Below are 60,948 nucleotides of genomic sequence, written 5' to 3' on the forward strand. Positions count from 1 at the left end.
GGCCACCGCGGCCCCCTATCTATGAATGTGATAGTTATGTATCAATGTAAACTATTCAAATAACTCTCGACAAATTTTCGTTATATATGTTCCACCAATGTTCTTTAACTGAAATTTCATTCCTTGAATATGCATCTTATGTTTTATGCATTATCATTTATATAACTACCTATTTGAATTGTAAAAAGATTAAGCAGTGTTGTGACTTGACCACTATGCTACATAAAATTTTGCTGACCTTTTGAGGGAGATGGATTGATATAAGCTTTAAGCTTGTTTCCAGATTCTTTTGCAAATTATGAACTGATATTTTGTATATTAGTATGCAATGCCTATGAATTAAATAAAATACTGTTTAAACTAAGTCCCCTTTCTCAGGCCCCAAGAAGCCCAAAACCCTTCAGTTATTAAATATTAGACCTCCTTTGCTCAATCATGCTTCAGACAAAATTTCATGAAAATCTGTTCAATTGCTCAGGACAGGTAGTGATTTAAAGGATCTACCTTAATTTTCCCTATTGTGCTCCATCCCTCTAGCTCCTAGAGAACCACATCCTCAAATTATACAACATTATATTTCAGGTGCCCAATGATACTCCAGACCATATTTCATCAAAATCCGTTTGGTCTTTCAGGAATAGTAGGGAATTAAAGGATTTACATACCTCAATTTATTAGTAGGGATTCAAATGATTCACTTCAGTTTCCCTTATATGGACCCACCTCTCCTGTCCCAAGGGAGCCTCACCCTCCGTTTATACAATATTTAGATAGGCTTTACCCAATAATGCTTCAGACCATTTCATCTAAATTCATTCAGTTGTTAAGGACTAGTAGCGATTGTCACACCTGACGAAGAGGCTGCTGGTCGCCCGATTTATTAGTGACTGTTGTGCCGATTGCGACGGCGCCTATCACCATGCAGCTCCCAACCCAGGAGTATTCATATCAAACAGACTCGGTTACTGAAAGGAGTAAGTCGGATTCCACAGTATATTTTAGCTGCACATAATTGTACCAGTCCGAATAAGCCTGACATCCACCGACATACCCGTGGCCAGTTCTAACCTACAAATCTATTATATACATAAACTGTTTAGACGAATCTATCGCTTGCATTATCTGAAACACTACTCTATTCACTCAGGGAATCACCAGAAGAAGCTGTCTAAATTTGCCTAAAGTAAATATAACCTTATCATGATGTATATATCTTTACTACCGTGGGAAATATACTTAAATTTTATTGATGAGTTGTTGTTTACTTCCACTGAACCCCATTTATAGACGTGGGTGTTGGTGGCCATAGGTTGACTCAACTCTGCTACAAAATGGTACTTTATATATTTTCCTTTTTCACGAATTTGTCCCCACTTGCATTATGTTCAAGTAATAAATGATTGATATTCAAAATATTAACTTAGAGTATAAAATTTGCTCGATGGTCGTTCCCGAAATATAGTTTGAATTTTATATCGGCACGCCTTAATCCAGCCTCCTTTCCACGTGTAGTTTGCATGTTAAAACATCGCCCTGTCGGTCTCCTTGTCGGTCCAAAGTACAATAGTCTACCCATATAACATTACGCGTCACGATAATGTTTAATGATTAATTTACAAGCGTATCAAGTCTTTACTATTATAAATAAACTAATAACTGACATCTGTCTATTTATAAACAAACCAGATGGACTACAGGCCCGTTGCGCTGTTACATTGTACATTGAATTACGGTCTATAAATACGATAGAGCATATGTTCTTATACCTCTGTTGTGACATCATCACTACATGATGTCACGGACTTGTCTCGGTAGTGATTTTTTAAAATCTGTTTTCTTTTTGTTTTAATGTATTATCATTATTTATTACTATTTTTTAAATTCATGTATTGTATATTATTTATTAATGTACTAATTATCATTATATTGTCATATACAATTGGTATTATTAAATTGCATTTTGTATTTATTTATTTATCATATTACATCTATATCATTTTCATTAAATTTTTCTGATGTATTATTGATTTCTTTCATGTGATTATTGTTTTCTATTTATCAGATATATTTTATATTACATTTTGTACTATATACTATTATATTAATTATTCTTTTTATATATTATACTATTTGTTATTTTTATTTATTTTGATAGAGATTAGCATTAATAAGCACGTTTGTATAGATGTTTATTAACTGTCTTTAACACAAATATGTACATTTGTTTACCAAAGGAAATAAATAGACGTCTACGGAAACTCACACACAGCTTTCAATCGGAATTCTTGTTCAAGATAAACAGCTTTACAAAGATATTTTTACCAAACTGACGGGTCGCATTACAAACATATCTAGATAAACATGCTGATGAGTTCTAGAATAATGTTAAAAAAACCCGACACGATTGTTACTGAATCTCATTTCACCCTGTTTATCAGATAGCCATTCATCCCATCTGATTCCTGAATAGCTATTGATATTCATTTATTCACCTTATACTGATTCAAGCCGTCTGGTTACCATATATCGGTCCATCTTACCTTTATAGAGGAGAGTAATGCATCCAACCTCTTCAGCGAATATTAGCACACTCCATTAGTTTACCAAATAGCAATTCACACACTGAGTAGCGAATAGCAATTCACACTATGAGTAGCGAATAGCAATTCACACCCTAAGTAGCGAATAACAATTCACACTCTAAGTAGCAAGTAGCAATTCACACTCTACATTGTAAGTAGCGAGTAGCAATTCACACTCTAAGTAGCGAATACAATTCACACTATATTAGCGAATAACAATTCACACTCTAAGTAGCGAATAACAATTCACACTCTAAGTAGCGAATATCAATTCACACTATGAGTAGCGAATAGCAATTCACACTCTAAGTAGCGAATAGCAATTCGCACTCTAAGTAGCGAATAACAAATAGCAATTCGCACTCTAAGTAGCGAATAGCTATTCACACTCTAAGTAGCGAATAGCAATTCGCACTCTAAGTAGCGAATAGCAATTCACACTCTAAGTAGCGAATACAATTCACACTATATTAGCGAATAACAATTCACATTGTATTTAGCGAATAGCAATGTATACTATTTGTTCGGCGAAAGTGAATTGACACAATATTAGCGATAAACAATTCACACTAAATGTATACAAGCGGAAAAAAGGAACCGGAAGTTTATTTTCGATAGTTATTATTTTATATGATTCTTCGATGATGTGTTCGTGGTGTAGTTTCTCGATTATTTCCTCATTACTGAATACATTTTGATGATTTGTGTTGTCCTATCACAGTGTTTGAGTGAATACCGTTAAAACAAGGGTTTCTTATGCCTTTTCCGGACCCAAATCAGTAGCGTGTGTGCCCCCCCCCCCCCCCCCCCGGCATCAGCCGCTGCTTTTACTCTCCTTTACATTGCGTCCTATCAAGGTGATTATTGTTGTTTTAGGGATATTATTCCACTCCTGAATAAGGACCTGCGTGAGTTTATCATTATATGTGACGTTGACGCGGTTCCTAACCCTCATGTTTAGCTCGTCCCACAAATGCTCGATTGGGGACACATCTGGGCTGTATGGTGGCCAATCAAGTGTTGTAACGTTGTAAGTGCTGCTTTGAGCCAGAAAGTCACGACACCCCAGCAACTTTGGACCACGCGTTGTCCTGCTGCAACGTAAGGTAATGTTGATGGATAAGAGGAAGAACGTGTGGTTTCAGGACCTGATCCCGATATCTTACTGCTGTGAGATAACTATGTAAGCGTCAGAATATCGCTCACCAAGACGTCGAAAGACACGTTGTCATCTATCTAACCTGTAAAGCGCGACTCGTCAGTGAACAACACGCGTCTCCAATGGACCAAACGAAACTGATCATGTGCATGTGCAAGCAGCCACTTTGGTCGACGTTGACGTCGCCTCTGCGTAAGTAAAGCTGGACATGACGTTGCGAATGCCCCTGAATTATCAGAGCAATGACCCTACCCCTGTCGATTTTACTCAAACGCGGCATTTCGCTGTGCAATTGCTTCGAAAAGAAATGTTGTGTAACTGATCTGTACTGTTCCAATATTCGATTTATAATGACTTACCAGCATATCTGGTGCAAGAGTAACCCAGATGCATGCTTTCTTGAAAAATCTGCTGAAAGCATGCGGCGTCGAGTGGGGTCACGGTCGACTGGTTTTTAACTGAAGAACATTTTTACACTGCACGGAGCTAGCTGAGTGTGAAATTCAATTGAATTTAAACCACGTGTCTAAAAGTTATATTAGAAAAACCAAAATTGCGTTTCTTTTTTCCCGCTACTATAGATTAGTTAATAGAAATTCACACTTTATTAATCGAATAGTATTGTACACTGTTTGTCTACAGGAGCGAATGGATACTCATATATTGTACAACAAGCATAGCGAGTAGCAATACAGTCAATTCATTCATATCTCCACTATATTATGTTTTGTATATAGCTATTCACACCATATTAGGCGAATGGTAATGCATATTGCATTAGAGAATAGCAAATCACACCGTATTTAAGGAATAGTAATGATAACCAGAAGCAACATTAAGTTAAGAGTAGTTAGCACTCTTTAACCACAATAGTAAAGGGTAGTAAACACTGTTTGTTTAGTGAAGAGTGGTTAGTAGTTAACACTATTTATTTAGTGAAGAGTAGTTAACACTATTTATTTAGTGAAGGGTAGTTAACACTATTTATTTAGTTTAGAGTAGTTAACACTATTTATTTAGTGAAGGGTAGTTAACACTATTTATTTAGTGTAGAGTAGTTAACACTTTTTATTTAGTGAAGGGTAGTTAACACTATTTAGTGAAGGGTAGTTAAGCTATTTATTAAGTGATGGGTAGTTAACACTATTTATTTAATGTAGAGTAGTTAACACTATTTATTTAGTGAAGGGTAGTTAACACTATTTATTTAGTGAAGGGTAGTTAACACTATTTATTTAGTGAAGAGTAGTTAGCACTATTTAGTGAAGGGTAGTTAACACTATTTATTTAGTGAAGAGTAGTTAGCACTATTTAGTGAAGGGTAGTTAACACTATTTATTTAGTGAAGGGTAGTTAACACTATTTATTTAGTGAAGGGTAGTTAACACTATTTATTTAGTGAAGGGTAGTTAACACTATTTAGTGAAGGGTAGTTAACACTATTTATTTAGTGAAGGGTAGTTAACACTATTTATTTAGTGAAGAGTAGTTAGCACTATTTAGTGAAGAGTAGTTAACACTATTTATTTAGTGAAGAGTAGTTAGCACTATTTAGTGAAGGGTAGTTAACACTATTTATTTAGTGAAGGGTAGTTAACACTATTTAGTGAAGGGTAGTTAACACTATTTATTTAGTGAAGAGTAGTTAACACTATTTATTTAGTGAAGAGTAGTTAGCACTATTTAGTGAAGGGTAGTTAACACTATTTATTTAGTGAAGGGTAGTTAACACTATTTAGTGAAGAGTAGTTAACACTATTTATCTAGTGAAGAGTAGTTAACACTATTTATTTAGTGAAGGGTAGTTAACACTATTTATTTAGTGAAGAGTAGTTAACACTATTTATTTAGTGAAGGGTAGTTAACACTATTTATTTAGTGAAGAGTAGTTAACACTATTTATTTAGTGAAGAGTAGTTAACACTATTTATTTAGTGAAGAGTAGTTAACACTATTTATTTAGTGAAGAGTTGTTAACACTATTTATTTAGTGAAGGGTAGTTAACACTATTTATTTAGTGAAGAGTAGTTAACACTATTTAGTGAAGAGTAGTTAACACTATTTATTTCTTGAAGGGTAGTTAACACTATTTATTTAGTGAAGAGTAGTTAACACTATTTATTTAGTGAAGGGTAGTTAACACTATTTATTTAGTGAAGAGTAGTTAACACTATTTATTTAGTGAAGGGTAGTTAACACTATTTATTTAGTAAAGAGTTGTTAATACTATTTATTTAGTGAAGGGTAGTTAACACTATTTATTTAGTGAAGAGTAGTTAACACTATTTAGTGAAGAGTAGTTAACACTATTTATTGATTGAAGGGTAGTTAACACTATTTATTTAGTGAAGAGTTGTTAACACTATTTATTTAGTGAAGAGTAGTCAACACTATTTATTTAGTGAAGGGTAGTTAACACTATTTATTTAGTGAAGAGTAGTTAACACTATTTAGTGAAGAGTAGTTAACACTGTTTATCTAGTGAAGAGTAGTTAACACTATTTATTTAGTGAAGAGTAGTTAACACTATTTATTTAGTGAAGGGTAGTTAACACTATTTATTTAGTGAAGGGTAGTTAACACTATTTATTTAGTGAAGAGTAGTTAACACTATTTATTTAGTGAAGGGTAGTTAACACTATTTATTTAGTGAAGAGTAGTTAACACTATTTATTTTGTGAAGGGTAGTTACTACTATTTATCTATTGAAGAGTAGTTAACACTATTTATTTAGTGAAGAGTTGTTAACACTATTTATTTAGTGAAGAGTAGTTAACACTATTTATTTAGTGAAGAGTAGTTAACACTATTTATTTAGTGAAGAGTAGTTAACACTATTTATTTAGTGAAGAGTAGTTAACATTATTTATTTAGTGAAGAGTAGTTAACACTATTTATTTAGTGAAGAGTAGTTAACACTATTTATTTAGTGAAGAGTAGTTAACACTATTTATTTAGTGAAGAGTAGTTAACACTATTTATTTAGTGAAGAGTAGTTAACACTATTTATTTAGTGAAGGGTAGTTAACACTATTTATTTAGTGAAGGGTAGTTAACACTGTTTATTTAGTGAAGAGTAGTTAACACTATTTATTTAGTGAAGAGTAGTTAACACTATTTATTTAATGAAGGGTAGTTAACACTATTTATTTAGTGAAGAGTAGTTAACACTATTTATTTAGTGAAGGGTAGTTAACACTGTTTATTTAGTGTAGAGTAGTTAACACTATTTATTTAGTGAAGGGTAGTTAACACTGTTTATCTAGTGAAGAGTAGTTAACACTATTTATTTAGTGAAGGGTAGTTAACACTGTTTATTTAGTGAAGGGTAGTTAACACTATTTATTTAGTGAAGGGTAGTTAACACTATTTATTTAGTGAAGAGTAGTTAACACTATTTATTTAGTGAAGAGTAGTTAACACTATTTATTTAGTGAAGGGTAGTTAACACTGTTTATCTAGTGAAGAGTAGTTAACACTGTTTATCTAGTGAAGGGTAGTTAACACTATTTATTTAGTGAAGGGTAGTTAACACTATTTATCTATTGAAGAGTAGTTAACACTATTTATTTAGTGAAGAGTAGTTAACACTGTTTATTTAGTGTAGAGTAGTTAACACTATTTATTTAGTGAAGGGTAGTTAACACTATTTAGTGAAGAGTAGTTAACACTATTTATTTAGTGAAGAGTAGTTAACACTGTTTATTTAGTGAAGAGTAGTTAACACTATTTATCTATTGAAGAGTAGTTAACACTATTTATTTAGTGTAGAGTAGTTAACACTGTTTATTTATAGTGAAGGGTAGTTAACACTATTTATTTAGTGAAGAGTAGTTAACACTATTTAGTGAAGGGTAGTTAACACTATTTATTTAGTGAAGAGTAGTTAACATTATTTATTTAGTGAAGAGTAGTTAACACTATTTATTTAGTGAAGAGTAGTTAACACTATTTATTTAGTGAAGAGTAGTTAACACTATTTATTTAGTGAAGAGTAGTTAACACTGTTTATTTAGTGTAGAGTAGTTAACACTATTTATCTATTGAAGAGTAGTTAACACTAGTTATTTAATGAAGAGTAGTTAACACTAGTTATTTAGTGAAGAGTAGTTAACACTATTTATTTAGTGAAGAGTAGTTAACACTATTTATTTAGTGAAGGGTAGTTAACACTATTTATTTAATGAAGAGTAGTTTTAACACTTTGCAATGTTCTATTAAGCATTAATTACCCATTCAGATTACACTGTTATAGTCTGACCGTCTGTGTATTAGTTTACCGGAACAATTACATTACTTACGCTATGCTGATATAAATTAAAACATAGGTGTTATTGTTACTAGGGCCGGTTTTAAGAGCTATGTCTTCCTGTTCATTTATCTCGAGTGTCACATTTTCTTTATCATCCCTACCGACAAACAACACCGGTTAACTTGTGTATATTCTTAGCATGTTCTTTGAATCAAAGTGAATGGAAAATTCGTTTATGATTTGAAACTGACTTTAAAAACTTTTGAAAAGTTATCAATTTCAATCAAAAATGTTTTTTCTATTGGATACCAAATACATTTTTTCAAAGGTTGTTCAATAGCGGTTTATTTTGCTCTTGCTTCCCTTCAGTGTTCGTAAGTGTAGAATGGATTACATTCAAAGATAATATAATAAATGTCCACTTTAGACACACGGGTATATGTAAAGATTTAAAAACAAACGGTTCTTCTATTTCGTTTCACCCGAAACCTGACATATGATTGGCCTATCAAAATGATATCAATGCGCCGTCAGCGACATTTTAAAATGCAATGCGAAGCCCGGATGATGGCTGTTAATTAGTCACGTCAATGACACAGTCTAACGCCGGTACTTGAAAATGCTTACTGTCAATGATAATGGTATTAGCACAAACTAACTAGGTCAATTTGGTTCCGTTTCAGTGTTATGCACGGCACAACTTCATTTCAGAGCTACTAGTAAAAAAAAAAAAAAAAAAAAAACCGGAAATAATAGTCCTCGGTTGGTCAAGCTTACATAAATTGTAATTCTATACTGCCAATTTATTTGCGGCGGTACTTAATCATTATTGTGTTGTCAAAACTCGTTTTGCCGGCTCTGCTCCGCAATGCCAACAATGTAATGTCCCTCTTAATATGTTTATATTCTTTGAAATGGCAAGAAAACCGCAACACAAAGGCGATCTGCGCTCATCTTTCGACATATACTTAAAAGAGATCAAAATAGGATGAACTTTTCTTATGATTATCTTACCACGCTTGCATCCCCATATATTTATGGATGTGTACCCGTGTGTGCCTGAAAGTATATAATCATTGTGTTCGTTAAGAGTGCGAATTTCGAAGGGCTCAATAGAGTAACCTACCACTTGAACACTAAAGCATAGGAGGAATTGTTTACTCTTACGGAAAGCCACATATATCCTCATCTGCGGGATCCGAATATAAGACCTTGTGGTCAGGGGACTACCGCCATAGATAGGAAGTCTTATCAGTAAATAGCGACACTGACCCAAAAAATCTGAAACTCGAACTTGATCTGTAGCTGCTCATACTAAAGTACATACCAATTTTCACCAAACCATTGCTACTGTTTGTATAATCGACTCTCATAATGGTCATATTTAACCTTATAAGGAATAAATGACAGTTGAGGAGACACCTGTTCCTATTACTATTCACATGGACTTGATGGTGTATTGCCAATGTTTTACATATCATTTATGGCGTGGCTATTGATTTCCTGTTTACAAAACTGCGATCAAACCAAGAAGAAACAGTGTTACAAGCCTGATATACCTACTGCCTGGTTTTGCCTAAAAACGAGTTGCGCTATTATCGGTGTTAAGGAATTTATCCTAGCCTACTAGCCGACTATAAACAATACCACCGAAATGTATTTAGAAAATTAATGTCATTATGCCGTTGATCGAATTCCTGTACATTATTCATGCACTATAAATATGATGCCTTACAGTCATACCTTACATCCTTGAACTTGATATTAGGACATTGAAATAGTTTTCACGTACTCTTTTTTGAGCAACCCAACAATGATGATAGCTTACAAACTCTTTGAATTATAAACATGATTTTTCGATTTTCCAATCGTGAATATCTGCTAATAATTCAGTCTTGCTTGTAACAAGCATTTCCATTGGCTTAAATAAATATGCTAACAGTTAAAACATTACTGTTTGTAACGTCACGTTGGATTGGCAGATAAAGTGGTGTAATCATTTCCAAGAGAAAATAGTCCATCAATAAAAGCAGATAAAATTATGAGCATTAACTTGATTTTTTATGTGTGTTTGTGGTGTTAAGGCTCCATAACATGGGATATACATATAAATGAAATACATAATACACAATAACAAATCCCTAAATGAGTTAATGAGTATCAACTTTTGACGGACATAAATTGCTGAAGGTTATGATCGTCATCATGGTCTCAAGGCAGTTTTATCTTTATCACGCGCATTGATTTGACGTCTAGTAACGTTTTTATCATTTCTCACTTCGAGGATGTGGTATTTATTCATAAAGTAGGAATTTTCGATGAAGCCGATGATGCTTACCTTACCTTTCCAGAATACACTTGTTATTCTCTTAGATGCTTCCAATTATCTTAATGTAAATCTCTTATATTTTGCTGTACTTTCATCAACCTTTCTGCCTTCGGATATATTTACACTGAAACGAGACATATACTTCTTCTTCAAAAGGAAAAATGAAGAAAAAAAAAAGTATAAATATTTATCCTGCAAAATGTATATCTATATCTATATATATTTTGCTTAGATATATTGTCAGTCATGACGCTGAACAAATAAGTAAAATTTCCATGATCAGATGCACGTACCGTATGAAAGGCATGGACATAATATCGGCAGTATCATAGTTCTGTGAGATCAATCGGGAGAGTGTCGACTGACATTGGTAGGGTCAACCAGTGTAATGTTTGTGAAGTGTCGGATAAATATTTTAGCAGCATGAAAAAATAATAAAAGTAGATTATAATACTTGATTTGTTTATAACGTTTAGCTTTTGAAAGAGGACAATCCTTCTGATATTTAATGTCATGACATTTGATCGTCATTTTGAAATGCTATCTACCGTTTTGTGTCCAGTAGATTTGAATCTATTTCGATATATATTTAATGTTTGTTTGCATCAAATTTATGATGGAATATAGATTCATGTCGAGCCACCGTCACTGTTACGTTTATGCTAACAGAGGACTCCAAAATGGCAAAATGGTATGGTAACATTATATTCAATAATTTCGAAAATCAGTCAATGGGCAGAATAAATGTACGATGGAGGTAACTGGACAGAAAAAACAGTATAACTAGTACGTTTATGTCAACGAAACATTTTGTGTCAAAAATATTTACAGTAGGTTGATTTGTAGTTCATTGATTTGTAACTACGGGGATTTTTCTAGCAGTAACACGTTTTTGACAGAAAAAAAAGCAAAAATGTGTGCAGATTTATGTCTTACTTGCAAATACCAATTAACATGCCTTCTTTCTTGATTGGTCACCGGCACAGTCGGATGTCGGTCCGTGATTGGTCACCGTCGTAGTCGGATGTCGGTCCGTGATTGGTCACCGGCACATTCGGATGTCGGTCTGTGATTGGTCACAAGCAAGGTCGGATGTCGGTCCGTGATTGGTCAAAAGCAAGGTCGGATTTCGGTCCATGATCGGTCACCGGCACGGTCGGATGTTGACTTTGCCTGGTCACGTTCACAAATCCGTGAATTTGTTACAAAAAAAAAATACGTTTGTCACAATTGCATTAAGAAAAACGTATTACTAGTAGAAGGTTTATAACTCATGATTTGTATATACACTTTTTGTTAACAAATAAATGAACAATATTTCGTTGACGAAAACGAACTACAATATATGTACTAGTTACGATGTTGTGCCTGTCCGCTTTCGGCCATCGTATAGATCGCTTTTCAATGTGACATTTTGATAGTAATGAACTTTATAATCGATTAACGTCACAGTTAAATTTTGAATAAAATATCTTCACAAAGTGGTTCAAACATGTGACGGCACTGATGCAATCATGTACTCATCAACTAAATGGTTCCAAGGCATTGACATATACTATTATAGAATCAATTGTTATCTGGTGAGCTATGGATCGTGTCGGATTTGTACTGAAATACGAAAAATGACATGCTAAAATAATTCATTAACGCGTGAAGAGTGCAATTCACTGATTTGTGGAGTAGGTCAGTCACCGATTTGAGAAGCATTTAATTTACTGATGTAGGAAGTATGTAATTCACTGATGTGTGAATTATGTAAATCACTGGTGTATGAAGTATGTAAATCACAGATGTATGATGTATGTAAATCACAGTTGTGTGAAGTATGTAAATCACAGATGTGTGAAGTATGTAAATCACAGATGTGTAAAGTATGTAAATCACAGATGTGTGAAGTATGTAAATCACAGATGTGTGAAGTATGGAAATCACTGGTGTATGAAGTATGTAATTCACAGATGTGTGAAGTATGTATATCACAGATGTGTGAAGTATGTAAATCACAGATGTGTGAAGTATGTAAATCACAGATGTGTGAAGTATGTAAATCACAGATGTGTGAAGTATGGAAATCACAGATGTGTGATGTATGTAAATCACAGATGTGTGAAGTATGTAACTAACTGGTGTATGAAGTATGTAAATCACTGATGTGTGATGTATGTAAATCACAGTTGTAAGAAGTATGTAAATCACAGATGTGTGAAGTATGTAAATCACAGATGTGTAAAGTATGTAAATCACAGATGTGTGAAGTATGTAAATCACAGATGTGTGAAGTATGTATATCACATATGTGTGAAGTATGTAAATCACAGATGTGTGAAGTATGTATATCACAGATGTGTGAAGTATGTAAATCACAGTTGTGTGAAGTATGTAAATCACAGTTGTGTGAAGTATGTAAATCACAGATGTGTGAAGTATATAAATCACATATGTGTGAAGTATGTATATCACAGATGTGTGAAGTATGTAAATCACAGATGTGTGAAGTATGGAAATCACTGATGTGTAAGTATGTAAATCACTGATGTGTGAAGTATGTGAATCACAGATGTGTGAAATACGTAATACGTCAATGTGCAAAGGAGTACGCGTGAGTGTGTGATTTGACTTGAGATTCAAAAGTTTAAAGTTTGAAATATTTCACGTTATCTTTGCGTTGGACCCCTAATGTAAAAATGTTTACAATTCTTATGACTGCGCCAACTCTAACCATTAACCTACTACGCTATTTATGATTTGCATTGTATTATTGCTACATATACGTTAACACTTGTTGTTGATATGTTATTACTACACTTATCTAGACATTAGGGACCTATGTAAAACATTTTTATTAATACGTTAACACTTGTTGTTGATATGGTATTACTACACTTATCTAGACATAAGGGACATATGTCGAACCCCTATTATAAATAGGCTAACATTTGTTGTTTATATGGTATTGCTACGCCTATCTAGAACTAGTAATTTATGTAAAACATTTCCATACATACGTTAGCACTTGTTGTTTATATGGTATTAACACGGCTATCTAAACTTTAGTGAGCTTTGTCGAACCCCTATTATAAATAGGCTTACACTCGTTGTTTATATGGTATTAACACGGCTATCTAAACTTTAGTGAGCTATGTCGAACCCCTATTATAAATAGGCTTACACTCGTTGTTTATATGGTATTAACAAGGCTATCTAAACTTTAGTGAGCTTTGTCGAACCCCTATTATAAATAGGCTTACACTCGTTGTTTATATGGTATTAACACGGCTATCTAAACTTTAGTGAGCTTTGTCGAACCCCTATTATAAATAGGCTTACACTCGTTGTTTATATGGTATTAACAAGGCTATCTAAACTTTAGTGAGCTTTGTCGAACCCCTATTATAAATAGGCTTACACTCGTTGTTTATGTGGTATTACTACGACTATCCAGATTTTTGTGATCTATGTAAAACATTTTTATTAATACGTTAACACTTATTATTTATATGGTATTGCTACGCCTATCTAGAACTAGTAATCTATCTAAAACATTTCCATAAATACAGATTTTTGTGATCTATGTAAAACATTTTTATTAATACACTAACACTTGCTGTTTATGTGGTATTACCAAGGCTATCTAGACTTGAGTGAGCTATGTTAAACCACTAATATAAATACCTGTTGTTTACATGGTATAACAACGCTAATACAGACTTTAGGTACATATGTTTAATTAAGTCTGAACAGAAATTGCCGAAATACTGCAGTGCTACTTAACACAATGGTTCAGACCTTGATATTTATGTATTGTGATTAAAAATCGTGATTAAAAATCGTGAAATTACGTTCGATGGTCTGGAGCTCTGATAATATACGTTAACATGTAAAAAGAAACACGAGTCGAACAAAGAACAAAGTCCGTGTATAAAGTTTGTGTACCGTATATCATAATACTAAAGTGAGAAGCCATCACTTACACACGAGCTGATTATTTGACATGTATGAGTTTGTTATCGATTCCTGAAGTGTGTGGACCAGTTATGTACCAACGGATCCTGACGCAAGAGTGAATAACGACCTCAGTAACTTCCAACGTTTAACACTGCTGCGCGCTTTTAATTGGTATACATCACTTATGAAACTGATAGTTTAGTGGGCGCACTTGTTCGGTATTCTTTGTACGTTTTGAATACTTAACTGGGTGTCATTATAAGATACTTCTGTGCTGCTCTCAGGGGGATCAGTGAAGAGAGAGAAAAGGGGATTTGGAAACATTTTCGTTTTTAAATGAGGCAGAAATATTTTCCGAACAAAATGTTTTCACAACAGGTTTTTATCTTGTGTGCCCTAATACTCACCTTCTCATCTGCATCTGACCTAGAATGTGGACCGAAAGTACAGGTGAGTGTGACATTTTCATTTCATAATTTCTATTACTATTATCTTATATCATCATATCAAAAATGACGACGGCGACTACGACAATGACGATTTTTATTATTAAGTTGACAGGTTGTTGGGGACAATGAAATAACAATTACACTTGAGATTTTATCGGCAAAACTCTGATTCTGGTCTAGAATTGACAGGAGCTAAACCATATACTATTGATGACCACGTTTTTTGGTGGTTAGTTCTGTCGTACATTTGTCCTTCTCCAACGCCTCTTGTTGCTGTTGTCATAACTGTTGTTCCTTCTGTTGTGATGTTCCCTCTGTTCCTGTTGTTATCGTTTCTTCTGTTGTGATGTTCCTCCTTGTTCATATGTTTGTCGTTCTCTCTGTTGTGATGTTCCCTCTACTCCTGATGTTGTTTCTCCTTTTGTTGAAATGTTCCCTTTGCTCCCTTTGTTGTTGTTCCCACTGTTGTAATGTTCCCTTTGCTCCCTTTGTTGTTGTTCCCACTGTTGTGATGTTCCCTTTGCTCCCTTTGTTGTCATTCCCACTATTGTAATGTTTCCCTTGCTCCTGATGTTGTCATTCCCTCTGTTGTGATGTTGCCTTTGCTCCCTTTGTTGTCATTGCTACTATTGGGATGTTCCCGTTGCTCCCTTTGTTGTCATTCCCACTGTTGTCATGTTCCCTTTGCTCCCTTTGTTATTTCCACTGTCGTAATGTTCCCTTTGCTCCTGATGTTGTCATTCCCACTGTTGTGATGTTCCCTTTGCTCCCTTTGTTGTCATTCCCACTGTTGTGATGTGCCCTTTGCTCCCTGTGTTGTCATTCCCACTGTTGTAATGGTCCTTTTGCTCTCATTGTTGTTGTTCCCACTGTTGTAATGTTCCCTTATCTCCCTTTGTTGTCTTTCCCACTGTTGTGATGTGCCCTTTGCTCCTTTTTTGTCATTCCCTCTGTAGTGATGTGCCATTTGCTCCCTTTGTTGTCATTCCCACTATTGTGATGTTCCCTTTGCTCCGTTTGTTGTCATTCCCACTGTGGTTATATTCCATTTGCTCCTGAAGTGTCATTCTCGCTGTTATGATATTCCCTTTGCTCCCTTTGTTGTCGTTCCCACTGTTGTAATGTTCCCTTTGCTCCCTTTGTTGTCATTCCCTCTGTAGGGATGTGCCCTTTGCTCCCTTTGTTGTCATTCCCACTATTGTGATGTTCCCTTTGCTCCCTTTGTTGTAATTCCCACTGTTGTAATGTTCCCTTTGCTCCCTTTGTTGTCATCCCCACTGTTGTGATGTTCCCTTTACTCCCTTTGTTGTCATTCCCACTGTTGTGATGTTCCCTTTGCTCCCTTTGTTGTCATTCCCACTGTTGTAATGTTCCCTTTGATCGCTTTGTTGTCATTCCCACTGTTGTGATGTTCCCTTTGCTCCCTTTGTTGTCATTCCCACTGTTGTGATGTGCCCTTTGCTCTCTTTGTTGTCATTCCTACTGTTGTGATGTTCCCTTTGCTCCCTTTGTTGTCATTCCCACTGTTGTAATGTTCCCTTTGCTCCCTTTGTTGTCATCCCCACTGTTGTTATGTTCCCTTTACTCTCTTTGTTGTCATTCCCACTGTTGTGATGTGCCCTTTGCTCCCTTTGTTATCATTCCCACTGTTGTGATGTTCCCTTTGCTCCCTTTGTTGTCATTCCCACTGTTGTAATGTTCCCTTTGCTCCCTTTGTTGTCATCCCCACTGTTGTGATGTGCCCTTTGTTGTCATTCCCACTGTTGTGATGTTCCCTTTGCTCCTGATATTGTTGCTCCCTTTTTGTCACTGCGTCCGTTGTAATGTTACTTCTTTTCCGTTGTTGTTGCTCCTTTTGTTGAAATGTTCCCTTTGCTCCCTTTGTTGTCATTCCCTCTGTTGTGATGATCCGCTTGCTTATGTTGTTGTCGTTCCTTCTGTTTGGATGTTCCCTCTGCTCCTAATGTTGTCGTTACTTTTGGTGTAATGTTCTCTTAGCTCCGGTTTTTTGTTGTTCCTTCTATTGTGATGTTCTGTAAGCTGCTTTGTTGTTTTTCCTTTTTGTTGTGATAACCCCTCTGCTCCTACTGCTGTCGTTAATTTTGGTGTAATGTTCCCTTAGCTCCGGTTTTCGTTGTTCCTTCTATTGTGATTGTTCCCTAAGCTCCTTTTGTTGTCTCTTTCTGTGGTGATTTTGTCTTTTCTCCTAGAGTTGACATTACTTCTGTTGTAGTATTGATTCTGTTGTTGTCACTCCTTCTGTTATCATGACTCTCTGTTTCTTCTGTTATCGTTCCTTCTGTTGTGATGTTCCTTCTGCTCCTGTTGGTTTCGTTCTGTCTGTGATAATATTTTTTCAGCGCCTGCTCTTCTTGTTACGTGTGTTGTAATGTTCTCTCGACATCTGGTCTTGACGTTACTTCTGTTGTGATGTTCCCTCTTCCAATGTTGCTTATCCTTTTTTTTCTTGTGATGTTACTTCAATTCAAGCTGCTATCGTTCCATTGTTGTAATGTTTGTTTTTGTACCTGTGGTTGTGTTGACGTTTCTTTTGTGATGTTCTCTAAGCTCCAGATTTTGTCGTCCCTTCTGCTGTAATGTTCTCTCCACTCCTGGTGTTGTCGTTCCTTCTGTTGTGGTGTTCCCTCTGTTTCTGCTGTTTTCATTCTATGTACAGTTCCCTCTTATGCTCTTGTTGCCGTTCCTTCTTTCGTGATGTTTACTCTGCTGCTGTTTTTTTTTTTTTTTTTTTCATATTTATTACAAATGTTTTTTCCTGGGCAAATTGGTTGTGATTTGATCCAGACTGTTATTAAGATATTACAATGTCTCTTGTCAACAAAATAAATGCGAACACATAATAAGAGGGCGTGAGTGCTATAGGTCCAAAGTGTTACAAAGAGCGGCATTAATTTGATACATTTTTAATCATGCTGCAACTACCCTTAGGTCATGCGCAAGTGGCGTATTGATTTCTACTATCACATGGTTATTGTCATGTGTAAATTAATCTTCATTGTATCAATCACATATATGAGTGAATTGTATGCTTTATTACCAAATTGATTTCTTTTATATATGATATAAATGCATAAGATATGATTGTCTTGATGATATATGTATATATCATTTTAGGACGTCTTATCAAGAACAATAGTTCACTTTGAGTGAATACCTTATATACATGGCGATAAACAGATGTTAGACGGATACAACGCACCCTTGGTTTATGTGCGTGACAAAGTCAAAGAGGAAAAGTCAACCCCTTGCTTTGAAAATAGATCAGCCCTACAGTGGTAGAAAACAAACTGTGATGCATTTTGATGTAATCTAAACACTGATCTTGAAGGAATTTGATAACACGCAAAGGGATTGCATATAAAAAAACCTATATGAACCTTAAAATATATTCTTGTTTTTGTTGTAGGTTCTGTGTAGCATCAATAAAGCAGGTAAGCTGGTCATGACATTTTAAGATAGGATGCACGTTCTGGTTGTAAATCCGGATATAATAGACTTTTGTTGTAAGCTAATGGCACAGATGCTTTATCGTATCTATCTCATTCAGAAAATCGGCACCAGGTTTTCCAGATTCATGAGAGCTCATTTATTTTAGTGCAAGATATCAAAAAAAAAAAAAAAATGGCAACATCACTTGATAAACATAAACTAATATTTTATTGTGAGAAATACTCTTAATATACACTATTGAAAACTTCAACAGGGGGCAAACCACCGTATACTCTGTTATCGCATAATGACCTAGTTATGCTCAAATTGTTGAAAGTCTGTAACTGGCCGATATCGTTTTACAAATCTTTCCATCTAGTAGAATATTCTAGCAGACTGACTCCCCGGAAGGCTGCGGGCGGGGCCAAAAGGGGTTAATTTGGCTGAATGGATATAAACGCTTTCATCTCTGAAACTCAGCAGTGGATATCGCTCATATTTACCGGGTAGCACCCCCTTGGGGTGGGGATTCAAAATTGTATAAATGACGATATTGACTGGGGGGGGGGGGGGGGGGGGGGGGGGGGGGATGGGGGGGGGGGGGGGGGGGGGGGGCATGGGGGAGGGGGGGGGAGGGGGTCTGAGGGGCCGGGTCAAAAGGGTCCAATTTGGCTGAATTGTTATGAACAGTTTTATCTCTGAAACTAAGCAATGGATATCGCTCATATTTGCCTGGTAGTATCCCTATGGGATGGGAATTCAAATTTTAACAAATGATGGGGCTGACCCCAGGGGTCCCGAGGGACAGGGCCACAAGTGGTCAATTTGTTTAAACAACTTCTTCTCTGAAACTAAGAAATGTATATTACTCACATTTGAATGGTAATGCGGTTATGGAGTGGGGATTTAAAATTGTAAAAAAATTGGGGTTGACCCCCCCGGGGGCTGAGGGCCAAAAGCGGTCTTTTGGTTTAAACAACTTCTTTTCTCAAACTAAGCAATGTTATTACTCAGATTTATGTGGTAGCATCCCTATGGGGTTGCACCAAATGTCAATTTCATTGCATTGATTAATGCACTTTTCGGCATAAAAACCTCACAGTTTTAGAATTACAATAAAACCAATGTACATGTTCCCATATAAAATGCTTATGATATATTGACATAGCAATACCAGCGACAAATATACTTAAGCATAATTTTTTTTTCATACCTCATGAAACCACTGCGCTGCAGGTAGGGCGTAAGAATTGTACCTGCTGCCCCCATTGCATGATCGTAAGAGGCGACTAAATTTGGGATCTTATCTTTTCTCTTCTTTCTTAACAGCTTTCTTCTTCCTAATGTCTCCCTTGACAATGCCTCACTTTTGGCCTTTAGTTGAGCGTTCGCCCCTGTGAGGAAGGCTTTGGGTTCTGTCCCCTGGCCGAGACATACCAGAGTCTTTAAAAATGGTAGTTGCTACTCCTGCTTAGCGCTCAGCATATTTGGAGTGGAACGACTGGTTCGCCCGTTGTCAGTATAATGTGACCGTGTGGGGTGTCCTTCTGGGTGTCTTCGGCAGTATGCTTCAGTGAGGTAGCACTATAAATCGGCAAAAATTCCGGCCTATCACAAGGAGACTTAACACGAACATACCGCAGCCTCCCAAAACACACATACGCACTCACCACACGCATGCATGTCACACGCACGGGAGGCCGTCCTTAAATGACCTTAGCTATTAATAGGACGTTAAACAAAATAAACCAAACCAAACCAAATCATGAAACCAGATGATCAATACAGGCCCTCTGGGCCTCTTGTTTCAATACAAATTTGTATACAAAACATAAGGTTCTAAAACAGGATACTCCTTACTTTACCAACAGAGCCTGAACCAGATAACTACAAATGGAGAGTCCCTGCATGTACTCATACATCATCAGAGAACAAGGAGATCGGATTGAAGTATTCCAAACCGCCGGACAGCTTGAAAGGACTGAGACAGTTTGAATTGAGGATATACATGAACAAAACCAAATTGATTGACGTAAGTCAAGATTTGAAGATAACAAATTAACAATCTTGTTTGGCGCATAATGTCAAACATTTAAAAATGTTTAGAAAAGAGGAAACTGCTCTTGTACAGTTAATTATATTTTCAAGATACAATTTTCGAAAATAGAACAGCCCCAAAACACAATAAGTTGGAATATTTATACAACAACGGTCTTTATTCAGAACACAGCATTGAAGAGGAAGGCTTAAAAAAATCATGAAGGGTTACGAAATTGAAACACATAATAATAGTAAAAGACCTACTCCAGAAAGAAGAAAAAATCGGAAAGATTATGCTTTAAAAATAAATCATAATATAAACCATAATCAAAATCTGTTGTAGACTAAATATCATAACATATAAAGAATTTTTGTACAAATACCAGCAATAATTTAGAAATCACCACACTTTATAGAGCGTTATACATTACATAATTAATTGTGTACAACTCATGAAAATGACACAATCATAAGGTTTTACGCGACAGAAGCCATCTTCCTTGCTAAATAGCCTAAGACTCGTTTCAAACACGTGACAAACACAGTTATTAGTAGGATATATTAAATCATAATGTCACGAGGAACAACTCTTACTAACAAGAGAAATACAACAACAAAATACAAACACTTACAATATGGACTGATTATATGAATCGTATATACATTGTATGCGTTTATTTACCACATTAACATTGCTAATATTTTGTTATGTTTCAGGTAGCACTCAATAATACCAATACAGAGACCAAGTGCCGCTTTAAAAATCTGGAATCTGCTGAGTACAGCATCAGGGTAATGCATACACTGATTTTATTGCACAGTTTACTGTTAGGAGTAGAAAGTTGATCGTCACATTAATGGCTGTGAAAAATACAATATTAAATGAAATTAGCATGGCTTAAACATGTATATCTTATAGATAGCTGATAGTACATATAACATAAACACATATTGTGTAATGGCAATACTTGTTCTGTCATAACATGCTCCACAAAAACAACAATTTAAAGACTACGGTATCAGTTGCAGGTATCCTTCTATTCATATATATAAATAGCCAAAATCGCCGTGAGAGGACACGATTGGCCTCGAGGCAAAAACAGATCACGTCAAAACTGTTTTTTTTATCTTATCAATGTCCAAAATTTTGACAAAGGCAAATATAATCGGACTGGGTAGACAATCGACCTTTATCCAAACTACGAATCAATGGCCGACAATGCTGTTGGTATACTATTATCCTAAATTATATTGTTTTTCATGTTCAAAAATATTTTCATTGATGCCAGTGTTAGCGATCTTTCTTTACAGAGAAAAAGGTAAATGTCAGTTTTCGAAAGAATTATTTTGTCTAAGACGTCAACGAGTCCTGATGGGCCTTCAGCTCATCGTAGAAGCAAAACAGTTTGCGTTTCGCGGAGATATTCTTGATCTTGTATACACATTCATACAGGGCAGCGTTTAGGTCTTGCCAGCGCGTGTCTTTGCCTTCCGTGTCAGTTTCAATAAGATTGAGATGATTTGTGCCATAGGCAAATCCGATCTTATGTGTAGGGTCGACGAGAGCTATTTGGCCTCCGAGTCCATTATGCCCAAAGGAAAACTCAGCCTTAAATTACAAAAAACAGTGTATTAGTTAGATTTTGGATAAACTGTATAGTATTTGAGATACGCTAACTGTTGTTTAAAACCAAAATGTTTGTAGTAAATACGTCTATTAAAGTATAGAGTCCATTTGAAGACATTTTCATAATGGATGCTTGCTTACATACAAGTGGTAATTAAGTAAACAAAATGTAGAAATCTAGAAATTTAGAAAATCGAAATCGTTTAAAATATAGCATGGTTGATATAAAACCCCTAAAGTGTTAATTTGATATTTTTAGATGATATGATTTTATTAGCAAGCAGATCCCTACTGAAATTGTAACAATATGTCAATGTATGTTCGATCTACTGTAAATCGGGAAATTTATTCGCTTTACTTATTTTTTGTGAGTTAAGATTTTATAAATCACTTTGAATTAATGGGAATTCGGTTAACTGTATTTTTTTATGTATGTGAATTTTACCAGGCTTATATGATAATGGTTTCAACGGCGAATTATATTTAGATCTGGTTCCAGGAGCGAAGGTCATTCAGGTGTCTTCTTAACGGTTATTATCATAAAAAAAATATTTATGGTATGGCGTCTAGCATGAACAGACAACTCTTGACAATTTGCAATCATGAATTCGAAAAGCTATAGAAGTGACAAATGTATTAATGTTTCATGGTTGGAATATCCCCAGACAGCTATTCTGTAAAGAGAAGAATCAATCATTTGATGCACTTTGCTCTCCGTAATAACTCATGTAAAACACAATTTGCGTGGGAGTGAGTGTGTATGTGTTTGCTTTAAAAGTTTTGTCTTAAATTGTATGTGTGTTTTATTTAAGCAGCAAAGACCATTTCCAAAATAGATAAACACAGCAAATATTTTCCGAGTTATGTAGAAGGCAAGCATGATAACATTAAAAAAGTTATTCACCGGCTTGTTTTCATCGGCTGATGGAAATAGCATAGTCCCGAAGCTATACATATATTCCATGTTATAGACCACATCTTTCCCATAGGACTTGAGTTGGAGTTGTCTTCGTATGGCTTCCTCTGATAACAGTCTTTTACCATTGTAAACTCCTCCGTTAGCAAGGATTCCATGAAACTTGGCTAGGGCGGCAACTGTTCCGTGTCCGTTTCCCGAGCCCATAGGGAGTTCCCGGACGTAGGGATTGTTCATTGCCAGCAGACTCTTTGTAACATTTTGGAATCAGTGGCTGTTATTGACTTCGTAGGCATTTACTTTAAATCAGTAGGATCAACATTAAATCAAAGTTGTTTTTTTTTCTATTTGACAACATTCATAAAGCATTAAATATATGAAAATAAAATAAAATAAAATACAGATACTATTATCCGAATTACAAAAATACCACTACATGCAAAGTTATGGCAGTTGTGGAATTGCGAGACAATTTATGAGGAAAATACCATAACATAACACGTTCAATGTTCCTGTTGGTGTATATTAATCGTGACAACATATGTTCATATATTTAAAGTTACATGCATATATCTAAATATGGAGTTTTTGGCATTGCTTCTGTAGCAAATAAAGTGGCGCGCCTAGTTATCAATACACTAATCTAAAACTCAAAATCTCTATAACCCGAGTACGTCAGGCTTATATATCATGTACTGAACCGCAAATTGTAGTAGCGTCTATGCCCCTTTTTGCTTTGCATTAATGACTCACCTAAACTGGCTGTCATGGAATTGGTGTAGGTTAAATATCGGAAACGTTTATTGATCAAAATCGTACAATAAGTAGAAATAAACACATGAATGCCAAAGAAAATTTTCTTTACCTTATATTCGACAAATGAATCACAAACAATCTGGAAAATGGCTGGATCCCCAACATATCCTTTCATGATTTCTTCGATATCGGGATTTTCCAAAATTGCAACTGGTGGCGCTCTGTAGAACAACTCCTTTGGTAAACCAATATAAATCTCTATATCTGTAAAACAAGTAAAGAATGTAAATTTCATTTATTTTACAACAATTGTGAAACAAGTTACACCAAATAACATTCATCAATCACTCTTTTTGACCAGGATGGAAGTGCGCGAGGGGTCTTAATGTGGGAGGAAAATGGAATACCCGGATGAAACCCACGTGGTCGGTCAGGTGATAAGTAGCATGAAATACTGATTTAAGATAGACACTACATATCCGACCGAGTAATTATGATTGATTGAAGACAGGAAAGGACGAATAAGCCGCTGTATATAGTTAATATAACGACAAATGTTACCTACTATACGCTACGTCATTACTAAATAATTCATTTTTCTTTGTTTTCATGGTAAATACTCAAATGTGATTGGTCGAAAAATTCTTTTCATTCTTCTATGAAAGAAATTCCGAGAATGGCGCGAAAAATGTGACGTCACAATACGACAATTGACGTTGCGTATTGATTTGAGAAAAAGAATCCCATTTAAAACCAGTAAAATTGTACATAAAACATGTTTTAAATTAGAAAATCATTTTCAAAAATTAATTATAGGGTTCATGTCAATTATTTTTTAGTTTCATCGGGGTATGAAACAAATTTTGTTTGCAAACTTCTGTAAGCAAACAAAATTTGTTTCATACCCCGATGAAACTAAAAAAGAATGACATCAATGCTTAAATGTTTTTTGTCCAATTGGCAATCATTTAAACACGTAGTTATTATGTTTTCATTTGTAAGTGTAATTAAGACATATTTCTATACCATGAATGTTACTTTAATTTATGTGATATTGAGTGTATATCTACGATAAAGCCATCGGCGGAGTAACATCTTATATAGCATAAACAAAGGGAAAAAATGATAAAAAAAAACTAGTTTAGGAACTTAAAACGCAACAAACTATTTTGAATTATCACTGACCTACTTACCAAATGGCTTGGCCATTTCATCGTTGAAGTACTGAGAAAGGCTTCGGCCCTTCGGATCAACTCTCCTCACGATTTGGTCCAGATATAACCCGAATGTCAATGGATGGTAGCCATGCTTTGTTCCTAAAACACATGTAATCTGATATCAAGCTACATCACACTACCTCCGGGTTACCTCGCTATCGTTTATCACAGAGAGTTCTCCCAGAATGAAGTTAATTCTTTCTTTTTCACACTCAGAAAAGTCCAAAAGAGTTCCACACTCTTTTCTCTATTGTTTGACAGTGAACACCAAGCTTGTTTTCATATTCGACTCTACATTTGAAACTTGCAACCCAATCAACACATAGAGAATATTGTTCCATATTGCAATAACACATTTTGTGGTAACAATTGGTTATACTTGACTACAGAAATTATTTATGAACAAAGGCTTTTATCTACATACCCGGTTCCCACAGCGGTTTCTGCTTTGCTAAGATATCCCCTAATTTCTTTGGGTCGTCTAGAAGTAACCTCACAGGGACAGGTTCACGAGTTCCGCTCAATCCAGCCTGATATAAAAGTACGTAATAATCATATCTATACACACTAACTTATACAAACATATTTTATACTGTATCCGTTGATTAAAGTATTTACACTTTTACCGAAGGTTTAAAGCAAAAAAGTATGTATTTTTCTAGATTTAAAAAATAAAAATAAAAATCTGAATGTCGTATGTCGTATGTTCAGCGGCTGAACATTCAAAATCTGAATGTCGTATGTCGTATGTCGAGCCGCTGAACATTTAAAATCAAAATCTGAATGTCGTATGTCGTATGTTCAGCGGCTGAACATTCGAAATCTGAATGTCGTATGTCGTATGTTGAGCTGCTGAACATTCAAAAGTTACCGTGTTGGCTGGTAAAAACACAAGATATGAAGTTTTGAATGTCGTATGTCGTATGTTCAGCGGCTGAACATTCAAAATCTGAATGTCGTATGTCGTATGTTCAGCGGCTGAACATTCAAAATTTGAATGTCGTATGTCGTATGTCGAGCCGCTGAACATTCAAAATCAAAATCTGAATGTCGTATGTCGTATGTTCAGCGGCTGAACATTCAAAATCTGAATGTCGTATGTCGTATGTTCAACCGCTGAACATTCAAAAGTTACCTCGTTGGCTGGTAAAAGCACAAGATATGAAGTTTTGAATGTCGTATGTCGTATGTTGAGCGGCTGAATATTCAAAATCTGAATGTCGTATGTCGTATGTTTAGCGGCTGAACATTCAAAATCTGAATGTCGTATGTCGTATGTTCAGCCGCTGAACATTCAAAAGTTACCTCGTTGGCTGGTAAAAACACAAGATATGAAGTTTTGAATGTCGTATGTCGTATGTTGAGCGGCTGAACATTCAAAAACTGAATGTTGTATGTCGTTTGTTGAGCCGCTGAACATTCAAAATTTGAATGTCGTATGCCGTATGTCGAGCCGCTGAACATTCAAAATCAAAATCTGAATGTCGTATGTCGTATGTTCAGCGGCTGAACGTTCAAAATCTGAATGTCGTATGTCGTATGTTGAGCCGCTGAACATTCAAAAGTTACCGTGTTGGCTGGTAAAAACACAAGATATGAAGTTTTGAATGTCGTATGTCGTATGTCGTATGTTGAGCTAACTTCACACAGCCTAAAAAATAATGTCCTTCCGTAGTCTTAATACAATGCAGAACTTTAATAAGGCTTCTTCATGTGCTACAATATATGTTCTAATTTTTTCTCATTGTTAAATTTATTAAGGGAAACGAAATTGGTCGAACAAAAATCAAATGTATTGAAAACATATAAATAATCTTGCAACGCCAAGCTTTGTCTCTCTAACAAACCTTTGACCACAGACCAGTATAAGTTCAGTTGGATGCTAATTATATGTCAGTGTTATTATTGATAAAGTGTAGTTCCAGGTCTATTTATAGATATGATAAAGAGCACGAACGATGTTTAACTGCCTAGCTCACTTTATCTTACCTTTTACATTGGAGTATTATTTTCAGTTCGTGTTGCTGTCATTTGGCATAGACACTGAATTTGTTGATTTTTTTTTATTCCTGTTTTTTTCTGGTTTTATGTTGTTGACGTTTTGGGTATTGTTACTTTATTTAAATCCATACTAATAACCTGGTACCTTATTTGTTATAAAGGTCTCCAAAGTGATGTCTTCTTTTCCATGTTGTGCAAACTCTGGCCAATGGGTCGCTATTTTGTCTGTATACTTAAGTAGATTCCTGTAAAATATGTTTTTGCAAAACACATAGTACCACGTTTTGAGAAGTATTTATAAATAACAGCACAATAATAGAATTCGAAATTTAACAGTAAACAATTTTACATTTGTAATTAAAACGATGATGAACGGATAACAGATTGAAAGACACGTGTCTGAATTAAAATTGCGACTACCTGTCTACAAGGTGTGCTATGACCAGAGCTGAAAGACTCTTTGTAGCGGAGTGAAAGCAAGGCATTGTATCTTGCCTCCACCTTTGATCTGCCTCTTCATCCACCCAGCCTCCCCATAGGTTCACAACCAACTCCCCCTCGTAGTAGGCAGCAACTGAACCTCCTTTGTCCATGCCATTTTCCAAACTGGCCCTAAAACGATGCGGTGAAGGAAAAGTAGAAATTTGTTTCCCATTGGCCAGGAAAATTCCATACTCTGGTGATATTCAATGTTTACAGAAAGGTTTTATTGTTGTAATTGACTGCAAATTCAATTTTACATATTGCATGTTCATTACAAGACTGTTTAACGAGTATTACAGGATCATTACAAGACTGTTTAACGAGTATTACAGCAGGATCATTCTCTGTTTAACAAGTTTACGAGGTATTGCTAATATCCTACTAACATAATCAGGCTATTTAGGGACGGTGTCAATTGATGATAGGAACTGCAGTGCTATCACACTGAAATATCATACATGTGTACAATATACTGACACCGGACCAACCAGTTCTTACCACCAGCTGGACATTAGGTAGAAAAGAGCAAGTTCCAATGTTAGAGACGTTTGTCTTGGCCAGCTGACATAACCTATAATCTTCCTAAAATGGACGTTCAAGTAAAGGCTGAAGGTGTCATGACATTAGGAAGAAAGATGTGGCTCCGAAAAAAGAAACGTCTCTTTATTAAGTCGTCGCCTACCAATTATGCAATTCGGACAGCAGGAATAAATAAGGAAGTGAAATTTGTGTGAAAAAGGCGACATTGTGTAGTCATGGAAACGTCACGGATAAATCTTTACATATCAAAATATCTACCAAGCTGATGGAAAATTTTCACGATAATGAAGAATTCTTGTTGGGGTGTATAAGATAATGTCTTACCAATTAGGAAGTATCACATCCTTGTGTACAGTATTAATGAGTGTGAATTATATCAGTATAAAAACGTCAGGTCTTTAACAGTGCTCACCTACTATAGGTTACATAATCAAGATTTGCTTTAATAATTTCAAAAATTAAACGATTAGATTGCTGGGATAACTTCTTTATCTGTCTCTACTTGACAGTCGCATATAATAGTGTACATCCCCGAGGAATGTTTATATCCAATTTTTCTAAGTGCAGTTATACAATCATGTAGCTTAATTAGGTTTATATCTGGTCTGGAGATTATTCTGCCTGTCCATCTCTTGTAGCGGGAGAAAAATCCAATCGATCTTGCTGCGGTCGCCATGACCCAAATAACATCAGTTTCATACATATTATCTTTCGCAATGTCGTTTATCTATCTAGCGAGGGTAAAATATACAGCGCTACATGAAATATGACAGAGAGCGTCATTCTCTAATGTATTTTTATATGGAATACGTTATTTTCCTTTTTTATAGATTGAATGAACCAAACTAGAGCTATCAAAATATTTGGTCTCTTGATCGGGACCGATGGATAAATTGACATATAGAAAGCTACCTCACATGTAGCCTGTAATATTGCTATTTTCATATTTTACATTTTGTCGTTTTTACTTGAATATCAAGGTGAACGATTACTACATCGCCTGAACCCCCTGCTATATGAATTATTTTGCTTTTCTGAGTTAATCCAGCATCTTCAGAAATCAATATAAAATATTGTTCAAAGCATTGAACTAAAGATATCAATAAAGCTCTTTACCTGAAAACATCTCTGACTTTCTCAAATCCTTCTTTGACGAACCCGTCAACATTTTCTGGCTGTGTAGTGGTAGTCATTGTAACTTCAGTGACCTGATTCTCCTATGAGTGTAGGAGGACAGTGTTTGGAGAAGCCTGCAGTCATGACTCATAGCTAACGCTGCTTTCATTATTAACTGCACAAATGGCCACGCAGCTTAATATTTTGTGTCCAATATGTGATTTTATAAAACTGGGTATGGAATATTGAAAGATTGATAAATAAGACAACTTTCAGGTGTTTAAATAAATAATGTATTAATGTACTCATATGTTGAAACTGTTTTATTGAAAATTTGTTATTTGAATACTTACAAAATATACCGCTTTGTGAGGGAAAATGAGAAAGATTGGCAGCTTCAAGCTTGATCGGAGGTAGCCTACTTATCACGTGACTATCACATGACCTGGTTTTGCGAAACATCGAAATGTCCAAGCCAACACCCTGAACTAAGCTGTCAGTTCGCTGCTTGTAAAGAAGAATTAGTCTCCTCGCATTTCTTTGTCATATTACCCAAGAATATTCTAGTTTTTGCCCATTTGGAATCACTTAAAATCGTTTTCTTTCTATCCATGTACTCTTCAGAAGGAAAGACTCATGAGTCGGCAATCAACCATCTTTGTTTTTATATCTAAATTCCCCGCAAAGCAAATGCCAGTCATATTGTTCACACGTTAATATAGGCTTAGTCTGATGTTCAATCCATTTGATTTCCAATAAAATATGTTGAAATGTAAAATATTGTTCACACGTTCTCGAAAAATAATGATATGAATTAGTGTTGAGTCGCAGTTATTATTTGTTTATTATAATTAACAGGAAGTGTTAGCACTCTTTCAGATATATTTCCACTTCTTATCGGCTATTAAATCGAAATCAAATCATGGAGTCCTTTCAATGATATACGAAGTTCATTCCTATTATATTTCAGATTCGACCTATCAATCCCATTAAATGTGTTTGTAAATTCCGGGACATGTGTAAGATCTGCCAGACCAGGAAACTAGATGTACAATTAAAGTCGCTAACAGGTATATTTTACTTACACTAATAAAATACCTTTTTACTTATGTTGAATAGAAATGGTGAAGTCCACTGGCAAATTAATGTACATAGCAAATGGATAACATATTATAACTCGCTGTTTAAATATATTTTAATTTCATTTCATGAAATGGTATCTAAACTCGTAAATAAACAATTGTCACTTTCCAGCTATATATATAACTATAACATTTCCCTCTCTCCCTTGCAGACGATAATAATACATTTCACATGGGTCACACTGTCTCTAATTATAAAACTATGAAGCGCACGTCACCTACTGGTCAAGACGGCGATAGTACGAAGGACTTCAGTAAGAAGCACGTGTCCCCAACTCTACCAACTGGTACTACCACTACCCACTTGGAATATACTGATTCTTTCCATGGTCTTCTTTTACGGAAAAAAGAGCTGAAAGACAAACGACCGGGCTGGCACGGGCCATTAATGATTGTACTGCTCATCCTACTGATCACCATTACCGTTGTGTGTGTGATCTATTGGCGTCAACGCAGTGAGTATACTTGCTGTAGGAGCTCATAGGCAGAGATATTGACATCAAGAATCTGTGGAGTTCAAATATCAAAATAATTATGTCAATCGTTTTTTTATAATGCTAAAAAACCTTTCTGTCCTAGATTTTCATAAATAAAAAAGAAACTTACATGCAAGTAGAGCTCTCATTTTATGTAAGACAGATTGAAATAGCTAATGGGAAACAGCTCGGTTAAAATGAAACTATTCAATCTTGGAATATAAAATAAAACTAACAAATAGTTCTGTTTTCTCGGCTTGTTCTAACTTAAAACTATTTTAATGCTTTCCTCTTATTAAACTATCAAGATGCTACATTTTGTGTTTGCAGAGCGGATGTCGACCAGCCAGGGTAAGAGCTTGAAACTGTGCCCAAATCACATCATAGATGGCTTTTGTGAGACAAGTAAAATGTCCTTGAAAGGAATTAAAGGCGAGTACTATCAAAATTAATTGTTCTTATTCCAGTAATATCATCTTGTCATATCCTTTATAACTTATTACGTACAACCAACACATGCCCTATACTTTTTAGCATTCTACCCCGAGTTATGCTTTACTTTTAATGTTAAATAATTATGCCCCTCTATCCAGTTAACACGCTATCAATATTGCGCTGTTTTTATTTCTTTTAATAACACCATATGCTTGCATCTGTAAGCCGTTATCGAAATTATTTTATGATTTGTAGATTTAAAAAGAATAAAACAATTATCACCTTTGATCATTTGATTCTAGACAAAGATGTCTCTAGCCCTGTGTGTGAGAAAATGGATGTTTCCTGGACGAAAACGGAGGAGGAAGATCAGGATGCTTATGATTCTGGTTTTGACAGCAACAAAAATTGGAGAGAACGTAATGTGCCTGCTGATAAATGCGATATGTCAAAACCCGGAAACGACCAAATCAGCAATTGTAATTCACTTTGCGATGTATCTGACGGAGCTTTTATCGCCAATTCTCTTATATGGGCAGACATGGACAGATATATGTCTGACAGTGTGTGCACTATACATTCATTGTCGAGTGAGAACAAAGGGAGACAATCATCTTCAAAACATTTTAATTGTAACAAATATACTAACCCAGCGAATAGTATAGGTATAAGTTCTCAAATTACTCGAGTGGACAAAGACATCATACAACAACAAAACATTTGTAAATATGGATATACAAATGAAAATGCATGTAAAAGCAAACGCAAATACGGTAATTCAGGGTTATTTTGGAAGACTTCTCCGCTGACACTTTTAACCAAAAAAACAAGAAATTTCCACAATAAAATGGAAATATCTGAGCAATCAAGAATGTTAGAAACGGTAGCAAGTGAACAGCAAATTGAATATCCCATGTCTCTTTCTCTTAATTCTGCGGAATCAGCTAAAACGCTAAACGTTTTTGGAGAAGAAGAATGGAAAAACAACAAGTATAGTAACAGACCTTTTAGAAACTCAAATCATCTTAAATATGAATATAACGACGACATCAACGATGCAATATCTTTGGGTGAAATCAGTTTATGATTATTATTATGCCTGAATGTGTCATACACAGACTTTCAAGGCAAAAGGGTAATTTTATATGTCAAACGCTAACAAAAATTAAGGATGGATACTTGAATTTTCAAAGGTGATATTTTTCATCAAGTCCCTGTGGTCTAGCTAAGGATGAAAGGCACTCATAAATTGTCCATAAAACAATGACATGGATATAGACAATTTTGATAGGAATGTATACCCCCCCCCCCCCCCCCCCCCCCAAAAAAAGAAGAAAAACAAAACAAAACAAAAACAACAACTTTTGATTGCATGGGTTAGGCATAGGGCTTGTAAATAGTTACATTTTGTAATTTGAAAAAATAACTTTAAGAATAATAACATATAAATAGGCGGAAATAAAATTGATAAATCTAAACCGTGTACGTTATTTTCATATTATTTTATCATCGCATGAAGTTTCAAGAATCATCGAAACATTAAAAATGCTTTGTTCTTTACGTGCTTGAGTTATATCCATCCATTGTCATTAAAAAAAAAAAAAAAAAAAGATAGAGCACAAGTGAATGGATGTCAATAAGGCAGTATAGCCTTATTAATTATAAATTAATTCAAAATATATGCTACTCAATTATGCTTATTATCGAATACCAGCAGAAAATGGCTTACTCTACGTTGACTTTTTGAGAAGTCAAACGTTAATAAGACTTTGTTTGTTTTTGTTTAACGTCCTATTAACAGCCAGGGTCATTTAAGGACGTGCCAGGTTTGGAGGTGGAGGAAAGCCGGAGAACCCGGAGAAAAACCACCGGCATACGGTCAGTACGTCCTATTAACAGCCAGGGTCATTTAAGGACGTGCCAGGTTTTGGAGGTGGAGGAAAGCCGGAGAACCCGGAGAAAAACCACCGGCATACGGTCAGTACCTGGCAACTGCCCCACGTAGGTTTCGAACTCGCAACCCAGAGGTGGAGGGCTAGCGTTAAAGTGTCGGACACCTTAACCACTCGGCCACCGCGGCCCCTAATAATAAGACAGCTAATTCGATACACATATATATGGTATACTAAAGAAACAAGGATCCGGATATCGCAAACATAATCACTGTATGACTGACATTCTACAAGTTTATATACATAGTACGCTTTACTTAGAAATCGAGACTCTTAGATTTATAAATCGATATCTGACATTGCACCACACGATACGTGATGCTACGATGTTTTGCGTTCTTCAATATGTTTTTCTTCGAATGATACAAAGTACATACTCTTTGGGACTCGCACAACTAAACAGCCAATCAGCTGGTGTTTCACCTGAACCAAGTCCCCGACAAATCTCTATATGCTGATCACTCTGATTCTATTGAGGACATAAATTTGGAAGATCTTTTAAGTGGTTTTGACTATGCTAAACTAAGTGATATTCAGAAAACATAACTAGAGGGGGAATTAACAGAATCAGAACTTTTTTATGCGTTAAAAAACATGAAAAATTCCAAGTCTCCTGGTTCAAATGGTTTTACAAGTGAATTTAAAAAAAAAATGGATAAATTTGAAATGTTTTATTATAAGATCCCTTGATTTTGGCTGCATAAAGGGGGACTTATCTATTACACAAAGACAAGGTATTCTCACTTGTATACCAAAGGGAGATAAATCTAGACATTTACTAAAAAAATTGGAGACCTATAACTATATTAATTAGCATCAGCTTGTATAGCAAATAGACTAAAAACAGTTCTTGATAGTATTATTTCTGAAACACAAACAGGTTTTTTAGCTGGAATATATATTGGTGAAAACACAAGACTAATCTATGATATCATGAATTATGCTGATTTGAATAACATACCAGGGCTTTCAATTTTTATAGACTTTGAAAAAGCCTTCGACTCAGTCTCATGGGAATTTCTAAATAAGGTAATTGACTTTTTTAATTTTGGTAGGATAGTAGTATTGAAATCAACCATTATACCAAAACTAAACCATTTGTTTATATCTATTCTAGCCCCTGACAACACCATTATACAACAATAATAATACTTTCTTTAATTTCATTTGGCAATCACCAGTTGACAAAATTAAAGGAGGTACTATTGTTCAAAATTATGTAAATGGAGGCCTTAAAATGATTGACATATCAAAATTGATTTGCAGTCTAAAGTCTACATGGTTGCGAAGATTACTTAAGAACAGTAACAAATGTTGGATAAATATTTTTGAGGCTGAACACTTCCCTACAGCAAATATATCAGACCTGGGTACGGACTTTGTTAAACATTTTAGAACTGATAATGATTTTTGGAAAAATATTTTTCAGGCATGGGTTAAAATTTCAGAAGCAGCACAAGTACAAACTTCACAAGAATTCTTAAGTCTTCCGATTTGGTATAATCCAAATTTCTGTATTGGCAACAATTCTTTTTTTTTAACAGAAACTGGTATAACAAAGGTGTTAGAAATGTTTGCGATTTATTAGATCAAGAGAATAAGTTTCTATCTTTCATAAACATTAAACAGAAATTTGATATAGAATCAGAAAACTTCTTGCTTTATCAGAGTATATGTCAGTCCATCAAACAAAGATGTAAGGATCTGGATCTATTCTTAATGGCAGAAAATATAATAGAAAGACCCCTGGTACCAAGTCATATTTACATTTTATTAAAGAATAATAAAGGATGTAAGGACATTTACATACATTTGATTGTAAAAGATAAATGTTTAATAACAGCTGAACAAAAATGGAAACAGCATGATGCCTTTAAAAATATGGACTGGAAAAAAATATACAATATCCCCTTTCAAACTACCAAAGATACAATCATACAATGGTTTCAATACCGGTTACAACACCGCATTCTTCCTTTAAATAATTATTTAAAAACTATTAAAGTCTCGGACAATAACATCTATAATATCTGTAATACAGAAATTGAAACCATAGAACATCTTTTTTTGGAAATGTCGGCAATCCTTTCAACTTTGGCAAAATTTTAAAATGGGAATATTTGATAAAACTAGTAAAGTAACTGATTTTAGATTGGAAACAGTCCTTTTTGGAGATACCAGCTGCTCGTCATTACCTTTAAATTTCCTTATACTATATGTGAAATTTTACATAAAGTCTGTGTCAAGAAAAAAACAAAGGCTTAGTCTTGAAGGTTTAAATGAGTTTTTGGCATTCAAATATGAGATAGAAAAAATGTTGTCAAAAAAATGTATGTATTGAAAGATTTGATAGAATATGGATCGAATGGAAAGATATGTTCGAAAATTAGGGGTTTTTTTTTGCTGCGGTTGTAGTGTACAAATGGATAAATAAGTACTGGTTGATGAAATTATAATTACCGACCTGTGTTTTATAATCTAAACAACAATGATCCGCACTGTATGTTAAAATGAATGAGAAACTTGATTTATTCCCAACCTTACCTACATAAGTGGTAATACTTATCCAATTGACAACATATATAACTTTAATTCTTATATTGTAGACTACGATCTCTGCTAATATAATTGATCAAATTTACATATATGCATTTGAAAAAATATATACTCTGGGGATTTATAAGCATATTCTCTTGTTCATTGGACATATATGCCAACTGGTGTTCATTTGTGCACTACAACAATAGTTTTTATATACATGAGTCAGCAGTTGTAAAGCTAGTATGTCAATCTTCATGTGATGTATACCTGTTTGTGTGGCTATGGCTGTGCTTTGATGTACTATGTTTATATAGTTTTGAGTCCTTGGTGTGAATGTATAATGTGTATAATGTGGTGTTCCTTTGCTGTTTTTGTTCTGTTTCTGTATTAGAATATTTTATTCTCCCTATCATATGCATCAATACTGAACAAGTAGAGTCACATATAAATCCATATACAGTACAGTACTGTATATACTATACTATTTGATACTTAAAATTTTCTTCTTATGCACCTAAACATTTCGGACTATACCTTCTGAACTTATCTTTTTGAAACTTAATAGACTTTCGTGAAAAGAACATCTTGCCAAAAGTTACCTTCCCTTCTACATAATGTCTTCCCTTCTACATAATGTTAGAATTAATTTGTGTGCAGTGAGCAAGCCCTCCTGCGTGAGGACACAATATTGTTCAGGGGGTTGATCCCAGTGCTCCCCAACCCTGGCAATCCTTATTAATTATATATATATATATATATATATATATATATATATATATATATATATAACAATGGCATAGCTTAAGTATATATATATATATATTAATAATGCTGGGGGAATAAAATATTTGAAATTGAAAAAAAAGTCCCCGAGGAAAATGTGTTTCTTAGGTTTGTAGCTGTTTTCCTGTGTAAATAACATATGAAATGGGTACTTTCTCTATACGAGAATGAAGGGTCTTGAGGTTTGGAAAATCAAAACTATACACTCCTACTGAAAATAGAATGACGTAGGATTCGAGGTGTAAAAAGGCGATAATTCCCCAGTTGGGGGTTCCCCAGTGTACTGTAAATGTCGGGGTTACTGTCTTTCGAGTACCCGTGTGCTCTTATATGCCATTAAACTTATACAAGAACACATTTATTCGATAGAAAAAGCTTCAATCTTTAATTTGGTATAAATTTCACATCATTTGAACTTCAAACGAGCGAATAAAGGGATGGGGTCAATAGTAATAACAAATAGTAAATTATTTAGTCGTGTGAGTCCTTTTGTGATCCCTGCAATACAATCAAGCACTGTTTATGTTATCAATGTAAAGCAGAGACAAAAAGAGGGAGGACAACGTTTTAAGCATGTCAAAAAGCAAACTCTAAAGATGAAACAAAATAACAGAAACAGACAGTACTTATAAAACTGAAATAACTTTCCCCATAGGATCAGCACGGAAAAAATCTTATACTCGCTCAAGTGATGGGAAACATATGAATTAAGTACACCCAAAGGCAACATGCTGACTATGATTGCTACACAAATGTACACTATGAGGCGATAAAGCTCGTTCCTCTGGGAACTAACAAAGGAGCGAAATTGAACGTGAATTTATTGGAACATCACTGCTACTGTTGCATCGGACGTAGACGCCGATAATGGTTGACGCTGACAGGTCCGTCGTTGGTGAAATGTTCAAATTATGTAATCTTGAAATTAACAAAGTAAACGTAAGTGTGATGTACTTTTGAGGGCCCTATAGTCTGATAGTGATGTCTCCGGCTCGGCTACCATGTCATCCCCCGACAACACTTTCACACCACACCGCCCTCCGTGGCATGGTACCGGGGCGATCTATCTACGATGGTACGAGGTAACCGGAATAACTATAGTTCCAGTCCAGTTGATTTTCAAATCCGAATTAATGTCCTGATATATATCAATATACATAAACGTCTAAGTTACATGTGACAACCGTAAATATCTTGCTAAGTACGAAGTGCTAAGTGTGTGTATGCTTGTGCTCAATCTTGCGATAAGCATAGGTTGTGCCACTACCTATAAAACCCGAGAAAACAAACAAAATCAGAGAAAAAAAAAAAAAAAAAAAAAAAACAATACAAGATGTCTGCTATAAACTAGCTGAATTCATTCATTTAAACCCCTTTCAATATCCTCCTATATTTTTTGGCTCTGATCTTCTCTTTCAAAAGAACGTATCACATATTTTGAGTCTCTCTTGATGTTCTGAATATGTTGGGTTTCATAATGTTATCCGCTTCTGTAGTTCATCTTGTTGCCTTTTCATCGACCTCCTTTCTGAATCGGGACATGGTATTTTCCCTCTCTGAAATCACGCTTCTATCCATACAATGTCCGCTACAAAGACACGTTAACGGGTGTAACATTTTCTCTGCAGCTTTCTATATCAGGACTATCGGTTTGGTTAGAATCAGTGTTGGTCTCGTCAATTCAAATTTTTGGACCCGAACATTCCTGTCGCCGATTGTGTCATTAATGTGAACTATTCTCGCCTTCAGTGAAATATAAAATTTTCTACCGCAGTACTCTGTGCTATTCCAATATCAGACCGTTTTGTAAACATGCTGACTATTTGATAAATGACCCGGTGTTTTGGTAGGTTTATGACTCCAACTACTTTTTAGCCATCTGCTGTGTGTAAAGTGATCTTTTGTTTACGTCATCAGGAATCGCTTCGACGTCATACCGTCGTGCCCTGATCGTGATATTTAGACCTGCCACCGTCATCGAAGAAGGTATTATGCTCTCCCACCCGATACAAATACTGATCATGATCAATTTACATGTAATGAACTATTGGCTATGTATTGGCACAACGACACTATCTGATAAGCGCTTACATGTAGTATTGAAATTTACTGTTTCAACATGGAATCAAAGTAGTGATAAGGGTAACTGTATTGTGGACTTTACCATACAACCACTAGGCCATTGAACAAGCGATACAAAGAAGTGACTCATTTGGATTTTATGTAAGGATGATAAATCACGTGATGTTTATACTGCAAACACAGGAATGTCTTCAGAAGTGCTATTAACGCCCTAAAATGACCCGTAATTGACCCGCTAATAATTGGTTTTCAGTACAATGATTACAAAGAATGTGTTCTGTTAGTTCTGCACTCTGTTTTACCCCTTAGTATAACCGGTCTCGATGTGAACACCATATCACAGTTCTTTTTATTTTCGAATTTAACCGCAATCGTTCAATATCATTTTGATATTGATGATGTTATTACAGGTAAACAGGTACAGGTAAATGTTCCAAGAGTTCTTCCAAAAACCTCTCTTGGGAAAGGCGACTGATTGAAACAATAACTGTGTTTTGTAACGCTCAGAAAATTAATAAATCGGGTAAAACCAATATCATTTCCAATAACTACTTGTTATGTAACCTCTGTATCTAAATTGATATTTATTCTGTAACCTTCAGACTTCATACTACACTAAAATGAGTCGTTGGAAATACGCGCGCTTACATAACTGAACACCTATACAGACCAGAATTATATATACATCTATAGAACTATCAATCAGATCTGTGGGCTCTCTCAAAGAAGGTTGATGTATTTTACATTAATGATTTATAAAAGTAAACTTTAGTAAATGCTAAAATTATCGAAGATGTAATTGAATGAATCCATCTAATAACCCTCTATTCTATTGTTTGCTTTAGATCATTAACTTGAATCATCAAGGTTAATTTCCAGGGCTTGTCACAAGCAGTCCTTCGATATAAGTAAAGTGCTATGGGTCATTTACTTTGGTGACCTGTTCACCTGTGGTGTTTTGTATGTGTACTGCTGTATATGTTTATACACACGAAGACATCGCCATGCCCATCAGAGTCACACTCCTTCCGCCTACCTTACAGACATAGACAAGATCAAGTAAATCTGTCTGCTAAACAGCTGACGAGGGTATGTATTCTAATAGACGCGAGCTATTCTATAAGCAGGTAATGTATAACATGAATAATATCCGCAGATCAATCAAACATATTGATATATTATTTTAGGTTTTTATTATAAAATCATATCTATTTTGTAAGAAAAGCAAATTTATTTAAATACACTAAGCATCATAAAACATGTAACCGATACTTGTGAGCGTCAGTGTTTAAAGTTTATCGACACCCACGCGTCTCCTGTAAAACATATTTGTTTTCGATCTTTTGTACCTCTTATACAATTTTTAGTCCTGAAATATACCTGTTCTATGCTTATTGTTCGCCTTTTTACACGTATTTATGACTATACATTCGTCAGTCATGTAACAACTACTATGTATTTCCCGAGGCAGACATACAGGTGAGCATGTTTTCGTAAGCTCTTATACAATTTTTAGTCCTGAAATATACATGTACTATGCTTATGGTTCGCCTTTTTACACGTATTTATGACTATACATTCGTCAGTCATGTAACAAATACTATGTATTTCCCGAGGCAGACATACAGGTGAGAATGTTTTCGTAAGCTCTTATACAATTTTTAGTCCTGAAATATACTAGGCTTGTGGTTCGCTTTTGTATACGTATTTATGACTATACATTCGTCATTCATATTACAAATACTATGTATTTCCTGAGACAGACATACAGGTGAGCACGTAAGCTCTTATACAATCAATAGTCTTGAAATATACAGTTTCCATGTGGTATTAAAGTAGATATACGTGGTGTTCGATACTAGATTTTCTTTAGGGTATTACACATAGATTTATTTGGTAATCCGACACAGGATTCCATCTTTAAGAAAAATGTAATCTAGATTTAGATGTTCATTTAATGACCAGATACCTGATACCCATTGGTCAGATCGGTCAGCAAATAATGGTAATTGTGTTGTGTATTGAACCATAAAGCCGCTAGGTCAGTATAGACATAATTCACCTATCTAGGTTTATATAAAGATAGACAATCATGTTAACACTCTATAATACATCATTTTGACTCTGTAGGTAAGGCTTAAACTAAGGGACTTGTTAATATATCTATTAACAAATGATTTTTGTTTTAAATTTGATATTTCATTTAGCATTTTCTAATTTATAATTAGTCGTTTCAAAAAAGTTTGTCCTCCGGCGTAGTCATCACTGTTTAAAACAGTTTAGCCCAAGAACAGCTTGTTTAATTACGTTCACCCTGTTTATTATACATTCAACGTAAACATAAATAACTGATTATTTAGAAGAATGTTTGGAAAGGCCTTACATACTAGATAAGGTGGATACTTTGTTCGTCCTTTCTTCTTTTGAATATCACAAGATATCAAATCTAACTTCTCCTTTGCCACATTCCAGTAATTCATAAATTGTAACTTAAGAAAATATATGTAGAAATTTATCATTATTTCATTTTATTGATAAATGGCTTGTCCTTCCCCGTTACACTAATAAATTATGGATTTTTACCCTCAATTGGTCACTGAATATCGTAGGTATTGATATTTTGACCCAGGGTATTTTTTCTTTAATTTGGTATCATGTAATAATCTGAAATATTTCAGTGTTTTTGTGATGCCTGCCTTTCTGCTACCACAAGCATTAAACAATCCCTAACGATATTATAAGGGAAATACCTTTTTTTCTTGTTTACTCAATTTTATGACGCAAATTTATAACAATATTGCGTAATATCCTATTACCCCTGAGCTTTATCTTTGTCGTTTTGGTTTCCTTTAAAGGAAATAAGATGTCGTTTGTTCACACAGTTCGGAGACGAGGGGCACCTCAAGGGATGTTTGTGGATATTTCTGTTTTAAACAATCAATAGGTGCAGCAAAGCTAAAGTTATCGTATCTGCTAAAAAACTGCATATTGAAATCAATTGTGATTTTTCTCTATTGTAATGATTTTGATGCCATTGATTAATAATTAAACTTGTTTTTTTTTTATAATTTGCTAATATTGAGTACTACAGCAAAATCCTTGTCTATGGCCCCTTATTTATTTAGGTTGTTTATACACATATAATCATATAGTCGCGTAGGAGCTACCTGGCATTCAGCGGGATAGCAAAGGTCATGGTTGGCCGTTTGTAAAACTGTCTACTGCTTTCAAATATATGTATTCATAAGTTATCGGAGGAGGTACTGCTTGGTGTACGAAGCCAGCGTATTATAACGCTAATTTATAACTGTGCGCCAGCTACAAATACAACTATTTTCGCTTCGCTATGGAATATAGTTACTCTTCATATTAATGAAACATAGCAAGATGAATTTGTTAAATAAAAACAGCAGATGTTTCAAACTATTTTGTGTAACAAGTGAGAGTGTGATTATAAGAACAAGTTACATAATGCAAAGAGGATGTGATGAGTGTCTGTGTATATTTACCACACTCGTGATTCTCTTGTAAGACTTGTGGTTAAACTTTCGTTCTATTGTACCTATTTATGTCTCTTTATTCATCATTTCTATAACACAGACTGTCTCTTCCCTGAGGCAAGTGCTTTGATGTAAGCATATCGCATAAACTCTTAATATCTAAAATCTTAAATTGTATTGTTTACATTCGACTCTACACGGAAGATCGGGCGTTCGATATAATATGTATTATTTTCTGTATAACAAAACTTTTAGTGTGCAAACATCTTATGCACTGGAGCAAACCGAAGGCGTCTATATGAATAACTAAATAAATAAGTTGACTTGAGTTAATTCTCGGCTTGTACTTGAATACGACAAAACATATCTTGATGCGATTCTTAAGAAAAATACATGTCTGCATACCGTAAATTATAAGCTTCATACATAGATGTGTATAGTGTCTTGATAGTAAGTTTTGATAACCCGGTTAACATTTCTCATATTTTAATTATTATTTCTAAACAGTATATGTCGTAATTGTATTCGTTGGTACAAAGCTGAGAGGAGTAATAGTTCCGTCCAATATTGTATTTTATTACATTTTTACCAGTGAAATATCAAAAATTATTCATTCTATAAAAGTGATATTTTTCACTAGTGAAAAATATCACTTTTGCTGATTTGACCAATCAAATTAATGATGAGAAAATACCAAAATAATTGACCAATCAGAAAGCCCGACATATATCTCAGCACCTGGACAGGGGGGAACTACATTTTTTGTTTACAAATTATCGCTGTAGGCCTACAGTTGAGTGTAGACTAAAGGTTACACGCAAGTGGACTCCGAGTGCACTCCATTTGGACTTGGAGTGCACTCCGTTTGGACTCCAGGTAAACTTGGAGTGCACTCCAAGTGGACTCCGAGTCTACCTGGAGTCCTATATTATAAAGACACCATGCCTACCCCAGTTCTATAATAAGACTATATATCATAATTATATATATATTAATACTTTGATGCTTTTAATATAATTTACATATAAATAAATAATTTTTTACAAAATACTTTTGTTCTGTTAATATTACTATTAACATTTGTTTAGTCTACTAGGAATATTTCTTTTATTGTTAATACATGGTAATAATGCCTACATGTTAAATTTATATTTATCAAGATCCATAAAAGACAGTTATGCAATTTATGCTATAATCAGGTTTCTATGAAAGTTAATTGCTTATTATTTCATATTTCATTAAGATGTAAGTAAATTGTATTTCATTTTATTAAGGGATTGAAAATTATTTCAATTATAATATTTATTACTGTTCATATATCATGACTGTAAAGGAAGTTCAGATAATATATCTATATTATGTTATTGATTATTCAAAATATTGAAAGTTTACAGTATTTAATGAATTATGTGTTTTTTATATAAGACATTCTCTACATATATGTACTCAATTCAGGCAGAGACCTATATACTTAGTATATAGGTCTCTGATTCAGGCAAGTAATTATAAAATAAGCAAGCATTTTAGTTTATATATTTAAATGTATCATTAGAAAAATATACATTTACAACTGTACATATTTACGAGCATTACCTAGTTAAATTAATATTCTGACATAACGTACACACAAGTATGTAGTTCTTGACTACCCATAATAAATGACAGTATCTGTTTAATTGCTATTATTATTGGCCATGCATGACTGACTCTGGCCTGACACCCCTGATACTGTGCCAGGTGAGTTTTAGGAGCCAGCTACAGGTACTGTCCTGGGTTCACAGAAATACCTGTGTCAATACTGTCACAGTATGGCTTCAAATGATGAAGCTGTGCAAAGCAGGGTCACAGTGTTATAACCTCAGGCCAATTAACAGAACAGTAAGATTATCTCCTGACTTGAAGGAAAGGATTGTAGCTCTCCATTTGAGAGGCCTTAATCAGACCAAAATTATATGTATAAACGAAATACCAGTGTAATTAAGGTGGAAATGTCAAGATAAGTTGTAAAACCATTACAGGTTTAAGAAGACAAACTCTATTGAAATGAAGTAATTCTTTCATGAAATTAGAAAGTAAAAATAAGCTGTTTCTAATTACATTGTAACCTGCCAAAACCGTAAGTCATTGAAACTAAACGTATTGGCTGGTTTATGCAGGTGTCCGGTATGTAGAGGTACAATGTTGAATGATATAAGTTCAAAAAAATTAATGCAAATCAATTTAAGAAATCATGCAATTCTTATCTTGTTTATTCAAAAATATAAAGACATTGCTTTAAACAAATTAAGTGTAAAGAAACAGATTAAAGTAAAAAAAAAATAATTTCAGTGTAATTCAAAATGGTATAATGAATGTAAATTCACCATTTCCCAAAACCAACCTATAGCCTTATACCCGTACACATTGTTCTCGTCCAGGAAATAAGATTATAGAGCCTGAGGTAAAATTTGCCTCAGGGCAGTTGGACACGGCAACCTATGTACCATTTACCTGTAAAACTGACCTGTTGGAACTACGTTTTCTATTCCCATTCAGTCAATATCTATCATGATATGTGTCACTCATACATTGTATGTAACAGATAGAGGTCATGAATGTACAATGGTTGTTCAAGCCAATTATAAAATCATAAAGTTAAATGTTCAAACTTTAAAAAAAAATTGCATAACCAACACCGAAATAAAGTACAAAAAAAGTATGGGAAAAAAGTACTAAAAAAGCATAGAAAAAGTATGCTTTTTTTTACTCAATTTGGAACCGATATTCCAACACGGTTCCAAATTGAGTCAAAAAAAGTACAAAAGTACAAAAAAAGTCTAACAAAAGTATACCTTTAGTACATTTTATTGTTTTCATTAAGTACAGAAAAAGCACAAATATAGTACAGAAAAAGTACATTAAAAGTACAATAATAGTATAAAGTGCACAGGGCCAAATTGATGGTGTACTTTTTTTGTGCTTTTATACTTTTTTAGTACTTTTACAGGTAAGTCCATAAAGTACAAAAAAAGTACAAAAGTACAAAAAAAGTATGAAAATGGTACAGAAAAAGCAGGAAATTAGTACTGAAAAAGTAGGAAAAAAGTACCAATAAGGTAGGAAATTAGTACTGAAAAAGTAGTGGAAAAGTAGGAAAAAGTACTAGAAAAGTAGGAAAATAGTACTAAAAAAGCAGGAAATTAGTACTGAAAAAGTAGGAAAAAAGTACCAATAAGGTAGGAAATTAGTACTGAAAAAGTAGTGGAAAAGTAGGAAAAAAGTACTAGAAAAGTAGGAAAATAGTACTAAAAAAGTAGGAAATTTGTACTGAAAAAGTATAAAAAAAAAGTAGGAAAATGGTATTGAAAAGAAGGAAATTAAGACTGAAAAAGTAGGAAAAAAGTACCAATAAGGTAGGAAATTAGTACTGAAAAAGTAGTGGAAAAGTAGGAAAAAAGTACTAGAAAAGTAGGAAAATAGTACTAAAAAAGTAGGAAATTTGTACTGAAAAAGTACAAAAAAAGTACTGAAAAAGTAGGAAAAAATTACCAAAAAAAGGGACTTAATTTAATGGTGTAGGAAATTAGTTCTGAAAATATAGGAGATAAGCTTAAATGAGAATACTGCATGCTTAAACAATACATACATCAGTCCCATTCCTAAGAGAAATGCACAATTGTATCAAGTGAAAACAAACTTTGAAATACAAGATTAGTTATCCAATCACAATTCCACTGAGTATAATTTCATGCCATAGCAAAGTCTTGATCTAATAAGCTCGAAATTTGTTTACAGATGGACATCTATGTATAAGGGCAATAACTTTTGATAAATTATTCTAATATTTTTTTCAAGCAGGAAAACACAATTCTATATCATGTGTATGTAGGAGATCCAGACAAAAAAAATATACTATTCTAAATAAAAAGGGCAATAACATTTGTAAAAATTGTCGAATCATAATTCCTCTTGAGGAAACACAACAAAAAAATGTAAATAAAAAACAATGCATAAATGCATACTGAATACAATGAAGTATGGTATATGCATAATGTTGCTTGCTTAAACTGGTCAAATCCAAGTAAGTGTGAATTCGAAAAATAAAATGTCTGATTCTCTTCATTCCTTTTTTGCTTTATGCGAATCATTGCCCTCAATTCGGACCACAATGCAATATCTTTAAGCTTTCCCTCACTTCAGAATGTACTGCATAATCTGTTGGAAGAAAGAGAAAATTTTAAAATATTTTTTATATCAAAACTTGTGAAGATTTGTTTAATATAAAAATGTAGATAATTTTCCTTATATATGCACCTGATCACTTTACTGTCATTTATTACATGCATGTCTGCTTGGAAGTCTTTTTATCAAGAAAAGCTAGCCACAGGTATACAAGTTTAAAGCTACAACATAAAACTTTTAATTATAAGGATAAGTACTTCAAGCTACTCCAGAATTCTCTGACAGTTTGTTTCATCTTAAATTATGCAACTAACTATCAAAATACTCCAAAACACAGATTTTTTTTATTCAATCATTTCTTGAGATCATTTTTTTGTGAATTGATCATGATCATGACATACAACAAATTTTCAATGGATTTTATTGACTTCGTTTTTGAATGTATTTTCTTCAAATTCCATATACTATAGTAGACAATTATTAGCTCATTTACCGATATTTTTACATATGTTCCCTAAAATAGATAGATATACACATGTTGCCCGAAATGTGACGTTACTTTCGTTCTTATATTCTAACTTAAAAATGTCATTGCTATTTTTTTTTGAATTTGATGCAATATCTCTTGAAATCAACTACAAAAAATTCTGTAAATATTATCAGATGAATAAGCAAATAATTCTTTACATGCAAGTGAAATTTCAATAAATTCCATTGAAAAACGAAGCCATAAAAATTAATTGGAAATTTGTCAAAATGCATGAAATATGTAGTAAAGATATTACGAATTTACCGTTACGTGACAGAAATAAAAATGCAATATAACTACGTCGAAGTTCGTCAATAAAGAAATAAAATTCTTCTTGTTCTCAATATTTGGGTGCTATCAATCAGGATGCTTATAAAATCCCAGGCGTATGGTAGCATAAATCTGTAAATTGAATACTTACGATTGAAACACACGTGGATCTAGCAGTTCTTTGTTAATTAAACTCGGGCCGTGTAAACTGTAATCGGTGATGAATTCATTATGAAAACCCTGAAACACGAAGTAATCAAATATTAATATTAACATGTGTAGGCCCCTATTCACCTATATAATGTGAAACGATGTAGGAACGTGCAGAAGACGAAATAGATTTAAATAATAAAATTGTAAACTTACCTGGTCGCGATATCTGTGATATTTTCGGGTGAAAATGAGCATTTGTCGCCAAAAACAACAAGAAAGCTGATATTCTTTGGCCACTTACAGACAGATAGTCGATCTTCTCCAGTTAGGCAAGAAAATGAATTTCGTTTTTAGGCTATTCTATATCAAAATCGTGTTTGTTTATGTTTTTTCCGTAGATAAACATCCGGTGAAATTCAAACATGGCTATCAGACTTCCCGCTAAAATCTCGCTGTTTGTTGCATCATGGGATACAAAAAAAGTTTTGTCGGAGATCTACTGTATCGATTTCATTCTTTTATTACTTGTTTTTTATATTCTACTTCCTTAACCTCTATTGTTCCATACTTTTGGTATTACTACTTCAGCATTTAAAGCTTGAACATTGCATAAAATGATCGCACGAAGCGAACTCGTCAAATCTCGGTAGTTTCCGTAAACCGAAGTAAACAAACGAGATCACGGCCCCGAGGTCATAGGTGAACTGACCGATGGTAATCTGACACAGGTATAAGCCTCGTCAGTACCTGTTATGTAATCCGGATGTTTTGTTTAAATGAGGGTAGACACCTGTGATCTGATCGTAGTGAAAGGCAGTCAAGCTTGACAATATAAATTGTTATAATTAACGCCGCGGGCATAAGACTTAGTCTAAGAGGGGCAATATGTGTACAGGTGAGACGGGAGGTACACAGGTAACTCCAATAAACAATAAAGCGGTATGATTTGCCATTACAGTCGACTGTCGCTTATATTAATTAACACCACGGGTGAAATTAACTTTCGGTACGACGTTAAGCATATATCCTGATCGCTTTGTTAGCTTAACACACAGGTTTCAAGATTTAGTTTAAAACAGTTGAAATATTTTTGATCGATCTTGGTGTTGCAGTTATTCAAGCCGTCTACTATATCAATTAAAATATTTATGATAGATCTTGGTATTGATCTTGATTTTTGTATAAAATAGAGTATTTTATTTGTACACACAACACTCCTACGAGATCATTCTACAACAGATTAGAGTACAGCTACATTGTGTCGTTGTCCGAATTATCGTACGATCTTGCTAAATAAATATCAGACAAATTAAAGTTTTCTTTTTGTGTTCACTTTCACCATTTCAATGAATGCGATGTAATTCTGATTTAAATACCGGAATATTGTTCCTTGATCATGCCTGTTTGTTGTCAGTCAAGCCATATCGAGATCGAGATCATCACAGCGCTTGACTTCAATATACGTTTTACAAAGAAGCGTCCGAGTGACTATATCAGTATTATACATGTTTATATGAGTATATCGGTGAATATTTTGACAGAACACGACGTGATTTCGGGTGCAATTATCAGATGTAATCTTAAAACCACGTATATCCAGCAAGTATATGATATGCAGACAAAGAGCAGGTGATTTTAATTTCATTTGAATGAATTAAAAGCGTATTACAGGCACGGGCACGGGCACATGTGTGTTCGTAGAGTGATCCCCGATCTGGTAGAGGTTAACGTTTGGATAAACGAAATGTTTTAAACTCCGTTAAAGAGTTTATAATTAAAGCCAAAATACTGTAACTTCAAAGAACGATCTTGAACAAAATTTTTATAGAGCTAAGTTTTGACGTTCGTCACATGAACGTATAGTAACATTCAACAATGTGAAGTTTATTACTTCTGAGATGCATATGGAAATACAAACGAAAAGTGACAAAGAAATCACAGTTAAAATGTGTGAACCTTACTAACAAAGTACATTGAAGTGAAATACTTATGATAATAATTGTTGAATTTTAATTATTTTTAGATAAATTTCTGTGGTACTGATCAAAGTATTAAAAGTATTTTTTAGAACATAAAAAAGACAAAAAAAAAACAACAACAAAAAACGAGATCAAAAACATTTGATATTACCAAATGATAATTTTCTGTATCTTATTTGATAGATATTTGTTGTGGTTAATCCTGGGTATTATTTTTTTAGTCTTAGATTTGTAGTCGACTGAAAAAGTCAGATTTAATTTTGAAAATATTAATATGCTATAACCCCTCGCAATGTCTGAAAATATTCTAAGTCCATAATAAGTACAAAAAAAAAACACAATGGCATTAGCTGAAAAATTCTAAGTCCCAAAAAAGTAGGAAAAAAGTACATCCATATTTTCACAATCTTTCAAAACAATTCTAAGTCAGATTTTAGCACAAAAAAAAGTACTCTGAAAAATTTCAGAGTCCAAATAAAGTACAGAAAAAGTACCCTGAAAAATTTTTAAGTCCAGAATAAGTACAAAAAAAGTACTCTGAAAAATTTCAGAGTCCAAATAAAGTACAGAAAAAGTACCCTGAAAAGTTTCTAAGTCCAGAAAAGTACAAAAAAGTACTCTGAAAAATTTCAGAGTCCAAATTTAGTACAGAAAAAGTACTCTGAAAAATTTCTAAGTCCAGAAAAGTACAAAAAAAGTATACTTTTTTGGTACTTTTTCAAAAAAGTAGGAAAAAGTGTATACTTAAAGTAGCATAAAAGTATACTTTAGTGTGCTTTATTTCGGTATGGGAAGGCCCGCTGCAGTTGGTGTATGGAATGTTTGATAAGTATTTACTTAACTCACACATGAAAATTATATTAATCTATGTTGATTTACCTCTAATACTCTATACATACTTCCATTATAATATCAAAGACATTAAGTAATAGTACCAGTTTGAAAAAAAAAAAAAATCAAATATTTTTTTTTTATATTGACTTATAACTGTTTTAATAATACTGTAATAGGAATGGACAATCATATAATTTCAAAAGTGTCAGATATCGACCGTCACAAGTCTGTACCTATATTCTATATGACCTTGGTATAGGTCAGCCTGAGTTTCCACTAGCCCTGACACCATACCAGACATGGTGTCAATGCCAGAGGAAACTCTGGCTAGGTAAAGGTAAGGTGTGATGACCAGTTTCCATCTAACAATTAAGGGGGTCTTTATCTAGTTAGATGACCATGTGTACACCTGTCCAGATCTTCACACCTTACGAGGTAAACTTGGAGGAGGGGTCATTATTGGGGTCAGTGTAAGTCTGTCTTTTCTCCACATTCATGTAATCACACGTGATATACAGGTAAATATTGAGCTGGAAGTTGGGGGTTGGGGGTTGGGGGTGGGGTGGGGGGGGGGGGGGGGGGGGGGGGGGGGGTGGAGGAGGATATATCTGATATAACTGTTAAAAGAACTCCATGTATGACCTGGATTTAATGAGGCAGGCATAACAAAAAAAAAGTTTGTTTACCAAATAGAAATGTAAGTCTGATGTTAAACTGTAAATCAAAATTAGACATTAGATCCGGAATATGCTATCAAGGTGATAAAAAAAAACTTTTTTTTTTTTGTATGTTAAGATAAATATAAACTGTTGGAAGAAAAGTATTTGAAATATATTAAAAACAGTACTTAGTACTTCGAGTACAAGTTATGTCCAGTACACAATCAAACTCTACATTTTGAGAGACCACACACAACTTGCCAAATACATTTTTGTTTATTGCCAATTTTCTACTAATTGACGTGGCTTGTTAAAACTCTTCAAATCAAAGGAATGCTATCATACATTTTTCAACGAAGTGCCAGATCTATTTATTTTACATAGGGTTAAGTAATAGAAAAAATCAATTATATTAGATGCTGTTAGTTAACCAACAAAAAATGAACCAACAAAATAATAAGATGATATATACAAAGATAAAACAGTATATATAGTCAAAATGTATAAGAGTATACATCTATCTATAAACATTATGTATATACATTGTATGTACTTGCATGGTTACAGGTACATGTGATACATGTGGACCCAGGTAGGATTGGGGCCTGATAGGACTCCAGGTAAACTTGGAGTGCACTCCGAGTGCACTCCAAGTTTACCTGGAGTCCAAACGGAGTGCACTCGGAGTGCACTTTGTGTAACCTTTAGTCTACACTCAACTGTAGTTAGCATACTGGGTAGGTTTTTCGTTGATAAAAAATGTAATAAACAGAATATCTAACAGTGTCTTCAGTAATACCAAATATATTTCACTCGTGTGGCTAATATTTAGATATTTTTCACTCGTGCTGCGCACTCGTGAAAAATATCAAAATATTAGCCCCACTTGTGAAATATATTTGGTATTACTGAAAACACTGTTAGATATCCTCTATATATTACTGAGGTCCTGAACGCGCTCCTTGTTTTTGTATGCTTATAGATACACCTGGTTAGTGTCCTTTCGAAATATCAAGTTAGTTTTATTTTATGGAATACTTGTACCGAATTTTAAATCTTGACATCCAGCATGATATATTATACTTTCTTATTATTTCTGACCAAAACGACAATAAAAGGAAAGCATTATTTAACGTAGTAGAAGAGAGTCATCTTTAGCAAGAAGCTATACAAATTACAATGAAAACGTTGACTATCATAACTCATTCATTTGACAATCTGTTTTCTTAACAATTTCATACGAAATGTTGGTTGTGCATTGTCCGATCGAAACTGCCTTAGAGTTGGTCCCTGGAGACATGTCTGATATGTAGTGTTATAGCCTATGGTGGTATGTTTATATGCCACTCATAACTTCTAAGTGAGAGGATCACTTGTTTATCATAGGCGTAATACTACGTAGATACATATTCAATAGAAACAGATATACCTTGTCTGGCGCTGATCACGCTGTAGATCAAGAGATATAGAGAAGCTACATGTTTTAAATACACCACCATGACGCAGCCTATCTGAGTAGCTGTAATGATATATGTTTTCCTTTTATACAAATGTCACAATGGTGACACATGCTGAGATCCCTAGCCTTGTCTAACCACAGGTAGAAGTACAGATATAAATAAATTGTCTAACGATATTCATTTGAAAATAAAGTAGTTCCGAGAAACAGTACATTTTTAAGCAATTATATAACGACACATTAGCATTAACTCATTATATCAAAATGGAATTATTTGTTCTCATATTGAAATATTTGTTTGGTGTGTTTCAATAAAAAAAATATAATAATTGTTTTCAGTGCCTATAAAAGAGAAATACGTAGAATTTGAACACTTTGCCATACCTCTTAATTCTTGTTTCTAATCCGAGCTTTATTCAAGTTCAAGGCCGCTAACAAAGGGTCATTTCCGTCAAGGATTTATATATGTAATGATCTACTATAATGTTTGAGCTTGTGAAAGATAACTGTTACTGTTACTTTTATTGTGAAATAAAATATTATGTTCTCCCAGTCGAACTAGTCATAATTATTTTACAAGATGTATGAGTTACATATTAGATCAGTTTGCTTATAAGGCAAGACTTGATTAAGGAAAATATAATTAAATATGTGATTTCTATGGATGGTAACGATTTGTTACAAAGATTATTCACAATTGATCCTATGCAATGTTAATATTTATAATTTATATATGAAATTCAGTTTTGTGAAATTGAAATAATAATAACAATAACGATATCTTATGTCGTATATTTTCTAAAATTCATATTTTTATTGTTTATCTTATTTAGTCGATTACAAACAGATTTTTTGAAATACCTGTAAAGGAAATCGCGATGCTTTGTCCATTTACTTTAAGTACAAAACAAGAGTGATTAGGTCACTAGTATAACAAAAAATATTATTTTGACCAAACATAGCATGTGAATTATGAGAGGAGAGAGTTACATATGGGAAAACAGAGATAAATCTTTAAATCCTTCCTTTAAGAATTATAGAATCTAATTTGATATTGTTTAAGATATTATTTGTTGAATGGGAATGATATTGACAAAAAGACGGTCCCAATAGGGACCACAGAACCAAAGGATTTCCCATAGACGATAGTGTTAACGTTTACCACTGTCCTGCTTAAAGCTGACAGTGCAAGTTAAAAAGCATCCAATTGAGATTAAAAAAAAAAAAAAAAATACATGTACAGATTTCCAAAAATCGTTTCCGAGACATCCCCCAATTATGGTAGTGTCGTATCTAAGGACGGGCAGACATTTTTCTTTTTTGTTATGCGTGGATACAACCAAGCCGCCGCTGCTATAAAAAGAACGTGCTTCGTCACACTCACATTCACTCTAACCTCAGCTGTTCACGGTGACAACATTCCAATATTTTCTGACAAATGATGATATGAAATCCGACCTTAAAATAGAGGTTTTTTTTAACCCATAATAGCGTGATGATGCAAGCGTTTGCGTGACAGTAATGCTACTTTTAACAATATGTTTACAAAATGGGTCTATGGAAAAATGACTTGGGCTATGTGATTTCAATTTTCTGTATGTAATACATAGTTTATGTTACAATGTGTTTACATGTTTAGATTTAGATTTTTTAAAAAGGGGGTATATTATAATCACCTTTTATATTTTGGCCTAGTTTGTAGCATTTTTTGTGTGTCATTCTTTTAAATTAAACCCCTCCCCCCCCCCCCCCCCCCCCCGCCCCCTAAAAAAAAGTCTTAAACTCTGAAAATGTGGTAGTATATACATGTTACGGTGAGTGATTACTGTCATAGCTGCGCTCTTCTAAGGCTTTGCCTTCATTCAAATTACATTATCGCATAGGTTGGAACGCTCGACACTCGACATTCGAGCAACATAGTTTTCGCGCTGCAAATGAAGCTCATATTGTGCATGTTCTGGTATTCTGTATCACCGATACGCTTCGTTTGACATGGCGTATTAGAAGCAAGCGTCTGAAGGACCGTTAGTGTAATGTTCTAATTTTCATCCGGAAAAGAGGAAAAATATCCGGAAAATGTTAATTGCGTTTGGGAAATCAAACAAATAAAATTCTTTTAGAAAAAAGGTAAGCACCAGTAACATAGATTACATTATAATTTATGAAAGAAAATGGTAAAGATTTAACAAAAAAATCCATCAATCTCAGATTCCAAAATAACTGCTCTAATTTGGTAATTTGAGCCATACTTGAAGCAAAAGTTTTGGGGTACCAGCAAAGTAAACGGCCGTAGTGTGAAAAGTAATATGGTGAGGTGTAATTTTTCTTTTTTTTTTCTTAAAGCATACATATGAAATTTTTAATTAAGCTAAAAAAAGGGGAGTCATTTTTCTGTTCATTTTTTCAGGAAAAAAATAAACGTGTATTTTTTTCAATCAATTTTTCACTAAAAATAACAGGTTTTCGTATAAAAATAGCCATATTTTGTTAACCACCCAAAGAATCTTCTCTTTTTTGATAATTATGAATGATATTGCTCATACTGATGATATAAATAGGATATAAAGTTCGTTTTATGCTTGAGGTGAATATTATCGGGAAAAGATAAAATCTACCAAAATCCTTAAAAATATGGTTCAGCTATTAATTAATACGTATCTTTATGTGGCCCTGGTAGTAAAACGAACGTGGTGACATATGTTTTTTATGTGCTTTTTGTGATACGAGCATAATTAACATTGAAATTAAAATAAAATTAAGGAGATCTATCAGAGGAAACCCGAAGGGTCGGTCTACCTTAATGAACTTTCCCAAACAAAAACAGACTGGAACATTTTTTTTTTTTTTTTTTTATATTTTACATCTACATATATTGCCCAGCCCACGCATAAGATTTTGGAAACTTATCTCACCTGGTTTATCCAATCAGTAGGCCCCGAAACATTCACCTTACTATTAAATCTCCTGTCCACAGGAAAAACCCACAGTCTATTTTTGATTTGGTTCTGTGGTCCCAATAGAGAAAATGTGGTAATTCTTAAAAACTCTTCTTCAGTATCAATGTACGTTTCATCTTTATTTTCGGCAGATACACCATGGAGCATGAACGAATCCTCATGGCACTGCTGTTTTTAATGATGATCACGATAGAAAATGTGATATGTTTCGAATGTGAGAAGGAAGCAGTAGTATGCGAGACAACTCTGGTTATACATCACAAGTTGACGATGATGCATGACGTCCATCGTAAAGTGTATCCATATATGGGAAGGCTATATAAATTTGACGTCATCAATCCTGACCAATCTTTAGATGTGCCTATGAGTGAAGTTATCACGGCAGACGGTTGGGAACAGGAGCGTCTCGTGACTGTTGCCAACGCAAGTCTTCCAGGCCCTCCTATCATAGTTTACGAGGGACAGAGACTCAAAGTCAACGTAATCAATGAGTTACAATCTGATACTGTTACAATCCATTGGCATGGTCTTCCGCAGTACAACACCCCGTGGATGGACGGGGTGGCGTTTGTTTCCCAGTGTCCCATCCTTCCCGGACAGTCCTTTACTTATGATTTCATCGCGGAACCCAAGGGAACGTACTGGTATCACTCTCACGTAGGCTCTCAGCGTACAAAGGGACTCAATGGTGCACTGATAGTTAGAGAGAGAAACCCAACACTGAATGTGCCAGAGCATATAATTACTGTACAAGGATGGAATCATGATTGGGACTCGGACATGGATCATCAAAAGATGGTTTATGGAATATTTGAAAACACGACATTACTTCAAACGTCAAAGTCCCTAGATGGAACATTTTTTAGTCGATTCAAATTGACGTCAGCCCTGATAAATGGTAGGGGAAGATATTACTATGACATGGAATCCGACAAACACAACAATGCGCCACTGGAAGTATTTTCAGTTACACATATGAAACAGTATAGATTTAGAGTGATAAATGTCGGTGGTTTATATCCATTTAGGGTGTCTGTTGATGACCACAACATTACACTTATTGCTTCTGATGGATATGACTTTGTACCTGAAGCCGCACAGTCTTTCATTATCAGTCCAGGCGAACGGTATGATTTCATTCTCGACGCTAATCAGCCAATTGGGAATTATTGGTTCCGTGCTGAATCACTAGAGCTTGATAACATGCACAAGGCTTTGGCAATTCTAAGGTACAGCACAGCAACTCTGGAGGAACCATCTTCGTCTAAACAGCAATGCACTTCGACATCTGAATGTATAGTCATCAACTGCCCTTTCACGTTTTTTCCTTCGTCCGATTATACTCAGTGCAAGCACTTCGGTCATCTGAAATCTGCAACAAATGATGACCCCGCCCCTGCATCTACTGGTGTTGATGGGGATTTTAAAGAGTACTTCCTCAATTTTGCTTTTCCTGGAACAACTGTTACACCCGGATCAGTCAATGGACGCAAATTCAAAAATCCACAGGTTTCAGCTTTAACGCAACCTCAAGAGATTGAAACAACATGTGATAAAGCTGACTGTGGAGAAGAAAGAATATGCGAATGCACTTATTCCTTACCGATAAAACATAATGATGTAGTTCAATTTGTTTTCTTAAATATGGGCAAGGGAAGAGGATGGGCACACCCTATTCATCTGCATGGCTACTCATTCTACGTTGTTAAAATGGGCTACCCGTCCTATAATGAAACGACTGGGCAATACCTCTCACAAAACTCTGATATTGACTGTCGTGGTGCGGGCAATCAAGACAAGAGTTTTTGTAATGATGCAACGTGGAGTGATCCGAATTGGTTAGGAGGTAATGTACCGGATGTAGAACTTGCTAATGCGCCGCGTAAGGATACCATAATGATTCCAAGTGGTGGATACGCTGTAGTCAGAATAAAGGCTGATAACCCAGGGGTTTGGATAATACATTGTCACATTGAGGTACATAGCACTGACGGAATGGCAATGTTGATCAATAGTTCTTACGGCATTCACCCTACCACACCAAAAGGATTTCCACAGTGCCGCGGATTCCCCTCAAATATCGGTGAGAATCAGGAGAAAATACAACCGGAAGTGACAACACCCGATTCCAGTCCTGATGTAACGGCGAGACGGAATACTGAAGATGGTATGTCATTTCTTACCTCTAATAACTGTTTTAAATCTGTGATGGTGTGTTATAGATACCTTAGGAGTATTGTTCCTCTCTAGCTAACCAAACACAAGACTTAATGTTGTAATGGTATCACATATGTCATTCCTGAAGGATACACTTTTAAAAAATATCAATGGTGTTGCAAAGTCTGAACATTTATATATATATATATATACCGTTTCAAATTATGGTAGAGCACATACGTATTAAGTTAAGACAGGGTGTTCACAATCGAATAACTATTATAAATTGTATTTGCTTTAACTCTTAAACGCTACAAACATTCTGTCATTGCAGAAGGGTACACCATGAAAATGTTCTGGGTGACTGTCGCTGTCCTAGGAATTGTTATGTTGCTAATGATGGCATATATTCTGCATCTTCGAAAGGAAGTGAAGACTCTCAAGACATCCACATCGAACACTCAATCCACCGAAAATCTGGGGGTATCTGTTACTAATGTGGCATTTAAAGCATAGACTACAATGCAATGTGTAACCTTGACCCTTACATCTACAACACCACACAAAAAGGGTCAAACTTGTGAAGTCCCAAATAGCTTTGATTTAGCGTAAATCTTTATCCTGTTTATCAAAGGTTTCTGCCTGATTATCATATGAGTGTTTTGCATATATAATAATTGTATAATAATCAAGTATATCGAAACACATTCTTTACTAACTGTATCAAAACATAAACCTTTTTGATTCTTATCTTATAACTGCATAGCGGTTATTATTCGAGAGGATTATATTTGCACTATATTCACGTTTCCATAATACCAGGAATTCTAAATACAATCGAAATATTTAGTACAACACTGACGTTATGCAGATGTGTCATAGTACCGTGTACAATGATTACCTGGTTATGTATACAAAAAATTCCATGGTAACCTGGTTATGCATAGAAATAGTCGTGATAACCTGGTTATGTATTGAAATAGTCATGGTAACCTGGTTATGTATTGAAATAGTCATGGTAACCTAGTTGTGTATAGAAATAGTCATGGTAACCTCGTTGTGTATAGAAATAGTCATGGTAACCTAGTTGTGTATAGAAATAGTCATGATAACCTAGATATGTATAAGCATCGTTAATGTGGTGATAAAATCACCGTGCTAAGTTTAGATCTTGTGAACTACGCGAATTAATAATGTAGTTTGAAATTCTTTTACGTTATTTCGAAAATAACCCCTGTCATACTCAGCTGGTATACTTTTCAACATTTGATCTATTCCGGAATAAAAAAAGCCAACAAACTTTCAAAGTATATAGAGAGAACATAATTTGGCATGTACATACCAGACTCCGGAAATAGTTAATTAATACTCAGTCTTGTCTACTGATCGTCTTACAGGTAGAATGATAGAATAATCTTATACTTAAAACCACTAGATGTATAATGCCTTTATATGACCATATTTGCATAACAGCATTGCAGCCTGTTCAAATGAAATCTTATTCATTTTTCAACGCTTAATTATCTTATACTAATTGTACTTATCAACAAAGGTGGAAGCGCGTCAACATTCTTACTTATTTCACTTATTTGCATTGTGATTTTATTGTTTTGGGGATACTTTAAGGCACTACGATACTTTGCCCTAAATTGGCCTACGTCTAAATTTCCATTTCATAAAACAGGCAATATTGCAAAAATATTTCCTATGTGAAAAGATTTGATATCATAGTTATTTTCTCTAATTCTCTAAAATTCGAAATTCCATACTTCAAATGTCTGTTTAGTTACGGTGAAATAAGTACACAAAGAATGTTAACATTTATTTTTAGAATCGGCTGTATGTATATAGTCTGTAGGTTTTTGTTTTAAGTAAAGAGAACTGGCGTTAGATGACGTTACTTGTTAATCAGTAACTTTTGCTGGAATTTAATTTCGCTATATTCGAGATCATTACCCAGCGGTAATTTATATATTGTAGAATGTTTACAAGGCAATATTTTGCGATATATATTACCTGTAAACTAATTCCGACAAAGACAATCGAGAAATATTAGGAACGAGAAATTGAACAGGCATACAGCATAAAAAGTGTTCCTTGACCTCCGTTTAAGTATTTTCATTTAGAATTTAAGAATTTGTCATGAAGTTGCTACACATAAATGGATAATGGAGATACTGCATACTTTGTCTTGTTTCTATTGAAATATCACAAAAAGTTCATTCTGTAAACATGGCTGTTCCGCCGGGTTTAATTTCGCGATTCATTATAGGTAGACTGTACGGGCGGGGTATATCCACGAGTTCCATCAATAATACATACATCGCAAAATAATACAAATTGGGGATACTTTCCCGGCCGGAAGATAATCGCATATTTTGCATAATTAAAATGGCCCTCGCGTAAATTCCCATGTTTACAGTATCGAAGCTACAATCATTTTTTTTTTTGCGAAACTCGATTACTGTTTGTTCATTAAGATTTTTACCGCTGCCAAGTTAACTCGTTTATATAAGTTCCATTTACGTTAATTAACGCTTTATTATGGATCATTTTAATGTCTTTTATATTTTGATATGCGTTTTGTTTTTTCGTGATATTTTGTATCTTTTTACATTTCTCTTATGTTTCAAGCCCACCATTTCTCTTATGTTTTAAATGCACAGTATAATGTTTTAAAATTGCAATCTGTATATTTTACTCACATATACATATATCTTAATTTTGAATAAAGCTATGGAATACAAATATGCGTATTCTGAATGATATTGTTTTCATAATGATTGTTATGAAAGCTACATACTCTTACATAACACATACATGCCTTATGAGTCAACAGTCAAAGCGGAACCAACCCGATTGTTTCCCAGGGTCGCAGTCACTGAAGGAATAATCAAAAATATTAAGATACAGACCATTTAAACATCAGATCCAGAATACCTTCGTCTAATATATCCCAAAACCGTCCCGTAGCAGATCGCAATTTTTTTTCGACTGTTGACCGGTCAATATTTTTGATCGTTAACTGGCGCGATTGAATGGTGTTTTGTTCTCCCCTACACACTGCATGTTACACTTAGCACAAGTAACAAGGTATATATGATATTGGCCGATGTGCAGTAAACTGACCGGAGGATGTGGTAGTTCTTTCCATTAGTCTTACAATTGAATTATTTGACGCTATGAGTAAACGGAAAACAGTTTACAGCTCTTACTATTACATGTTTTGAAACAGCCACTGACAGTAGCAGTAGAGGATGAAAGTAGCTTACCGCTGACCAAATCTATTTTGGTCTGCGGTAAGCTAGTAAAGATGGTTCCGGGAAAATATCGCGTTGACCTGACGATAGCAGGATGTGTCAGTGCTTATGGCAGATTGTTGACAGTGATGGCATACCGGGATGAAAGGTTACTACACAGGTATTTTTCCAGTTTTCGGTCTGGCTTTGTATTATAGAGTACTCGGCCTGTCCAATGCTTTTACCTTATTGATCTCACGATCAATCAGGGATGCTCCATATCCCCTACTGAGAAGATGGGATCTTAGCTCTTCACAACGGCGTCTGAAGTCCTCGTCGTCGGAGGCGGTACGCATGATTTTCAGAGCTTGGGAATGTATCTGTTGAAGGATACCTATTCTCTCGAGTGTCCCAAGCTGCACTGCAAGCTTTGATGTCGTCCTCTTGTGGGATATTAGTGTAGAGGGAGATGACATTCATAGTGACTTATCCTCAGTTAATGACTTCATAGTGTAGATAGATAGTCCGTGGTGTCTTTCAAGTAATATGTAAGCTCTCTAAATGATGTCTTAATTGCAAGTCGGTGAATTTCGAGATCTGTTCTATAAGGGTGTCCAATCGAATAAATAAGAGGTCGGCCAGGGTCACCAACCTTGTTGATTTTAGGGAGGAAATAGAAATTCCCTGCTCTTGGGTAATCGTAGCGCAAAAAAACAGACTGTATCCTTGTCAATATCTCCTTTGAGTTGTATTCTGCTGATGGCGGCTTTGGCTTTT

General features: G+C 34.6%; 4 protein-coding genes across 6 annotated transcripts; 2 read left to right on the forward strand and 2 right to left on the reverse strand.

The window, feature by feature from the left end:
* The first annotated feature begins 14,288 nt into the window (after positions 1–14,288).
* On the forward strand, positions 14,289–32,230 carry LOC117330535. Its single transcript, XM_033888920.1, has 8 exons — positions 14,289–14,718; positions 18,145–18,169; positions 20,039–20,199; positions 20,925–20,999; positions 29,834–29,933; positions 30,158–30,460; positions 30,812–30,913; positions 31,219–32,230. Exons 1-8 carry the CDS (start codon positions 14,605–14,607, stop codon positions 32,001–32,003), a joined length of 1,665 nt encoding a protein of 554 aa, XP_033744811.1. The 5' UTR covers positions 14,289–14,604; the 3' UTR covers positions 32,004–32,230.
* On the reverse strand, positions 20,371–24,817 carry LOC117330536. The gene is made up of 4 exons (XM_033888921.1): positions 24,700–24,817; positions 23,616–23,770; positions 22,739–22,999; positions 20,371–21,816 (listed from the first exon to the last, which is right to left on the reverse strand). The coding sequence occupies exons 1-4, from the start codon at positions 24,713–24,715 to the stop codon at positions 21,559–21,561; spliced, it is 690 nt and encodes a 229-aa protein (XP_033744812.1). The 5' UTR covers positions 24,716–24,817; the 3' UTR covers positions 20,371–21,558.
* Positions 25,016–27,325, reverse strand: LOC117330537 (beta-lactamase domain-containing protein 2-like). Its single transcript, XM_033888923.1, has 3 exons — positions 27,145–27,325; positions 26,870–26,969; positions 25,016–25,253 (listed from the first exon to the last, which is right to left on the reverse strand). The coding sequence occupies exons 1-3, from the start codon at positions 27,315–27,317 to the stop codon at positions 25,140–25,142; spliced, it is 387 nt and encodes a 128-aa protein (XP_033744814.1). The 5' UTR covers positions 27,318–27,325; the 3' UTR covers positions 25,016–25,139.
* Positions 32,231–39,237: 7,007 nt separating the features above from the next.
* LOC117330539 (laccase-3-like) lies at positions 39,238–59,698 on the forward strand. 3 transcript variants are annotated; one of them, XM_033888924.1, is made up of 4 exons: positions 39,238–39,363; positions 39,746–39,753; positions 54,907–56,942; positions 57,267–59,698. In XM_033888924.1, the coding sequence occupies exons 1-4, from the start codon at positions 39,253–39,255 to the stop codon at positions 57,446–57,448; spliced, it is 2,337 nt and encodes a 778-aa protein (XP_033744815.1). In that variant the 5' UTR covers positions 39,238–39,252; the 3' UTR covers positions 57,449–59,698. The 3 variants fall into 3 exon arrangements, with proteins under 3 accessions (XP_033744815.1, XP_033744817.1, XP_033744816.1); XM_033888926.1 differs by lacking the exon at positions 39,746–39,753 and having other exon boundaries at positions 39,256–39,363; XM_033888925.1 differs by lacking the exons at positions 39,238–39,363; positions 39,746–39,753 and adding an exon at positions 39,862–39,902.
* The last annotated feature ends 1,250 nt before the right edge of the window (positions 59,699–60,948 follow it).

The sequence above is a fragment of the Pecten maximus genome, chromosome 7, assembly GCF_902652985.1.
Source record: "Pecten maximus chromosome 7, xPecMax1.1, whole genome shotgun sequence".
In the NCBI taxonomy this organism is placed as follows: domain Eukaryota; kingdom Metazoa; phylum Mollusca; class Bivalvia; order Pectinida; family Pectinidae; genus Pecten; species Pecten maximus.

Excerpts from the sequence above, each read along its gene's own strand:
- LOC117330535 (XM_033888920.1), top strand. The coding sequence starts at position 14,605 with ATGAGGCAGAAATATTTTCCGAACAAAATGTTTTCACAACAGGTTTTT. Across the intron at positions 14,719-18,144 it reads AATGTGGACCGAAAGTACAG|GTTCTGTGTAGCATCAATAA; the intron begins GTGAGTGTGACA and ends TTTTTGTTGTAG. Across the intron at positions 30,461-30,811 it reads GATCTATTGGCGTCAACGCA|AGCGGATGTCGACCAGCCAG; the intron begins GTGAGTATACTT and ends TTGTGTTTGCAG.
- LOC117330536 (XM_033888921.1), bottom strand. Across the intron at positions 23,000-23,615 it reads ATTCATTTGTCGAATATAAG|AGTCTGCTGGCAATGAACAA; the intron begins GTAAAGAAAATT and ends AATGTTACAAAG. Across the intron at positions 21,817-22,738 it reads CAGCCGATGAAAACAAGCCG|GCTGAGTTTTCCTTTGGGCA; the intron begins GTGAATAACTTT and ends TTGTAATTTAAG.
- LOC117330537 (XM_033888923.1), bottom strand. The coding sequence starts at position 27,317 with ATGGACAAAGGAGGTTCAGTTGCTGCCTACTACGAGGGGGAGTTGGTT. Across the intron at positions 26,970-27,144 it reads ATAGCACACCTTGTAGACAG|GAATCTACTTAAGTATACAG; the intron begins GTAGTCGCAATT and ends CATATTTTACAG. Across the intron at positions 25,254-26,869 it reads AGACCTTTATAACAAATAAG|GCTGGATTGAGCGGAACTCG; the intron begins GTACCAGGTTAT and ends CTTTTATATCAG.
- LOC117330539 (XM_033888924.1), top strand. The coding sequence starts at position 39,253 with ATGTTTATACACACGAAGACATCGCCATGCCCATCAGAGTCACACTCC. Across the intron at positions 56,943-57,266 it reads GAGACGGAATACTGAAGATG|AAGGGTACACCATGAAAATG; the intron begins GTATGTCATTTC and ends CTGTCATTGCAG.